Genomic DNA, 72,089 nt, shown 5'->3' with positions numbered 1-72,089 from the left:
TATTTGACAGATCGATATCAGTTCTTAGATCTAAATGGTGATCACTCTAAACAAACTAAGGTAATGTTTGGTGTTCCGCAAGGTTCTATTTTAGGTCCATTGCTTTTCTCCCTATATATACTACCCCTTAGTGCAATTATTCGTAAACATGGTATTGATCTTCAATGTTATGCTGATGACACACAGTTATATGTTTCAGCTAAGTCAGATGTGAGTCACCATCTTAATATTATTGAAGATTGTGTGAAAGACAGTAGATGCTTACTAACTTCCTCCTGCTTAACTGCTTTCTGATTACATCATGCGTCATTCTATTACATCATGTGCAGCAGTAAAAGACCTTGGTGTGATTATTGATACCGGTCTCTCATTTGAAGCTCACATAAATAATACCAAAAGGCTAGCCTTCTTTCATCTCAGAATTATTGCTAAAATATGAAATATGATGTCATTACATGATGCAGAAACACTAGTTCATGCATTTGTTACCTCTAGGTTGGATTATTGGTATGGTTTACTGTCTGAATGTTCCAGTAGGAGCATTAACAAGCTCCAGTTAGTCCAGAACGGAGCAGCTAGAGTCCTAACTAGAACTAAAAGATATGAACATATCACCCCTAACTTATCCTCATTGCATTGGCTCCCAGTCAAGTTTCGCATTGATTATAAAATACTATTATTAACCTATAAAGCACTTAATGGTCTCGTGCCACAGTACCTGAGAGATCTTTTGGTTTTTAATGTTCCATCACGCCTAATTAGATCAAATGGTGCAGGCATAACCCTAACCCAAAATCTATTTGGTAGTACCTCAAGTACAAAAGACCTTTTCTCACAGAGCCCCACAGTTATGGAACAGACTTCTAATTAGAGTTCGGGACTTAGACACAGTCTCAGTATTAAAGTCCAGGCTAAAGACACATTTGTTTAGTTTAGCTTTTTATGAATAGCTTTTCTTAGGTAAAGGAGCAGATCTGGAGGGTTCATGGGCATAAAATGTTTGGTGAACTGGGAAGTCTGGATGCTGTCGGCTTACCACTCTCGCTGTGCAGATTGTGGAGTGTGTTGGACGCTTTACATCCCAGGAAGCCCTCATGTCTCTCACACCTTCTTGCTCTAGACTTTTAGTTACGCTGTCATAGCTAGTCTTGCCGGAGTCCCTGTCTGCACCTTGAACATAATTTACATTGTCCATAACCTGATTACATACTTTGTCAATCCTGATGTTCTACCGCTGGCTGGAGTCGCCCGGTGGTCACCTTTCCAGGAATTGATCTGCATGGTCAGCCAGTGTCTCATGGAATTGTTGTGTATGAAGCCGCCCGGAGACTGTTATGCCTTCTTTTGAACCAGTGTTGTGTCAGTCAGCTGTATAGTCTGGTCTTTATCAGCAATCAGTTCTGTGCTGAACTCAGAGTTTACGATGACCCATTAGTTCCTCAGGAGCTCTCTATATTTATTTCTTTTTCTCTCTATTCTGTTTCCATACTTCTGTAAAGCTGCTTTGAGACAATGGGAAATTGTTAAAAGTGCTATACAAATAATTTAATTTAATTTAATTTAATTACTTCAGTGAAATTTAAATGATTTGACATAAAATAAATCACATTTCATCACATTCAGCTTATAAGAATATGAATTATAATCTGCCACACCTACTTTGATCAAAAGGTGCAGGCTCTAATCAGTTCTACAGTCAAAAAGGTATCCACAGGTTTTCAGGTTAGCATGGACACCAAGCACATCACATGGAACTCTCATGAAATAATGCACCATTGGCAGCTGGTGCTTATTAAAGTATGATGCACAAACACATAACAAAAACGATATACTGTATAAATGTGCTTGTTCTCACTTTATTGGTTGTAATTGGTTGTATAGCAGACACGTCACATCTAAGACTAATAATATACATAATACATGATTTTTTGCACCAAGAGTTTATAGAATCCATTTATGGTTAGCGGAACAAGAGGTGAACTCATTACACTTACCCCCCACTTCTTTAGGGCCAGGCCCTTTGCCTTGGTGCAGGGTGATCTGGGTGGGCCTGGTGGAAGTTGTTGATGAGGGAGGGATCTAAAATATCATTGGCAGGGACCCATGATCTTTCTTCGAGACCATATCACTCCCAGTTATTTAGATAGTGTAGCTGACCTCTTCTCCTGTGGGAGTATAGAATGGCTCAGACCAGGTAGGCTGTGGAACCTTTTATCTGGGCACTAACACACTTTTACTCCACCGAAACCAACAGCCTACTGCTGGAACATGCTGGATGCATCTCCAGACCATGAGAATAGGGGAGGCTGGTAACCCAGAATGCACTAGAAGGGTGTGAGGCCTGTTGAGGAGTGGATCAGAGAATTTGAACCATACTCTGCCCATGGTAGACACTTACTCCAAAAGTGTTGCACGTTTGACTATGGGTGATACATTGAAGTGAGGCTGACATTGATTCTGAGGCCTTAGAAAAACTGATGAGGATAACCAGGATCGTGGTGTGACCATGGGAGCAGGGCAGGTCATTGAGAAAGTAACTAGTGTGGGGTCTTGGATTGGGCACAGATGGCACAAGATTTGACATATTCTGTGACATCTGTTACCAGTGTGGGCCACCAAAAGGTGTTCTGTAGTAGGGTCAAGGTTCTGGATATATCTGGGTGCCCAGAACTGGAGGAGGTATGCACCCATTTGATGGCTCATTGATGAAGGTTGCTGGGCACGTATATTTTAGTTGGGGGACACTTTGGAGGGGCGGCTCGGTTTTCTGGGCACATCTGATTTCTTCCATTACGTCCCATTGAACAGGGGCGATGACTAAGGAGGGTGGAAGAATGGAGTCTGACTTCAGGGGCTTTTGTAAGGGGCTTTAATGTCTTTCTGCCATGTAGAGGATGTTTGTGGCTATACTATCAGCATCAGACTGCCTTAATTCTCTGCCTTAGATGTCACTATACCACCGGCTCCACCTCAGGTGTCTCTCCACCTTCCTGCTCTGTCCTGCTCAAATTTGTCACGCTGCCCATCTTCTCCTATGAAATATGCAACCATAAATTTCCACTTCTTCCTAAATGTGTTTTGCAGTATTTGTATTTCGCGGATCATAACCAGGTTGTAAGAATTGTTTCAAAAGAAGCAGCACTCAGAAGAAAAAAGGAGCAAGAGACAAAAAATTGGCAACGTATTGATAACAGGCTGTTCATCAGCTGATCAAAAGTTTAAGACCATAGCCCAAAAATATCCACAACAAAACAAAAAGTGTCAAAAAAGGACTCAGTAGTGAGTAGCCCCACCGTTCTTGTTGATGACTGCAAAGAAGAAGCCCAGCTTGTGGGCTTGAACCCCGACCTTCTGATCAGTAACCCAAAGCCTTAACAACTGAACCATCATGTCCTCACATATTTATTGGGCTGAAGTCAGCATCAGTAATCGGCATAATTTTGGTCGCGGCTCGGCCGGTGTCTTCGCGGACAGCCTGTCCAACCTCAGCAGCAATGTCACATTGCTCAACAACCTGCCTCGTCCAGAAACAGAAAGCCTTTTTACTTTTGCCATCAGGAGATCATGACAGTGTGACTGTCTGAAGGACAATGACATTAAAGCCATTTTTGCAGAGATTTTAACTTTTAAAGGCTATGGGTCTTAAAGGCCTCTATTAGTGTTTGTTGCAGTGCTTAGTTTTTACTATCTATCTATCTATCTATCTATCTATCTATCTATCTATCTATCTATCTATCTATCTGTCTGTCCGTCTATCTATCTGTCTGTCTGTCTGTCTGTCTGTCTGACTGTCTGTCTATTTTAGAAACACAGCAGATCCAGTGTAAGATTGCGTGTGAGCTTTTTTCAGATTATGCCCATGGCTAAGTAGTCAGAAACATAAAACATTTCAAAACAAATAATTTGACAGTGTTCCAGCTGACTCACTGCTTTTTACTTCGCTGTGCTCATGGCCACATCCACACACGCACAGCTCAGTGCTAAAAGAAGAAAGAAAGAAAAAAGAGAAATCACTACATTTTAGATTTAATAGGGAAAAAAGCTGACCTGTAGCTGAATTGCACTGTTACTGAGACATATTTGAGCAAACAAGTTAAAACTATGACTGTCTACTCCTCATTCATTAATTAATTCATTCATTCATTTTCAGTAACCACTTTATTCTAGTCAGGGTTGCAGAATAAGACCATGAATGTTACATGCTGCATTAACTGCTGCACTACTATTCTATTTTAAATCATCAGGTAATTTAAATACTAATCATTTCCTGTTACGTTTTGAAGTAGTTACTGAATAATACACCATAGGTACTTAATTTCATCGTTCAACAAAAACAATAATAAAGATACTCAATAGCGAGAAAGTGAACCATAAAAACATGGAAACATCCGAGCAAAAAAAAATGCATACATCACTAATAGAAAGTTAACTGGAAACAAACATATTGGGAATAAAAGCTGTGGTGTGATTTTTCACAAATCTAAAAAGGTACTATTTTGTATAAGGAACAAGAAATGGAAAGTCTTTCTCTTGTGTGTGTATGTGAGTGTGTGAGTGTGTGAGAGTATGTAAGTGTATGTGTATGTGTGTGTGAGTGTGTGTATGTGTGAGAGTGTGTGATTGTGTGAGAGTGTGTGTGTAGCTCACCTTTTAAATGAAAAAACTATTCTAATATGCATCGTTTGTTGTAACTGAGTTAAACCCTAGTACCGTTTATAGTCTGTGACGTAATTGTGTGGTGTTAAACAGTCTCATATCAAAGGAGTACTTTATTAGCATGTTGTACTTTTTAGCCCCGGGTTGGTTTATAATGTGGCTTTCATCCAATAAAATATGCAGACAATATTGCACACACTTGCATCTACGTGGTTGTAGTGACGCACGTTAACAAGGCTGTGTGCTTTTCATGAGCGGTAGAGCCTGAACTTTCATCATTTTTTCATGTGGGTTTATTTCTTTCTTCTTTATGAATCTCAAGTCTGAACCCTGTGTTTATATATTATACATATATTGTAGAACAAGCGCCAACTGTAACCTTTAAACTTTAGCCAAAATATTCTTACTAATCCAAATCAAAGCCTAACCAAGTTCGTCAAATGGATAAGAATAACACACTGATATGCAGGTTGGAAGCTCCAAAGTCTTGTAGATGTTTATCTATAGAGCTAACTGGAGTAACCCCCTGTTACTGAAGTCAGTCTCGTGACGCAACTGCTCGGTAACAAAACGCCGATTGTTTTTAATTGGCGAAATTCCTTTTCCTCGCCGCAGGAACTGACCAATCAGGGCAAAGCAAAATGGAAACGAGTCTCCTCACCCTGGCAACCGCTCCTACCCGCCTTTCCCTATTGGCTAGTTTTCTTGTCAGAACGCGCTCATTGGCTGAGCGGCGGGGCAGAAACTCTGTGACCCAGCAAGTGTACCTGAAAGTCAAGGCGGGAAACTGGGCATCTTAACAAGCTGCACACTGACGCACCACACGGTCTTATGTGCCGTATTGCTCTAATTAGTGTCTGTCGCCATTATAATCACCATCATCAGCCATTATGGCAAGCAATACTAGATTGGGAAGCTAGGTGTGTGTGCGCGCGCGTGTGCCTATGTATGCGTGTGTGTATGTGTGCGTGTGTGTATGTGTGCGTGTGTGTGTGCATGTGTATGAGTGTGTGTGTGTGCGCGCGTGTGCCTATGTATGCGTGTGTGCGTGTGTGTGTGTATGTGTGAGTGTGTGTGTGTGTGCATCTGTATGAGTGTGTGTGTATGTGAGAGAGTGTGCATGTGAGAGTGTGTTTCTTTGTATTTTCCTTTGATCTGATAAAGGAAATGAATTTCTCTCCTTACTTATTTTTTTGTAATAAGCTTTACTTTTGTCACCCGTTACTTCTTAGTTGCTTCTACCTTCAGGTGTTTCACTGCTCATTGCCTTACACAGCAGCTGAGGATTATGCAAAGCACCGGGAGCAGATGTTTGAGGAGGAAGAAGTGATATTTAAGCCTTTCGGTCAGATGTGGGAAACATGGTGGTTCCCCATGGAAGGGACCAATTTTCATAATAAAATTATTTGGTGCTTTTAGATTTTTCCTTGTACCACATGTTTCCCCCATGTCCCCCAGTACTACTGCACTCTTGTTACCTGTCAATTTCTGCTTACTCAAGTAAGTCACAGAAAACATCGGTCTGAAGTTAAATACGTAAAGTAACTAAATGAATTGTGAAATTACATTTAAGAGTTGTTGAAGTCAGCAAAAACAGCATGTGGCTGTCTGAGGGAGATAAATCTGATTACACATCATCCCTGTGTCTGCATACTATAAACTCCCTTGTTAGAGCAGAACCACAGCCGACTGATCTGCGTTGCTTTACAGCAGAGGTGGGAGTAAGTGACACATGTGCAAGTCACAAGGAAGTCTCAAGTCATGAATGTCAAGTCAAAGTCAAGTCGAGTCCTTTTTAATATTTGTCAAGCAAGTCTAAAGTCTCAAATTTGCGAAGTCCCCCATCTCTGAATCATTTAACTCAAGTCCGAGTCAAGTCTCAAGTCATGAATGTCAAGTCAATGTCAAGTTTTTAATATTTGTAAAGCAAGTCTCAAGTCTCAAATTTGCGACTTTAGTCTGACTCGAGTCAAGTCATATGACTCGAGTCCCCCATCTCTGCTTTACAATGGGTCAAATAGTCGTGTAATGCAATTCTACTATGTATCTGTTCAGTGCTCAAAATATTCACAATATTCTAGATTTTATACTCTTTCTCTCTCTCTCTCTCTCTCTCTCTCTCTCTCTCTCTCTCTCTCTCTCTCCTTTTTTATTTTAAGAACACTACATTGGAAAGCACTAAAAGAAACCACAGACTCTGACTGTTCTTCAGCCTCAGCTCAGTTTATGCCTCTTGATGTTTTCTAATGAGTTAAGTTGGCTCTATTCTCCAAAATATACAAACTTGTTGCATAATTTATTCCACTCCAACGCTGACCAGGCATTTACCAAGGATGAATGAATGAGCAATGTACATTCATATTCATGGAAATATTTTGTTGTGTCACATCTTCGAGTCTCACCAGAAACCCAATGAGATAAATTATTGTATCTCTCCCTTTTATATCTGTATGTGTTCTAAACTATAATGTACAGTAATGCAGTGCAAGAGCAAGTGTGTATCAGGTGCATGGGTAGAGGTCATTATCAAAAAAAAATATTGCCTGAAGTATTATAATTCACTTACTGGAACACTCCTGTATCACTTCGCTGTCTTTTGGCTTAGATCAGGTTTGGTAGCTGTAGTACCCAGGGACCACATGTTAAATAGATTTTCAGAACAGGGTGAAGGAAAAGGGGCTTGATGTGTCCATGCCACACATCAACCTAATATTGCAGGAACAGTGTACCCCTTACTTGGGCAGTGGTAGCTGAAGTGGTAAAGGACCTGGGTTGTTGACTGGATGGTCAGGGTTCAAGCCCCAGTACTGCCAAGCCGGCCATTGTTTTCCGTCTGAGTAAGAGTAACCCGTCCTGCTCTAGAGACTGCTGTATCTGTGCTCTGACTCCAACCGCTAAAGCTGGGATATACAAAGAAAAGAATTCTACTCTGCTGTAATGAATATGTGACAAAAATAAATGTGGCTTCTACTTTTGTAGTGAAAGACATAATCTATATCTACTGTTAATGAGCAGTGTGTGTGTCCTTCAATAGACCGGGTGTAGCTCAAACTCACACCCGTTGTTTCTGGAATAAATTATTTCCTGTAGATGGATGAGATGATTAAATGAAGATAAGATCCCCTGATGGCACTGAAACATAAAGGTTTTTTTTTTAATTATTATTCTTATGACAATTCCTAAATATTGGTCAGCTGCTAAAAATTTTCAGTTACCAAAAACCCTGAAGTGTGTGAAGTTCAGAGAGTAGAGTTTTCTCTCTGTCTTTCAGAAGAAAAATCACATGACTGTACAAATAAAGACAACTGTAACTATTTTAGGCAAACAGCAGATACAGCAAGCTGTGAGAAATTCTGTCTCAGGTCCCCATGACATCAGTGTAAGCCCATAAAATCTAATGTGTATTCAAAAAATAGCCTGAAAGTGCTATCTCTAGATGATTTAGATCAAATCACAGGCATGTCCATAATATGCAGCTTAATGCAATTTTCATGGTTGTCACATGGCAGTCAGATGGAGGGATTTGCTTTACCTCTTGTTCCTGGAGTGTGTCTCTGTGATCCGTTGAATGTTTCTGATATCTGATATCTGTATCTGACTATGCACGTCTCAGCAGCAATGCAGTCACTCCATATCAGAAGCCAAAGACCTCTCTCATCTCATTTTCTACCGCTTATCCGAACTACCTCGGGTCACGGGGAGCCTGTGCCTATCTCAGGCGTCATTGGGCATCAAGGCAGGATACACCCTGGACGGAGTGCCAACCCATCACAGGGAACACACACACTCTCTCATTCACTCACGCAATCACACACTACGGACAATTTTCCAGAGATGCCAATCAACCTACCATGCATGTCTTTGGACCAGGGGAGGAAACCGGAGTACCCGGAGGAAACCCCCGAGGCACGGGGAGAACATGCAAACTCCACACACACAAGGCGGAGGCGGGATTCGAACCCGCAACCCTGGAGGAAATTTCAGAAATATTAACAATACAAAGCAACACTAGATAATTTAGATTCAGTTGAAACATAGCCAAAGAACGACTTTGAGGAAAGCAAAGAAGCCATTAAAAATGACCAAGCGTGCGCCTCTAGCACGTTGTCAAATAGGTAGAAATATTGGATACTTGCTGCTAACAGTTTCAAACAAATCTCTTTAACAACATTTAAAAGTTTGGAGAATCTTTTCAAACCAGTGACTAGTGTGTAGACTAGAAGTGTGTAAACATGGAAGTTAATCAGATAGAAACCTTCAATGTCCTGAGGTTTGTGGCTAGAAAAGTGTTTGAATAAATAATTTAAAAAGAATTAAACGATAATTCCTTCATTATCAGTGAAACTTCATTATCAGTGAAACTTCATTATCAGTGAAACTTCCTTATAATTTTAAACTAATATTTATTACAAATACAGCTAACATTTTACAAGGAGTGACTTTTTAATCATTATAATACATACACGTATTAAAATACATTTGACGGTGAACACGGCTGATTCATTTAGAACACAAACGCTGGGACAAACCCAGCCACAAAAGCAAACAGGAATGTGATGTGAGCCATGCAGGCCAGCCACACTGGTTCTGTTTACTCTGAATATAGCTCCATTTTTCTTTTCCTCATTGGGCCATAATTCACTGCTCAAAGGGCAAAAACTGTCCTTGCTGACCTCGCACGTGCGCTGAGCCGAGCCACACTTTCCTGGCTTGAGAAAAATGGCTCTCTGTTTAGTATGGAAAGGTGCGTTGATCAGGGCTACAGCGACGCTGGAGTGAGAGTGAGAGTGTGTTTTACAGGCCATAGTGTTCACTCAGCAGAGAGCACAGCAAGGTGGCTGCAGAAAAGCAGAGTCACACTTAATGATCTGGAACATCATATTATCTACAGCTAGTGCTTTGTCATTAAGCTGAAAGCATTACCTTATATAATATATTTCCTGTTGTTATAAATAGTGTAATACCTGGTGATTGTCCACAGCCTTGAAACAGTAGTGTTCTTGGTTTGATGTTTGGTGACTCATAAACTGGAGAGAAGTCTCACAGGCATGCTAAATACTGGCTGTCCAAGCATGTGAGTCAAAGAATGGGTGGAGGAGGAATGTGGAAAATCATTCATAAGGCAGGAAGCTTACCAGCTCAGAATGCCAATGTACACAGTTCATTTGAATCTACGTACAACTATCTTAGCATTCCATTTCAAACACCAGCTCAAATTTAAGATTATGTGTAAGTGACATTAAGGTTCCACTTGACTATATATAGGTGTAGTAAGGAGATTTTTTATAAGCGTCACCCAAATGAGCATGTCTTTCTCTTTGAGTCTGGTTCCTCTGTGGATTTCTTCCTCATATCATCTCAGGGAGTTTTTCATCACCACCATTACCTCTGGCTTAATCACCAAGGATAATATTAATCACAATATTAAACTTTGTCATTTTTATTCTGTATTCTATATAAATAAAACTGAAGTGAATCCAATTGGGGGCACGGTGGCTTAGTTGTTAGCACACTAAGTGGTTAGGTTGGGGGTTGGATTCCCGCCTCCACCTTGTGTGTGTGGAGTTTGCATGTTCTCCCCGTGCCTCGGGGGTTTCCTCCGGGTACTCCGGTTTAATCCCCCGGTCCAAAGACATGCATGGTAGGTTGATTGGCATCTCTGGAAAAATTGTCCGTAGTGTGTGATTGTGTGAGTGAATGAGAGTGTGTGTGTGCCCTGCGATGGGTTGGCACTCCATCCAAGGTGTATCCTGCCTTGATGCGCAATGACGCCTGAGATCCCCATGACCCGAGAGGCACAGGCTCCCCATGACCCGAGAAGTTCAGATAAGCGGTAGAAAATGAATGAATGAATGAATTCAATTGAATCTCTCTAAGATGTGCTGTAATATTAAATCCCAGGTCTCACAGTCTGTTCATACTTAGCACACTGTACTGTTTATCCCATAAAATCAGGGAGCTTTTACTTGCCACTGTCACCTCTGTATTTAGGAATAATACAGATGAAGGTTGTATAATTCACAAACCAATATGAGTGGAATTCCAATGAGTCAGCAGAGAAAGAAATATATATCTTCACAAACAATCTCTCAAGTAATCCAAAGATTCACTGCTCTCGCATCAAACAGATGATGAAAGCTTGGGTCTGTAGTTTTAGCATGAAAACTGTGAAACACTGAGGCACTGGTAAAATAATGTATTACTGGTAGGAGGTGCTTATAAAAAAACACTTTGAGTGTTTAATAGTAAGAAAAGCATTTAAAGAACTTTTGGAGCCTGTTGGACATTTGCTCTGGCTTTGATAAGGTTTTTCTGTTTTATCTGTGGGAGAGAAGAGTGAGTCAGCAGATCTCTCTCACTCTCTCTGACCCCGATCCCAGCGTATGCTTTGTTTAACTTTAGACGTGACCAACAGAAGCATGGCACCACTACAAATACACACAGCTTTTGAAGCGTGTATGAAGAAACAAAGTCCACCCTGCTTGTCTCTACAGCACACGTCCCCCAGAGCCCTTATCGGTGGGAAAATTCCCATCTGCCAAGGTTTTACTCATATACCCTTATATTACATATGAGGGACAAAGAGGGTGTGTGAGGGAGTGTTAGTGTCTTATTGATTGTGAGAAAATTAAGCAAGTTAATGAATTACATAAAGTGTTCATAGCCCATATTTCCTACCATATATGTGATGAACATACACAGGGAAGAAAGAGCTGTTTGGGATTCAGCCAATGAATGTAAAGCTGAAACAGGAGCCACATATGATTCCTCCACACCCGCTGGGAAACACATGAGCTAATGTGTAATTAGAGGTTACTATATTTTTTTCTGCCACAGAGGAGCCACCACGCCAGGAAACTTTTGTAGCTTTAAATAACGACGCAATACTTTAAGGCTCTGCAAAACTGAGACAGCTCTGGGAGAGGCTTACTAACATGAATTACTCTCGGAGTCATCGTTCTCTTGTAAACATGAATTTGCAGTTAATTCCTAGCTGTTTCTCAGAAGTTTAAGCATGCCATTCAAACACTATGCTTTAGTTAAGCCCAAAAGTCTGCTTTGGACACTTTAAACGGAGCAACAGCTTTTCTCCTGGGGGGAAATCTGAGGACGCATTTCCTCCCCCTGGTCTATAAACCCCCACATTCATGGTGCTGAAGAAACCCCGCACTGGAAGAACATCAAAGAGGAGCATGTGTCTGCCTCATTTCCTCTCCCTGTGTCTCTCTGGGCTTTTGAAGGAGTGACGGAGGGAAGTTTGGGCATGAAGGATCTGTAGTGTCTGATGCTATTATGCTAGGTTGTTGTGAGGAAAAGCCATGCAGACTTGGCATGCAGATTCTCATGAGTGACTGGCACAGGTAGGTATGAAATAAAACGAGAGTGAGAAATCTCATACAGGGAAAGTGTGGAAACAGCCAATGCAGCAAAGTGCTGACCAGAAAATTTTCACAAAACAAAACAAGAATCAACTGAATAGACTTATTGTATTGCTCTGTACTTATCTGTACTTATTGCTCATTATGAACAAAACAAAAATTCTGCTTCAAGAAAGTCATTGTGTTGTCCGGTGCAGCAGGTATGCAGTGTTTACTGTGTAACTGAAACCAAGTAGGAAGCAATACATGTGAACAGTAAATATTTGTAATGGACAGGCATATAAATAGTGGGCCACCAACATGCCATGTGACAGAAACTCATGCAGCCCAAAACACAGCAGTGTATTTTCTGTAAATTATCCCAAGGGCAGAGATCACACTGTAACACACAAGGCAACACAAACACACACAGTCATCATTTTATTTCAAGGGGAAAATGACAAGCAATCATTAACATATAAAACATTTGCACCAGTATGCATAACAAGCCTATGCAATGGCTTAAAATAAATACTTTTTTAGAACTTAAAGTACAGACAAATACAGAATACACGACAACAAAAAAATAAATCAGATGCAGACCGAAAAACAACGGTGCACATTTCAGAGAAATTGAAAGAAAAGAAAGAAGGAAGGAAGGAAGGAAGGAAGCAAGGGTCAGAAAATGTCCAAGAACAGCTCCCTTGTCTGTCACTCCAAAAGTGTTGTATAAAATGTTTTGAAATACATTGTAAAATACAGAATCTTGCAAAAAATTTTCCCCACATTTTCTCAATGTTATTTTGACAACATTAGCTGGTATAATAGTGTGGTATAATCAGGACTTTTTATGAAGAGCAGGAAGAGAAGAAAGCGAATGTACAAACGTGCATTCGTATGTCTTTCATAAGTCTTCACATATTACGGACTAACCCCTCCTGGTCTGCAGTCTGAGAACCTTATCAAAGCTTATCTTCCTCAGATATTTGCAAGCTGCAAAGGCAAAATGGGAGCGCCCATCCATTTGAGGCACCGACATACTTTGGAGTCCCTTGTACTCTCTCTCAGCTGCCAGTGACCAGCAGAGTTAGACAAAGAGAAGAGCAGAATATCTGGAGGTCCCATCTCCAGTTTTAGAACACATTAGCTTTTAGATCAGTTTTTCCTCACACTTCATTCACATGAGTGAATTTAGTTTCCACATGATGGTCTGCTCTTTGAAAAAAAAAAAAAATTCTCAATCGACAGAGGTTTCATAAATGCAGGTTACAGTACATAGTATGCAGTATGCGATGTTAAAACGTTCACTGTTAGTTTTTAGTACACCGTCCCTTCTTCCAACACTAGCATGTAAACAAGTTCTTCCATCAATGCATTCTCCTTAAACTCAAGAAGATATCACAATTGCAGCGCATCACAATTCTCTTAAGAGTAAAATTACAATGTACTAAACTAAAAGCTGAGACTGGAAAGACCTCGAAAGACAGCAGATAACCAAGTCAGGCATGTTCACTTCACAGCTGCTGTTAGTTAACTACAAACTATGTAAATAAGAAAACTGTGTGTCACTGGCCCTGCTGCTGAGTTTCTGTTGAACGGGACAGAGTGTGTAAACAAAAGGCAAGATGTACACGGAATTCCTACGCCAGACCCCACGAGTTTTGTCACCTGCGGTGTATTTTGAACAGTGGTGCATTGTTTCCAACAGAGCATTCAAACATTCTCAAAGTGCAAAGGCTACATACTGTACGACCTTTTACACCCCACTATAAGGTGTCTTAAATCACATTTTTAAACAAAACTTTAACCGAAAATTTCTAGGCACTGTTGAAAGTCCAGAGGCTTGTGTTGCAAGGAAAAAGCACTGAAAACCAGACTTATAAAAAAACAAAAATAACATGCTGGTTTTGTGGAGCAAAACAAGAACTTTCCTAAGCTTCACCAGATCGGACAGACTCTAAATCTAAAGGTTTGTCCTTCAGCGTGCTTCAGGTGGAGGAACATCAGGAGGTCTACACATAAAGTCAGTAATGTGTTGGTCCAAGGTTTCAAAGCCTTCAGCCTTCAAGCCATGATCTTTTGTGGGATCTCAATAGAGGCCTTCAGGAAGATAGCATTGTCACGGATGTAGTTCCTCTTGCGGATCTCCTCGTGCGAGACGAACTTGGGGTAGCCAAAGCCTAGCGCGCTCTCGTCCAGTGAGCTGCGGCTGCCACTGGGTTTCTGGAAGTTCTTCCAGTTTGGGTCCGGGTTGAACGTCTCAGTGATGTGCTGTGGTTTGGAGAGTGATGGATCACTCTGGTCCATAATGGAGAAAGTGACCTTGTAGGAAAAGGGCCACTCGAGAAGGTTGTCGTATTCGCCAGGCAGCACACGGATGTAGACGGAGAGATGTGAGCCTTCGCCGCTCCCGTTGCCGTTGAGGAAAGCGGATGTCTGCAGCTTATAGCCATAGCGGTGTGTGTAAAAGGGTGGACTGAAGAACTCATGGTTGCTGTGCATTTTGGCCTCCTGCAACTTGCGTGAATAGTCGTTCAGTTTCCAGATGAGTACACCATCATGGCTCACTGAGAGCTCCTCTAGATCTCGCCGCAGCTCTGCGATCTCTTGCCGCTGACGGCCTACCAGGTTGCACATCATGGTCAGGTGGGACTTGGTGGTTTCCTCCAGGTGTCGGCCAATCACCAGCTTTGGGCACTGGAAGTGATAGAGCATTTGTCAGTGGACATGGGTAAAGGAATACAAAGTGTAAAAAGCATAACACATTTTGAGCTGCATTCAGAGCCAGAGAGTTGTAGAATAGGAGCCTTTATTTTGTCACATATACATTAAAGCACAGTGAAATTCTTTCTTCACATTTCCCAACTTTGGAAGTTTGGGTCAGGGTGCATGGTCAGCCATGATACAGAGCCCCTGGAGCTGAGAGGGTTAAGGGCCTTGCACAAGGGCCCAACAGTGTCAGCTTGGCAGTGCTGGGGCTTGAACCCAGATCCTCCAATCAACAACTCAGAGCTGTAACCACCTGAGAGTTACTTTAATGTGTAGCTCTGGTACAAATTCACTCTCCAGTTATACAACTGCTAAATTTTATTTTATAGGTGCACAGAATTCAGTTTATGCAAATACCCTGTAGATAGTACAAATAAATATAGTGCAAAGAGTGCACGTAGTGAAATAAAAAGCCACAGGTGTACTGAAAATGGCTGACAAGCGAGACAAATAAGAAACATTTGGCTCATCACACCATTGACTGATGTGTCATAGATTTCACACGGGCTGCCAAATTTAATACAATATGCAAGAAAGAGACTGTTTAAACAATGTGAAAAGACTAAAATGACTAATACATGAACAAGAAGATTGCAAGAGGTGAAACACTCTAATCTAAGTCCAGTACACTCACAATATACTCCTGCATTGATTTTTGACGGAGTTGTAATTAACACATAAATTGCTGGTAATTAAAAAAAATATAGTTTCCACCATATTGTTCATCAGATTATATAAAATCATCTGATCAGCAGCACAGTGTATTAATCTGTCCTGTTTTTCTATACAGTGAGATGATATTCAACTGTGTGCACAAATGAATGAAGCTACGAGACACTAAACTGGGGTTATGACATCATAATTTGTGTACGATTTGATCTCTTTGCTGTTATGAGTTGTCAGATTAAGAAAACGTTATTATTTATTGAATGTTTACTCTCTTTAGTAAAAAAACAACAACATGGCTACGGTTTGAAGGATAATCTGGACAAATCTGATTACTCATTTGTTACAGTACATGAAGTGGTGGCTCAAGGCTCTGGGATGTTGATCAGAAGAAAGGGTTCAAACCCCAGCACTGCCAATCTGCCACTTTTGGGCCCTTGTGCAAGGCCCTTAACCCTCTCCCCTCAAGGGGTGCTGTATCATGGCTGACCCTGTGATCTGACCCCAACCTTTAAATTTGGAATATGTGAAGAAATTCACTGTGCTGTAATGTCTATGTTATCTCATCACTTTAGACTTTAATAATTTGATTAGTAGAGAAGCAATTTAGCAACTCAAATGTTTTACCTACTTCTATGGATTTAGTTAATGAAAATAAATAAATGTAAATGAGTTTGGACAAAACGACAGCAGTAAAGCAGGTAGCGTTGAGCGGTACACAGGAGGCAGATGACTTCAGAACTATGGATTACATTATTTTTCTAAATAAATGTAGTGTATAATTATCTAATGGAGGTTTTCACTTCAGTGCTGGGAAGGTAATATTGAGTCACTTTACCTTCACTGCTCTGTATTCAGTCTCCTCACTATTTTGTGAACATTGAGTTGAACTTTAAATGTAAAGCCCAAATCATTCAAAAACAGACCGAAATGTGTCGTCTGTAACAGAGCTACGAGACGGCTGTGATTTTTGTTCTTCTTGTTTTTAATCATCCAGGAAAAATCCTAAATCCCTGTAGTGACTGAAATGAACTAAAACTTAACTGTAGGGTAGTTTATTAGAACTCACTCGATGCTTGCATCCAGCTTCTTTAAAGGGACAGAGCACTAAAGCACTGCCGCAGCTTTCCTTTACATGGGTTGCGAGATCTTCACGGGCGATGTTGGGGGCACCACACTGGTTCGGGCACTGGACTGGGAAACGTGGGCAGTGATACTGATGATTCTATAGAAAAGGCACAAGAACCAGAGTCACAATTTTAGCATTCAATCTGCATTAACAGGTTTCAGAAAATCTTTAATAGCGTGTGTGTATATATATATACAGTATTTGTATAGGGTGTGACTGGCAAAACATGATGCTCTTTACAATTTCACCCTCAGATAGTAAACATAAAGGACAAAACTGTATCAGTGGACTTAATAATTCAAAATTATTAAATTGAAATCTGCTATGATTTTTATTTAAGGAGTAAAATATGCTAAAATCTGAAGTAAATTATTCCTATAGTACATCATTAGCTTGTCATGTTAAGCACAAGTCCTCGGTCAAGGAGATTATCGGGTGTCGGATTATCAGGTGTCAGAATGATACGTTGCTTGTTAATGATATTATAGCTTTAAATAAAATTTGCTTCAGCGAACAGCTTCTGATTGATTTCAATCAAGAGTTTTAAGTGCTGTTGTATAATAAATATAAATGCACCAGAAAGCACATGAGAGTTGTCGGGTAAATTTGTGAGGGTGGTGTGTGTGTGTGTGTGTGTGTGTGTGTGTGTGTGTGTGTGTGTGTGTGTGTGTGTGTGTGTGTGTGTGAACAGAGGAGTGTGTGTGATGCAGGTGTCAGGCATAGAGACTTTTCCAGCTCAAGCTGTGACTCATTGGCACCAAATTCAGCTCTACTATGAATGCCCCTGTTCATATAGTGACAAGCCTCCTGCCATCCCACTCTTTGGAAGCTTCACCCTTATTCCTACATCACTGAGACCGTACTGTTCATTTACTAAAACGCAAACATATACACACCACCTCTCCATCTTAAACACCTGAGAAAACCTTTCTCAGATTAAAGGTGACTTTACTCATCCCTCAGAGGAGGTTCCTGGTTACGTCGTGTAACTCACCTGGATGGTGTCGTAGACGAACTCTTTGCCGCAGTACTTGCATGGCTGTGTGCGTTTGGGACACTCTGACATGGTGTGCTGGGCTAGGAGTCTCCTCATCATCCTCGCTCCACACTTGTTCTCACAATACACACTCTCCTGGGGACAAATGCCTTGGTGATTCTGAGAGAGAAAAAACACCAAAAAGGCATGAGAAAGAGTCAAAAGGAGAAAAAAAAACCTTCACAGACACGTCATCTGGTTTTAACTGAAGCTCCAAACTACAATGTCAAATTTCACATAACTAGACCATGTTTTTACTGATCTTGTCCTCCAGCTTGTTGTGCTGAAATGCCGGGGTGCAACCGTGCATCATAATGCAAAAACATCGTGAAATATGTAATTCACTTTACTGAAATCAGCATTCTATAATCAGGCGTCTAATTCCATCACACTGTTTGAACCCACAGAGTTAAAATAAACCCAGAAACCAAGGGAACCTCAGTGTTAGAAGAAATTGGTTTAGTTTAGTCCAAAACAAAGAACAATTTTGATTGGTCCACATTAAACAAAGGGAGATTTCTCTTGTAGGTACCCAGAGAAAAAAAACTTGAGGTATTGCTAAGCCCATCTTCACACACTGCACAAGTTGAAACACCACCAACAGCGACCACTGTTTCTTAACTGTTGTAAGGTGAGTACCTCGAAGGCCTCGCCAGTGAACTCGCTGCCGCAGAACTCGCACTTGACCTTGCGCTTGGGGCAGTCGTGCTGCAGGTGCTCGGGCAGGTCTCGGCGTGTCAGCTTGACGCTGCAGCGATTAGGGCACGGGATCACGTTGAATGCACAGGTAGAGAAATGGCTCTGTGGGGTAAAACAAGGCAATAGGCAGGTTCAATAAACCTGCAAATGGCAGGCAGATGCAAGTAGAGGTCAAGGTAGAAGCAGGAGCAGAAACAGGAAGAAGAACACAAACAAACAAATAAGCATCTACCCATCCATCCTCTACACAGCTTATCTTACTGAGATGTGGGATGTGGGATTGTAAGATGATGGATTACTGATCAGAAGGTCATGAGCTTGAATCCCAGGGCCACCGAGCTGCCACAGCTGGTCCCCTGAGCAAGGCCCTTGACCCTCAATTGATCAGCTGCCAAATGCTGCAAATGTAAATGTACTGGGTCGTGGGGAACCTGGAGTCTATCCCAGGAGACTGAGGGTACGTCCTGGACAGGATGTGTACAGGACATACACACACATTATGGACAATTTAGAGATGCCAGTGAGTCTACAAAGCATGTCTTTGGACTGAGGGAGGAAACCCAAGTTTCTCAGGAAAAGATCCAAGAAATCTCAGGCACGCGGAGAACTTGCAAACTCCACACAGACGGCAGAGGCAGGAATCGAACCCGATACAATCTTGTTACAAACTTGCTACAAGTGCATAAGATTGTTCTAACTATAACGTGAACTAAATCAACACAGGTTTTGTTAGTGGCCAATAATTATTAAGCATATCTCAAAATGGTAGAAAAAAATAGGAATACGTAAAAGAGTGAACTGACCTGCAGCTGCTTCATCTGACCAGTCCAGCGACAGCCTTCCTCACTGTGGATGCAGCGGATAGCTAGAGCCAGGATCTGCTGCTCCAGCTCGGGGTCAGGGTAGATCTGCACGACACAGCCAGAGGAAATGAGACTGACACCAAGACAGGTGATCTGAATCAAAATGATCTGAATGACAACTGGTGAAAAGCATCACTGTCTCTAAATCTCTAAATATGTCACACCGCGTACACATGAGTGGTTTTAGATTTTGTATTTTTTTACACTTTAGACATTAATAGATACTATTTTAGGTTTTTCAGGGCGACTCAGAGCAGTGTAAGAACAACATGTTTTAGCTACAGGCTGAATAATGCAACTTCTTTCATGTTTTTTTTTTTTTTAAACCAAAATAGTTACATAACAAGTTACATAATGTGGCATTATAACAGCGTGCTTTATTCCTTACAAAATACATAATAGCAGTGGAGTGGTGTGATGCATGTCCACGCTGAAGCTAAACATATCCTAAACATGCTCTTTATTCCTCTTAAACCACATACATTTGCTAATATTAAAATTTTTTAATGTGTACTTTATACCCTTCCATTTAACAGTGTGTTTATCAATGAAGCCAGTTTAGTTACTTCTGATTTAGGTTAAAGAAGCTAAAAAGTCACTGTCTCATCAGTGTATCTTCTGTACACTCAAAGTTAATGAGAGGAAAGTGTATTAAGTCTGACGCTCTCCATACTGTACGAGTTGTTACTATAGAAATGCTAACACATTTCTATAGTAACAAGCACATTATTAGAAACCTGAATGCTGGAACACAAAATTAATCTTCTGACCCATTTTCCACTTCTGAGCAAAGAGAACTGAGAATCAAGAACAGTGCTGTGGTATAAAATGTAAGATTCGCTACATAACGTTGTGCCCAGTTTAAATGAGCCACAGCCATCAGTACGCTAAGAGCAGTCCACTGAAGATGTCACACAAAGGAAGGGGGTGGCGTTCGGAAAACTGCAAAACTACCGAACCGTAGAATGTGTTGTTTGGTTATTTATTACACCAAACCTACGTCTAAATAATATTCACTCCTAAAGCTGCCACAGACACGTCACTGTGCTGCAAGCGATGTTCCACTAATGTATTATTCATGACATTTTTTGTGGTGACGAGGACTTTGACTAAAATAAAAGGTTAGAGTTGTTTATTTAATAGGCCGGTTATATAAAGGACTGGTTTGAATCGTCATATCCCTAAGTGTTGAGTGATCTTAATCCAGATTAATTAGAAAGGGCTACAGAGGAGAAACGTCCTATGTTTACAACATTCCTAAAGTGAATATTGTTTGTCTTCTGTTCTATTTAAACATTAAGAAAGATGAGCAAATCAGCTCGAACCGCTAACCCCACAACCTAGCATAATAAATGTTAAAAAGTGTGCCATGTGGAGTCGGCCCTTTGAGAGGACATAATCCGCTCAGAGTGAGTAAATTCACGAAATCTGACTTCATGTATCAAAGGCTGGTTGCCAGACATATTCCAGAGAACCAGAGTTCTGAATGCCTGAGGCGTCCAGGGATCTTAGATCACGAGGATGTTTGCGACTATTTTTTGGGAAAACAGGCAAGTGTGAGATAGCAAGAAGGGAGTTAATGTGTAAAGGTGTGTGTAGTGTACATTTAAATTCTCAAAAGTGTTTACAGCAGAAAAGAAACTCAGGTCCCAGCTAATTTCATGCTACTAGCAAGTAGGAAGTGAGGCTGGAAGTGATGGTGGGTTCTGTTTAGGGGAACGACATTTCCAAAGGTGACCTTAAAGTAGAGGAATGAAACAGGACCCTGAGGCAACATAAAGACACAGAACTACATAAGACAACTCAGGACTACGGGCTAAAAAGTCCTATAATAACCTATTTACATAAATTAACCAATCCCTATCAATGTGTTAAGAGATGTTTGGGCATCTAAGAAACATTTTGAACACGATTGCAGAGGGACATTAGTCACTTCAATGCAGTTTTGCAGACCAAAGTGGTGGTTCCAGTGGTTTAGGCTCTGGGTTGTTGATTGGAAGGTTGGGGTTCAAGCCTCAGCACTGTCAAGCTGCCACTGTTGGGCAATTGACCATGGCCATTAACCCTCCCTGCTCCAGGGGCGCTGTATCATAGCTGCCCCTGCAGTCTTACCCCAACCTCCTCAGCTGGGATATGTAAAGAAAAGAGTTTCACTGTGCTGTAATGAATATGTGGTGATAAAGGCGTCTATGCCCCAATTGCATTTCAATTCAATGCTGCCACCAACTGCTGCTATTATACAAGTCTATATGGTTACAAGAACCCTGTTATTGTTTACACAAATGTTCATTTACAGAATGTATACTGACTGATCAGAGCTATTTTGTGTATCTGTCCTGTAGTGTTCTGTGTTTTGTTTTGTCTGTCTGCACTGTGTTTTGTCTCGCACTGTTTGTACACGATGCACTTTATGTGGCTAGGACAACTTAGTATAAGTTAGCATTAGCTCTGTGTTGTTGTATGTAGCCCCATGGTCCTGGAGAAACATTTCATTTCACGATGAACTGCGTCTCACTTTGAAATGATAATAAAAGCTTCTTGACTTGATGAAGAGATGTACATGTAAAGTTTTTTTAACAGGTCTGCTGGATCTGTTCTACTGTACTGCACAGCAACAGTAACTTAGCAACCAGCTACCATTAGTTATATGAGCGATAACTCTACTGTTAATGAATGCCTTCCCAGAACAGGGATTAGTACGGTTCATGTTTTTTATTTAAACAATTAGTGTGTCTGTATATTAACTGATCTTAAACCAAGCTGCTATAAAGTGATATAAAAGCCATGTGGGTTTGATGTCGCTTTGAAAACGAGGAAGGAACTGAAGACTATTTCATGATGAAAAGATGCATTTAAACAGATCATTTTTTCTGTGGTTTTTACCATTTGGAGTTGAGTGAATAAAAGTTCGGCTTGACCGTAGCACCGGACTTTAACTGAGAACATGTCTGACACTGTGATATTTATTCTGAATAGTGGTTCATTAAATAATGGACGTGGAAGCGGTGGTGTGGTCAAGCGTCGGTTCTGGAAGTAGGGCGTAGCCGAGGGAGGCGAGTGGTAATGATCACACACCTTGTGTTGCAGTGAGCTGCGGCAGGGATTAAAGTGGGAGAGATGAGAGCCGTATGGTGAGAGAGCTGAACACAGAGTGTGTGTGATGTTAAAATGCAGAAAACTGACTGTAACATATTTTAGTTCAGAGTTTCCCAAGCCAGTTTCCTTGTTCCTGAACCCGCTGAAAACACCATGGTGGAATAACGATCCAACTCAGACTTTAAATTCTAAGAGTGTTCGTTGCCCGTGATCATACAGTCCGATTAAATGCTTAGAAACAAACCAAAACTCTAATTAAAGACATCAGGGTGTAGTGCAAAGATGATCCAAAAACACAGGTTGTAATTTTCTCCCATAAATAGATCGGAGAAAGTAATACTTTTGGGAAAGCTACAGTGAGGAAAGTCTTTAGATAAATCTCCCAGAAATAGCACGGTTTCTTTTTCTTCTTCTTTTTTTTGTCTTGCCACAACCTCCCCCACAACCATATCTAGAGCTCATTACAGTTTCCGTCTTGACATCACGACCACGTTGAACAAACAAAGAGCTAGCATTAAATCATTGTCGGAATTCAGACGTATTCACATCGGGTGCCACGCAGTGACATTTGCCGTTCCGTCCTCTTTGTTTTCGCAGAGGCAAATCAAAGTGGATAATAATTGAGATGATTCATCCCGTGTTCTCTTTCCGAACACCTCCTCGTCCTACATCTGCCCTCCTACTTCCACAGTTGATATTCCCAGGTCAATAAGAGATTTGTTGACGCGTCACCTGCAGACGTTTGCAGGCTTTGACTGAGACTGAAAATGACAAACTGTCTACACGCCTGCAGCGCTCCGTGTCTTACCTTGGGTCATAATCTGATTATAGCAGCATTGGGATTAGAGGAACACACTGCAGAGTCACAACAGGAAGTGATGCTTCAGAATGGCATAAAAGTGTAGTGCAGATTGGTGAAGGGTTTAATAGTTTACCTTGGCGTAGTCCAGGGGGAGCTGGTCCTCGGGGCACTTGAACACCCCCTCACTTCAAAGAGAGGAAACACACACACACACACACACACACACACACACACACACATATTAATGTCATCCTGTCTGTAACGCAGCACATATACAGTATCACTGATGCACAGACAAAAATCTGGGCTACAATTTTTTAAATATTTATTCTGTATTCTAATACACAGATCTGTATGAACACAAAGGAGTGTTAAATCGACACAGGTTCAGAAATGTGCTGAGCTGAGTACTGAAATACGTGGCCTGATTCCCAGCCTGAGTCAACCATCAGCACTACACCAACACATCCAGAATATATTCTCTAAACAGCTGGCTTTAATGTGCACATGCAGTTCTATTCAATTTAATAATTTGATATGGTCACAAAGCAGCTTTATAGAAATATAAAAATTCTAAATAAACCCAGTTTTTGAGTTATTTATTAGTTTGAGCATCAACATAATTTCTGGATTCATTATAGATTATATTCTATCTAGAATTTAACAAGGCTGAAACGTATCAGTGACTCTTTTCTCACTCAGTGTAACTCATTGCTTTATTCCCAGAAACAGAAACAGATAAAAACTACAGCAAGACATTTACATCTCAGAGTCCTGCTGCAGCGTACTGAGGCCTGAGCTGTGTGTCTTGTCTCCCACAGGGAAATGACTATATGGGGAGGGTCAGGCTGGACTCGATAAGAGGGAGGGAGAGAGGGAGGGGGAGGGAGGGAGAGAGAGAGAGAGAGAGAGAGAGAGAGAGAGAGTGAGTGAGTGAGTGAGTGAGTGAGTGAGTGAGTGAGTGAGTGAGTGAGTGCGTGAGTGAGAGAGAGAGTGAGTGAGTGAGAGAGATTGAGAGTGAGTGAGTGAGAGAGAGAGTGAGAGAGAGAGAGAGATTGAGAGTGAGAGAGAGTAAACAAGGGAAAGGATGATGGACAAAGAACAACAAGAGAGAAAGAGAAAGAGAACAAGAAAACCAGAAAGTGAGAGAGAGACAGAGAGGAGAGAGAGAGAGAGAGAGAGAGAGAGAGAGAGAGAGAGGATCTGCAGCTCATCCGTTTGTAGTGCAATATTCACAATGGCAAATCCTGGATGTGAGAGTAGATTTAAGTTGTGTGTGTGTGTGTGTGTGTGTGTGTGTGTGTGTGTGTGTGTGTGTGTGTGTGTGTGTGTGTGTAGCATGTTCAGTCCTGTAAAAAACCTAACTGCTTGTCTGAAGAACTGATTTGAAACATGAAACTTTTTTGGAGACCTGATCAGCAGACAGAAATGTCCAGCATGATGTTGGTAAAGCATGAAGCAGTGACAGTATTTCATTCTGATGAACAGAGATCATCACTACACTGTGAGCAGATCTAAAAGGAGAACAAGTGACAATAAAGCCAGCGCTTTAGTACAGCCAGTCAGTGGGATTATGCTCTAAGGCTGGAAGCTACATGTTTCACAACCAGCTACTGTCTAAGAACTGTTAGTGTCTAATGAATAGACTTCCCTGACAAACGTGCCATCCTTTAAGGCCATAAATAGACTGAAAAACAATGGAATCAGCAGCTTGGGATCTAACGAGCATGAAGAATCCTACAATGGTCCCATTCAGCCTCAAGTGTCCTTAATCTGCTGTAGCTGAAATGTCACCTGATCAGGAGCAACACAGGACACACAACAAGCCTCCGGCCTCATCTGGTGAAAGCTGACTGCATGCTGTCCTTCTGCTCCATTAAGGTCACTGTGTCATAAGGGCAGTAGGTGAGAGATTAATACCCATGGTGGGGTCTTAAAAAAAAAAAAGACCAACTGATGTGGATGTGGATGTGCTGGAGAATAAAGCAGATTATTACTGGTCCACTAGACTTCTTCAGATTAGTTGTAATCCAAGTCCCCTGCTGATGAGCGCCGCTCAAACGAGCCGCCGATGCGGAAATACGAGCAAAAAAAAAAGCACAAGGAGGTTGGGCTAGCAGAAAGCGTTTAGCTGAATGAAGACACGCTGCTTTGTGATTTAAGGCAATTAAGATTAGGACAAAAACAAACAACAGGCTTTACTACGGCCCTCACGAGCTGCATGACTCTTAAAAGAGAAGGACAGAAGTCATTTTGTAGGTTGTATAGTAAATATAAAGTAAGGATATTGTGCAAGTCTTACACAAGCGACCCTTAGTGAGCATCGAGACAGGAAGATTACGTGTCCAGGTTATTCTACAATTTATCTGGAGAACATGCAGGATCAGTAAATGAGTCACCACCGGGTTTGTTCTTCTTCTCTTCTACAACACTCAAAAAAACTTGCAAAGCAAAAGTATTTATTTGATTGAATGATGAATTAAAATTTGCTTGATGAAGCTGCGGTGCTCCTCAATGCTGTAATTACAGCACACGCTTCTCCGTCTCGAGCCCACGGTCTGCTGCGCTACATAAATCGAGGGATTCTTCAGCTTGCATTGATCACATGAATCTGGAATATAGAAGCACAAACCGGGAACGAAACAAAAACATATAAAGAAAATCTCATCTCTCCTGCTACCACGAGACAGAGTCACCTCACACTTAAGCAGGCTGGAAAAAATAAAGACGCCTGCCAGAAGACAATAATAACCTTTAAGTGCGATGTGAAGAGAAACGACGACTTGCTCGAGCATGAACACGGTGTGTGTTTGTTTTAACAAAGTAACTGATTTATGTATGAGATCAACAATACTTTATTAAAGTATGTTAAATGCTATGTTTTAGACTGTTCAATTAACCAAAACATGACTGTACGAGCACAATGGAGTGTGATTTGTTGATATCTGTCCAGCTGGGGACTTCAGATCATTTATTAAATCTTGAGGGCGGAAATGGGGGCGGAAATGGGGGCGGAAATGGGGGCATGGTGGCTTAGTGGTTAGCACGTTCGCCTCACACCTCCAGGGTCGGGGTTCAATTCCCGCCTCCACCTTGTGTGTGTGGAGTTTGCATGTTCTCCCCGTGCCTCGGGGGTTTCCTCCGGGTACTCCGGTTTCCTCCCCCGGTCCAAAGACATGCATGGTAGGTTGATTGGCATCTCTGGAAAATTGTGTGTGATTGTGTGAGTGAATGAGAGTGTGTGTGTGCCCTGTGATGGGTTGGCACTCCGTCCAGGGTGTATCCTGCCTTGATGCCCGATGACGCCTGAGATAGGCACAGGCTCCCCGTGACCCGAGGTAGTTCGGATAAAGCGGTAGAAAATGAATGAATGAATGAATGAGGGCGGAAATCACATTTTCAGAAGTTTTTGGTTACAGAAAGAAGTAATGATGTTGGAGGATGTGGTAGTTTAGTGGTTAAGGTGCTGGACTACTGATGGGAAGGTTGTAAGTTTGAAACCCAGGTCTGCCAAGCTACCCACTGCTGCTAGGCCCCTGAGCAAGGCCCTCAACCCTCAATCGCTTAATTGTATTAAAAGAAGAAAAAAAGAGAGACAGAGAAGAAGAGAAAGAAAGGTGTTGGTCTACTGATCAGAAAGGTTGAGAGCTCAAATCCCTGGTCTGCCAAACTACCGCTGCTAGGCCCCTGAGCAAGGCCCTTAACCCTCAGTTAACGCTCAGGTGGAGTGGTTAAGACCATAAATGCTGGTCTCATCAGGCAGACAGGAGGACAGCTGCTCTGGTGCATCAGGGACAGGACAGAGGGGACATCTAGGGGAACTTCATCTCCCAGCCCTTCATAAATGATTAAGAATATGTGTAGATGGTTGCAGCACTGGAGCATTAATTTAGCACAAGGATGAGAACAAACACAAGTAAAGCTTGCAGGCAGCCAAATGAGTGCCTTTTGGAAAAGTTTCCTTGTTTTAAAAAAAAGCTTTCGTGCAGTTTTTAATATCTGCTTTTTAAACCTCCTTCTTGTGGTGGCTGAAATTCTCTGCCGTGCCCTGAAGCGGACATTAGAGAATCCGCTATTGCTATAGATGTGGACAGCCATCACAACACTGCAAGAAGACTCGCTGTACTGCTTCTGACACACAGGAGAACGGAGGAGCGGCCGATCGTGACAAAGGCGGACGCTAAAGTCAATCCTTTAGTGAGTTTTTCTGTTCTGTTTTGCTCTTTTGCAGCCACGTTCTGGCTAATTACGATGCACAACGAGTCGCTCAAACGAGTGGATCGTGAGTGAATCATCCAGTACGTCAGCTCTTCCTGAGCTGCACTACAGTGTGCAGTGATCCCGCATGTATTAGCCAAGTGGTTTAAAGATCTATCTACTATCATCTGTTATTCGGACAAAAGCTTCATGTAGCATCTGTTTATCCTGCACTGTATCGGCTCGTTATAAATGTCTCTATATGTCAGTTTCATATGCTGAAGAAGTACAAATACTAGCATTGATCTGGTTCACTTTTGTGGCATTTGTCAGACATCCTTATCCAGAGTGACTTAGGCTTATATCTTATTTTATCCAACTGAGCAGTTGAGGGTTAAGAGTCACACAAGCTTCTGTTCAGTGGTAGTTGTGTTCAGCTGAGACTCTGCTGAGAGCCCAAGAGAAAGAAAGAGAGAGAGAAAGACATAAAGAAAGAAAAAAAAAGAAAAAGATAGAGAGAGAGGAACTGCAGCTCGTCTTGCGGTGATAATAGATTAGTGTGTAGAGAGGTAAGTGTGTGTGTGTGTGTGTGTGTGTGAGTGTGAGAGAGAGAGAGAGAGAGAGAGAGAGAGAGAGAGAGAGAGAGAGAGAGAGAGAGAATCCTAAGCAGACTGGAAAGCCCACAATATTAGGCCTGTTACATCACCTCACAATTCTCTCCATAGTGACAATAGCACGAGTGGTGATTTTGAGCTCCTGATTTAAAAGGAAATGTGTGTGTGTGTGTGTGTGTGTGTGTGTGTTTCAGCAGAAACATGTGTTTGTACCATGTGCTCAGAATAGAGTAACACGTCCCTCATGTTTGTCTGTTGTGGAAGTTTGCTGTCCAGCTCTAATATGAAATACTACCAGTCAGGATGCTTGGTGATACAGCATGTTTTATGGGACAGAACTCTACACCCACAGAACACTCGGGTCAGAACTCTACACCCACAGAACACTCGGGTCAGAACTCTACACTGACAGAACACTCGGATCAGAACTCTACACCGACAGAACACTTGGGACAGAACTCTACACTGACAGAACACTCGGGACAGAACTCTACACTGACAGAACACTCGGGACAGAACTCTACACCGACAGAACACTCGGATCAGAACTCTACACCGACAGAACACTCGGGTCAGAACTCTACACCGTCAGAACACTCGGGTCAGAACTCTACACCCACAGAACACTCGGGTCAGAACTCTACACCGACAGAACACTCGGGTCAGAACTCTACACCGACAGAACACTTGGGACAGAACTCTACAGCGACAGAACACTCGGGACAGAACTCTACACCGACAGAACACTTGGGACAGAACTCTACACTGACAGAACACTTGGGACAGAACTCTACACCGACAGAACACTCGGGACAGAACTCTACACCGACAGAACACTCGGGACAGAACTCTACACTGACAGAACACTCGGGACAGAACTCTACACCGACAGAACACTTGGGACAGAACTCTACACCGACAGAACACTCGGGACAGAACTCTACACCGACAGAACACTCGGGACAGAACTCTACACTGACAGAACACTCGGGACAGAACTCTACACTGACAGAACACTCGGGACAGAACTCTACACTGACAGAACACTCGGGACAGAACTCTACACCGACAGAACACTTGGGACAGAACTCTACAGCGACAGAACACTCGGGACAGAACTCTACACCGACAGAACACTTGGGACAGAACTCTACACTGACAGAACACTCGGGACAGAACTCTACACTGACAGAACACTCGGGACAGAACTCTACACCGACAGAACACTCGGGACAGAACTCTACACCGACAGAACACTCGGGACAGAACTCTACACCGACAGAACACTCGGGTCAGAACTCTACACCGACAGAACACTCGGGTCAGAACTCTACACCCACAGAACACTCGGGACAGAACTCTACACCGACAGAACACTTGGGACAGAACTCTACACCCACAGAACACTCGGGTCAGAACTCTACACTGACAGAACACTCGGGTCAGAACTCTACACTGACAGAACACTCGGGTCAGAACTCTACACTGACAGAACACTCGGGACAGAACTCTACACTGACAGAACACTCGGGACAGAACTCTACACCGACAGAACACTCGGGACAGAACTCTACACTGACAGAACACTCGGGACAGAACTCTACACCGACAGAACACTCGGGACAGAACTCTACACTGACAGAACACTCGGGACAGAACTCTACACCGACAGAACACTCGGGACAGAACTCTACACCGACAGAACACTCGGGTCAGAACTCTACACCGACAGAACACTCGGGTCAGAACTCTACACCGACAGAACACTCGGGACAGAACTCTACACCGACAGAACACTCGGACATTAAAGCACAGTGAAATCTTCACATGTCCCAAATTTGGAGTTTGGGGTCAGCGCTCAGGGTCAGCCATGATACAGCACCACAGGGGAGGGAGGGTTAAGGGCCTTACTCAAGGACCCAACAGTGGCAGCTTGGCAGTGCTGGGGCTTGAACCCTGATCCTGCAATTAACAATCCAGAGCCTTATCTGCTTGAAACACCACTGCCCCAGCGGTCTATCTTTCTCCCTCTCTCGTTCTCTTTTTCTTCTTTTTCTTTCTCTCGTTCTCTTTTTCTCTCTCTCCCTACATTAATACAATCTCAATGAAAATGCTGCTTGTTGCTGTAGCTGCATCTCTGAGTCAAGAATTTCTGATCATGGTGAGAAACAATGAATCTCTCCAATCGTCTGACGTTTGCTGAGTAACAAGGTGAACATTACATGGCATCTGGAGCATCTGATTTTTCAGTATGAGAGGTGTCTGTAATCTGAGGTCTGCAAAATCTCAGTACTGGAATTAACGTCGTCTTTAACAGGAAATGAAAGGGTCGATGTAGTCGATCAGGCAGGAAACTAAATCAAACCCAGTTCCTGCAGTGGAACCTGACCCCACATTAGAAACCTAAATGGTAACTTCATGTGTATCTCTCACGCCTCATATTGACTGCAAATGGAGCAGGAAATGGGTTTGTAGCATCATAATGAGTAAAGATTTTGACCCAGACAGTATTTACACTGTTGTCATGAGAGAAGAGGCTGCTGATTACGCTAAGGACAAGTTTCTGTCAAAACACTATGACGTGTAATTCACTTGCCATTTGAGATTCAAAGGCAGTTCAGTCACCAGCTTTGACACGAGTGACACGGCAGGTCGCGCAGGTTCACGCTTACGTCATGGTCCTCCGCTCCATGCGCTTCTCCCAGCATCGTCAGCGTTGACATTTCAGAGAACAGTTGCCATCTGTGATCTAATCCACACAGTGACTTCATGCTAAAAGGTTAGCAAAATATCTGCATTTATGCTCCAAATGTCAGCTTCCTTTAACCTCATTGATGATTTCTGAGGTTGTTTACATCTCAGATGAGGTGACTGACACACTGTTTTAATACAATTCCCAATTCATCCTACTGCATTAAACCTGCAGCCTAAATTAAAATACTTTTCAATATCACAGAACTGAGTGAAGTTGCTGAAGCATTAAAGAAGGCGATGATATCAATCTTGCATAATGGACCCAAGTGCTGACATCGCACTGGATCAACATCAACACCTTCACCGATAAAACACTCTGAGCGCCACTTTTAACCACCTCGGCCCGACTAAACGCCTGCGTGAGCTGAAGTAAAGAGAAGAGCTGAGCAATACCACCGTATTCATATCCGATCTTAAATGGTACCACGTGCGGTGACGCATTTTTCCTTCGTTTTATAAAAATGGTCATCAAAAAGAATAAAGGGAAAAAAGGGATTAAAAAAAATAGAAAAGAACACAATAATGAAATGAAATAAATAGAAAAATATATATATAATTTTGCAGTACTTTACAATACAATATAGGATTAGTATCATAATATATTGTTCATTTAGAACTAAATAGTGAGGAGGAACTAAAGTTGAGGAAAGAAAAAAAACTTTACATGCTTGTGACTGCTATTAACAAATAAATAGAAAAATGTTTCACACGACTTGCATTATATAACAAGTCTACTGTGATGATTAGCACCTGAGGCTTTGGTTAGTTAGTTTGTTGTTTTTTTTAAAATAAAAATCTGTAGCACAAAAGCCTAAAAGAATTGAGTTGGTGTTTGAATGACAGCATGCAGCTCAAACACTCAGCTAATTCTGGGTCATGAACAATGGCAGTGTGCTGCGTCTGAGACGGAGAGAAATCAATTCTGTTTCATTAGTTCCTGCTGTATTTGCTGAAGCAATCTTCCTGATGGAGCTGGAGCACTTCATGCATGGCTGGATACCTCGTTTCAGCCTCGCTGCTGACCAGGGCACCAGAATTACAGCCTGAACACGCTAAACACGCTTTCCTACCAGGAGTCCGTGAAGATCGGAGATGGAAGAAAGCGGAGATTCGACTGCGTCTTAAAATCGTTTAAATCTTTAAGGAGACGTTTTATTAAAAAGTCCAAAAGTTTTGCTGGGTTTCCACCAGAGGATCTACATCTTATTTTAGCTTCTAGGTCACTTCTAGATCTACAGAGTAGATCCTGTAGCAGTACAGACCAGAATCAGTGACTCCAAACTAGAACATGTGGTTTCTCATTCAGCTTTGTTCTGGTCCCTCAAAAGTATTCCTCTGGATATTCAGTTAAGCTTAAATCAGTAATGTTCCTTCTAAACAAGTTCCTTCTTTCTCTCTCGTTCTCTTGTTGTCTCTATTTCTCTCTCTCTCCCTCTCTCTTTCTCTCATTCTTTCTTTCTCTCTCGTTCTCTTTCTCTCTCGTTCTCTTTCTCTCTCGTTCTCTTTCTCTCTCGTTCTCTTTCTGTCTCCCATTCTCTTTCGTTCTCTCGCTCTCTTTCTGTCTCTCATTCTCTTTCGTTCTCTTTCTCTCTCTCTCTCATTCTCTTTCTTTCTTTCTCCCTCTCTCTCGTTCTCTTTCTATATCTCTCGTTCTTTCTCTCTCTCGTTCTCTTTCTTTCTCTCCCTCTCTCTCTCTTGTTCTCGTTCTTTCTCTCTCTCTCTCTCTCGTTCTTTCTCTCTCTCTCTCTCTCGTTCTCTTTTTCTTTCTCTCGTTCTCTTTTTCTCTCTCTCCCTACATTAACACAATCTCAGTGAAAATGCTGCTTGTTGCTGTAGCTGCAACTCTGAGTCAAGAATTTCTGATCATGGTGAGAAACAATGAATCTCTCCAATCTTCTGACGTTTGCTGAGTAACAAGGTGAACATTACGTGGCTGCTTTACGTTCTGAGGCACTGACAAAGAGGATTTGATTTTTCGGTATGTGAGGTTTCTGTAATCTGAGGTCCGAGACGTCTCTAGAACTAACGTTGTTTTAAATCGTTTACATTTTTTAGGAGACATTTTTAGGAAGTCAAAACATTGCGCTGTGCTTTTAGCTCCTCTGTTGTGGTTTCCAGGAACTTGTGGATCCTTGTTGTGGTTTCCAGGAACTTGTGGCCCCTTTTCCACCAAAAAGAACCGGGTGCTGGTTCAGAGCTAGTGCTGGTGCTGGTTCAAAGTTGGTTCCACTGGCGAACCTCATAAGAACCGGTTTGCCTTTCCATCAGCTAGAAAGCATCACAGAGCCGAGTCTGACGTCACTGTATACGTGTCACGTGTCCCAGCAACGTTAGCACAGCAGCGGCAAACACAAACACATCAACAATGGCGGATGTTGCTTTACTGTTAATGCTCATGGCTTTGTGAACCTACATTAACATCTAAACGCGGTGAATCCAACGTGTACGTGCAGCTCCATGTAATCTGTATAAACGGAGGTTGTTATCGAGAAAGTACATAACGTTATTTTATCATTAACACAGTAAAAAGTTAGCCTTAGCATGTAGCTACTTACTATCATGTGTGCTGATAATGTATCATATCGCGGTAAAGTAAAAGTGTATTAAACATTAGTATACTTAAGGCACATTATCAAATGCGCTAACAGTAGCCCCGCCCACAGCCCCGCCCACAGCCCCGCCCACAACCCCTGACACAAGCGGTTCTTAAGTCTAGACCAGCAACGTTTTGGTGCTACTTAAGAACCACTTTTCCTGGTTCAGAGCCGGTGCTTTGGCTGTCGGAAAAGAAAGAACTGGTTCTAAATTAGGCTCCGAACCAGCAAACTGCATCGATGGAAAAGGGGCACAGGAGCTTGTAGTTTTCTCATTCGGCTTTGTTCTGGTCAATCAAAAGTATTTCATAATGTCTGTCTATACAGTTCCTCTGGTCATTCAGTAAGGTTAATTGAGTAAAGTTCCATCTAAACATTGCTATTAAAATTTCCTCCTCTGATTCCATCAGGCAGGAAACAAACTCAAACCCAGTTCCTGCAGTGGAACTTGACCCCACATCAGACAACACAATGGTCACTTCATGTATTATAGCAGTGTTTGAAAAGAAGACAAGAGGTGGAAACAGTAGAGATTCATGCTTCTGGTGCAACTCCGTAGGTGTGAAACTCTCCCACCGAAAGAAGACAAACCTCACAGCTCCTACTTTCATGCCCACCTTCTCTTCCTTAATCCTTCACTGTGACCCTTGTCTTTCATCCCCCACACACCCTTTTCACACGTCACCTGATTTCACACACACACACACACACACACACACACACACACACACACACACACACACACACACACACACACACAAACACACACAAGGAAACTGTTTAGTCCGAAAAACTTTTTTTCCTCATTGAATTACTGACAGTATTCCGAAGGTTTCTAGTGATTCCTGTGCAGAAAAGTGATTAAAAGCTGAGATCAGTGATCCAGGAGCAGGCCATCACCTGGCTGAAGAGCTTACTGAACACAAGACTGCCCAGATCATCACGGCACTTCAAAAGGTGTCAGTGAGTCCTTCTTAAACTGCAACAAAAGGAGTCTCAGCCTTCACAATTCTAATTCAGGGTGAGAGGCAGCTCACGGGAGACACAGAAGGGATTTAGGAAAAGATTTCAGCTCTAAAAATAACGCTGTAAGAATTAGAGCCATTGCTAAGAGCTGTTCAGGTGTTCAGAAGCAGGATGTCCTGTTTAATTCAAATACATGACCGTTTGTTGATAATGTCCAATTACATTTGGTCCCTCAAAAGGATGAGAGTGAATATTACTGCTTTTTTGGCAGTTTTGTTTTGTTTTGTAACCTATTAGGGAAAGATATTCAGAATAAAATATTCAAGATAAAAGATATTCACAAAAAGGTAGAAGGTAGAAGGTTTCTACCTTCAAAGGGATTGATGATATTAATATCAAACAAATTTGTGATTCATCATCCACAATCACTGAGAACTTGAAGGTGTTAAAAGTATAAATAATGTCCACATCCTGACTCTGATCTGGTTCTTCTTGGAGTTTCTTCCTCATCTCATAATGTCTCAGGGATGTTTTCCCTTTGCCTCTGAGTTGCCTCTCATTAGTGCTAAATAAATACTTACATTTTTTAATTCAAACTTTTTCTCTCTCTGTAAAACTGCTTTAAGACAACGTCCATTGTCTAAAATTGACTCCATTGACTTATATTTAAATGGGTTTTGTATTTATCCCTAATAAACAAACCTGAGGTGACTGAGGTGAGGAAAAACTCCCTTTGGGGAAGAGGAAGAAACCTTGAGAGGAACCAGACTCAAAAGTGAACCTCATCCTCAATTGGGTGACACTGGAGGGTGTGATTATAAACTGTTATAAACACCAGAGTGTGTTATTATGCATAATGTTCTTTCTACAGTCAGATACAGTCTGATAATTGTGTATTGATTAGGAGGTTGTTGTCCTTAAAGACCACATGGAGTTGGTATCTTCTCTTTGAATGACTGCGATCTTCATGAAGCAGAACACAACTGGTGCTGGTACAATCTCTAGATGCCTCAGGATCCTCACAGGGTTTTCCTCATCTCACTGAAGGTCCGAAGTCTTCATGACACGGAACACAACTGGTGCTGGTACAATCTCTAGATGCCTCAGGATCCTCACAGGGTTTTCCTCATCTCACTGAAGGTCCGAAGTCTTCATGACACGGAACACAACTGGTGCTGGTACAATCTCTAGATGCCTCAGGATCCTCACAGGGTTTTCCTCATCTCACTGAAGGTCCGAAGTCTTCATGACACGGAACACAACTGGTGCTGGTACAATCTCTAGATGTCTCAGGATGGGTAGGAAAAAAAGAAGCAAGTGGAGAGGAATTTGTCAATTTTTAATATTTATGGAGCTGACTAGGTTTTGTTGTGCTCTCTCTTTCACACAATCCAGTGAATAAATGGTTTTCCTTTTTTCCAGCATGACCCAGCATGTTTTAACTGGAATAATAGACAGCTCCCAGGTTCTAACCCACATGCTTTCAGAATAAATACCTGTTCGTTCAGGGCTTTAGTGTCTAAACCACCGTGAAGACAGAGATGTCACGCTAGATGCATGAAATGAAAAGAAAAATAAATAATGTAGACCTTTTTTAAAATCAGGTACAAACATCAAGTGTTTTATTCTTCTTCTAGTGCAGAAATTTATTAGTTTAAAAACGTTCTTAGTCATATGTTCGTAGATTTGTTGAAGTTTCAACCTAAATGTTTATGACATTTGGGTCAGCATGCAGATTATCCTGATTATCCTCAGCGTTTCTGATGATGATTTAAAAAATCCAGACATTTACTTCGATCAGCAGTAACCAGTGAAGAGGATATTTAGAATTTAGGTTGATATCATGAACAGCAAATTAGCAGCAAATGAGAAGTAAAGGTTTTGGGGCTCAGTCTGTGAAGGTCAGACTTGGTGGAGGTTTTACTTCATCACATCTAAGCAACTGTGGAGGAAAGCAAGAAGAATCGTCCACGCCTTCTTGACGTTAATAAGGTCGTACGTTAACGCCAAATTCCTGTCTTCCGTTTCCTCGTCCGCATTTAAAGATGCTTCAGGTGACAGACGCAGAGGTTTTTGAACTGATCGATTTTCCAGTGAGTCAGTTAGTTAAAAGTTGTTCAAAAGTACAGTTGTGTTTCAGAGGAAGTTAATAATTTTGCTCGTTATCTTCAGCTGAGTAACTGGTGGGCTGAGTCACGGGTTGTGCTATGGCACGGCAACACTGCCACGCACATAATGTGTGATGAGTCATTTCCACCATGCTGAAACTCCCGCCCCAAAACTTTCCTCCTTTGCAGCTGCTTCCTACTCTGTTTCAGCAATTTATCAAACTCTTCAAATCAGAAAGTGGACGTGTGCTTAACGTAATGATCTAAATGCAAGTCTAGCTTCTCCTGCCAAGGCCATAGAATCAGAGAGGGAAAAAAAAATGCTTGTTGATCATTTATCAGTCAGCACACTCAGCCCGGGCTCTGACTTACTGCAAGCACCGCTGTGGTGGCCATGGCAACCAGAGAAAGTGAGGTCCTTGGGATCAGGTGTACAAGTTTGTTTGCGTATACAGACATATAGCTGAGACAATCTCAAACACCTCCCCATCAAACAGATCCAAACAGGTAACATCTGCACAGAGGGGTATATCGGGTAAAACATCTGCCACCGAGAGATGGGTTGAAACCACCAAGTGCCTTGGTCCTTTCTTTAAAGGTACTTAGAAACAAGCAGCAATGTGAAAAAGTGCAACTGCTTAGAGTTTATCAGGACCACGAACAGTGCTGTAAGAACCACGGCTGTAAATAATGCACAAATTTGCTTTAGAAACCTGAGTAATGAAATGCCACTCTAAAGTTTTTCTCTGGCTGCAAAGTGTTCAATTAGAAAAGCAGGAAATTCATCAGCTAATGAATCAGCTGGAACAGTTTACTAAGGGTTTTTTTCCTCAATTTTTTCTCACTGAAGTAATCAATGGTCTGGCTGTGTCACTCGACGACATGTGCTCAGACTGTCGTTTTGATAAATCTGAAAGCTGGCAGTGAGCCAGACGAATGGCACATACACGGTGACATGCTTGTGTAGGCTGCTAACAGACCCACCTTGGTATAACAGAATAGATCCGTTGTGCTTGGAAAGGAAGGAAGCCACCACAGATGCTCTTTTCTCTGAGGAACAGAAGCGAAGGCGCTGACCTTAACCGGACGTGCTGGCAGTAACGGTGAACGAGTGCAGCACCTGTTGCAGCCTTAAAGAGGACCTTTCACAGAACAGGTGCCCCTGAACCAGAGATCCGCACGTTCCTGCTCAGTGCTCGTCCAGCTGCTCGTGCTCTTCCCGAGTCCGGTCACGCTCGTATATCAACTACACAACAAGCCTTTTCACACTGCTCAGTGCATGCAGACTCACACTAGAGATTTCTGTCAAGACATTTGTTAGCATTGGAGATACAACACGGCGAGGTCACCGCAAACCGAAACCGACACTGGAGGTTAGCGGCTGGTATGGAACAGGGAAGGTGGGTGTGGAGATCAGCGAGGAACAGCACTAACCTGTGCAGATGGACTGTGGGAGAAATGAGCTCTGTGCAGGTGTAACAAAAACACAGGAGAACAGTTCTGCTAGATCCCACGCACAATTAGGGGTCATCTGAATAAACTACTTACTTGTCTGACTGGAAGATATAATAATAATAATAATAATAATAATAATAATAATAATAATAATAATAATAATAATAAACAACAACAACAATAATAATAATAATAAATATAGATACTGGGATAAATGGCATCCTAACGATGGACTGTTCCCATCATTACTATTCATTATCCGTTTGGACAGTAACATAGCTATATTTCATCCTGGACAGTTTTATTTGTATAGCACTTTTAACAATTCACATTGTCTCAAAGCAGCTTTACAGAAGTATAGAAACAGAATAAAAATGGTAAAGTTTAAAACTAAGTTTCTATATATCTCTAACATCTATCCCTAATGAACAAGAAGGTGATGGTGGCAAGGAAGAACTCCCTGAGAAGATACGAGTGGAACCAGACTCGGAAGTGAACCTCATCCTCATTTGGGTGACACTGGACAGTAAATTATGTAAATGTACACAATGTCCATTCTACAACAGCTTGTAGTCGAGTGGAATTGTCACCGCAATTTCCGAGTTCACCACAGACCCGACACTAATTCCTTCCTGCCGAAGTCTTCAAATATTTGTTGATGAAGGCCCGATCATAAAGGTGACCCAACCGACAGTAGCTCAAAGATGGTGTGACAGTCTCCAGTTGGTACCTTTCCACAGCAATTCCCAGTGTACCATGCAGATCTATGCCCAGCAGTGTGCACACCAGATGATGAAACTCCAACCAGTGTAGGGTGTCGTTTTCCTCCCTCAGACCAAAGACATGAACTGTAGAAAGATTAGCGCTAAATTGTCCGTAGTGTGTGAATGTGTGTGTGTGATCGTGCTCTGTGATGGTCTGCCGTCCCATCCAGGATGTACTTGGCCTTGTGCCCCGAGTCTCCTGGGATAGACTCCAGGTTCCCTGTGACCCAGTAGGGGAAGTGGTGTAGAAAATGGATTAATAGGTGGGTGGATGGATGGATGGATGGATTAAAAATGTCTTACTGTAGGGCAAACAATTCCAGTCCAACATTTCCCAACATCCAGCATAACATACTGAGTTAAACAGGGTCAAGTTTAAAACTATAGAATGTAAGAAAACAGTGAAACAGTTTGAACTTAGATGTCATCTAAAAGATAAATCTATACTTGCAATAACTTTCTTACAGTAACTGCTCCACCAAACGGAATCAATAAATACGAGTCTATATGTTAAAATCTATCCACAATGTCTAGAAGTGTTCAGAAGGTTCACTCTTCAGCTCAACCCTAGTTGTCTGCTGGAAAATGCAACTTGGTCCCAGCTTTACTTCCAAATCAGACTTATTAATAACGAATACATTTGATTATTAGTCAGTGTGTTAGTGTCCCAACATGAGTAATTATAAGGCACTAAATCTGATTTATTTTATTTAGGCCGCAGATCCGTTCGCTTACATATACAAAATCGCATGCTGACTTTTGCAGGTGAAAGTATATGGAGCTGTAATAAACCCAGAGACTGTGGATCCTTAGACGTACGGAAAATGTTGACGGATTCTTCTGCAAGTATTTATGCAGGCAACAACAACAGGAAATGACATGCTTTTTAAACAAACAAAGATCATGTTGTTGTTGCTCAAGTTCCAAGTATCTTTTGCAGAGTATATTTTTCTTTGGTGGACATCATGAACTCAGGTGAAGCGAGGTTGCTTCACCTGTGTTCATGATGTCCACCAAAGAAAAATAATCAGACCGGACGTCTGCTCACAGTCTGAAAGTGTCCATTCCTTTTACAGCTGAGCGCTTCTTCTACTATACTGCATGTACCCGTAAGGCTTAATAATCTGACGTAACAGATAAGTAAGTGATTCAGGGTTAGAAGTACAAGTCTAAACAATCTTAAAGGGAACAACATGCTGAGAACTGAGCTCTAAATGCACCCAAATCTGTCCAACAGGTCTGTCAATGTTCTTGTCATACTTTCATGCAAATCTGTACAAGTTCAGTCACACACTTGAAACAACTCCCAGTTCAGCTGTTAAACTCTTATTCTGGTCACAGCAGGCTCCATATGTACAGTAAGTGTACTTTAGCACATAGCTCGAATAATTCAGTGGAAGGAAGGTTTGTACTTTTGGACTTGTTCCAAATCTCCACAAAGAGCTTTATCTCTTGGCAGTGGTGGCTCGAGTGGTTGTTGCTATACAGAGGATCAGGGGTTCAAGCGCCAGCTCTGCCAAGCTGCCACTGTTGGGCCCTTGAGCAAGGCCCTTAACCCTCACTGCTCCCGTGGTGCTGTATCATGACTGACCCTGCGCTCTGACACCAACCTCCAAAGTTGGGATATGTGAAGAAAGAATTTCACTGTGCTTTAATGTCTATGTGACAAATAAAGACTTCAATTCTACCAACAGCTGGCTGCACAAAACCCTAGTAGTACTGAGCCTGTAACATGGTGGTCATTAATGAAAGGACAACATTAAGTTTACTAGCTTATCAAATTCACACATGGCTACAATTCAACATGCTCTTGATTTAACTGTTAACGATAATCTGCTTGTAATTGCTTTAAAATTCTAAAACGTTGGTAACGCTTACAGACCTAGAAAACTGGACGCATTTCCAAACATCCAAATGAAATATGTTCATAATAACCATCTCACACCGCACATGGCTCTTGCAGCTGTGTGAAACAAATGGCCAACTTTCACAGCTGGACCCGGAGTTTCACTTTCCTTCCTCTACTCGTATTACTACGTGAGACAAGAACTTATCCACTGACACCATCCTCTTAAATCTAAACAAAGAAAAAAAAATCTAAACAGGATGTTCTATGTAATATTTACTCACATGCTTTTGCTCTGGACAGTAAAACAAGGCCAGGCGAGTGTTTTTTGCAGAGGTTGCAGTGATTGAATGGGACTGCAGCAGATGTGAATCTCTGAACTTTTGCATTGAACGAGGTTCAGGAATCCATGCTGTTATGAGAAATCCCTAGATTTTAAAACGGCATGGAATTTATTTCAGTTTACTTGACAAGAGAGATCTTTTACACGAGTTCACTCACTGTGAACTGGACCTGCTGCAAGTATTTTTGTACTTGGAGTCTGTAAGGAACCATGTGCTCAATATTTTTCATCAACATAAAAACTTATAGAACGCTCAGGTTAAAGTCTGCGTGTTAAGCTGAGTCTTAGATCACTGTGCTGCTCGTTACCTGTGATAGACGATCAGCTGCAAATCAATAAAACCAATGAATAAGAACACTTTCTTTATAAAGCGCAAACTGTTGACCAGATTGCTGTGCAGAAGTGTTAAAGTTGTATGTAAACCAGTATTTTCCAACTGTTTCGGCTCTCAACTGCTTTAAAGTAACATATCGTCACTGTCGGGCGGAATCCTCGTATCTCCAAAACCATTATTTTTCAGGAAATTAAAAAAACGCTGTATGTTTTTGAGTTATTAAACATTGTATCGTTAAAGTTGTTATTATACCTTATATTGCTATCATATACTGTTGTGTACCAACATTAACACATTTTCCCAAAGTCACGTTTTATCGGAGATACAAGCTTTATGACTTGGGAGCAGGGAGATACGAGATTATGCTGTCATTGATAAGAACGGTACGGACACAGACGTCGCCGCTGCCAGCAGTGTTCAATAAAGTCTGCGGTCACGTTGAACCTTTTGACAAGAGACAAGGGTTCATTAGTTAACCAAAGCTAATGACTGTAGTTACATACATCTTCCTAAACTCTATTTTAAAGGTTTAAGAGCTATAAGTGATGCAATACAAAACACCATAAGCTGATTAGGCTGTCTAATAGGTGGAAATTAGTCTAATCTGCTCGCAAACTTACCTTCGTGGCTCACGGGTTTCTTTCTGCACAGAAGCATTACAGCTATCGATTCTCAAGCTATTTTCAAGACTTTAGATTGGTTAATAACTTGTAAAAATAACAGACCCACGTGGAGACTGACCAATAGCATCGATATGTGAAAAAATATGAAATTGACAAAATTTGGACATACGAGGTTTCCGCCCGACAGCGACGATATGTAGACACATGCATGTATAACGTGGTTAAGGTTAACAGTCTACCAATCGGAAGGTTGTGAGTTTGAATCCCATGTCCAGGCCAAGGCCCTTAACCCTCAATTGCTCAGATGTATAAACTGAAATACAATTGAAAGTCACTCTGGATAAGGGTGTCTGTTAAATGCCGTAAATGTAAATGGATTATTAAACATTGTTTACTCTTCACATTTCAGCCATTTTCTCCTCTGCTCAAGAAACTGTTAAGCCTCTTAAAAGTCTTCCTCTCCACTCCTAAAACTTTTTGACCTTAAGGTGCTTTGTGAATAACTTTTATCTTTACTAAGATCTTCTCTTTAATTTTAAGAGGAAACGCCCACATATCTAAGAATTTACTTAGAATTCCGTAGAGTTACTAGGAGAAACTCACTGCACTGAGTAATGAACACAGTCCCTGATGTATAGGAGTAGATCGTTCCACATCCTCGGAGCGGTGACTGAATCCACCTCTGCCGTTTCAGCCGAGATCAAAGAACAGGTGTGTATTAATGCGCTGGTTGAAATAGATTACTGTTTCTATAGTAACAACCCTCACAGGGACAGCAGGAAAATATAGAAATGACACGGTGCAGCTTTCTGTAAGGTAATGTTATGTAGTTGAATGTTGATGGACGGAGTTTCGGGTAGTTCTAAGATGTGCTTTTTAAATCATTAACTACGAGAGAGAGAGAGAGAGAGAGAGAGAGAGAGAGAGAGAGAGAGAGAGAGAGAGACAAACAGAGCAGCTATTTATAATCTAAGTGATAACATTTTGTTCCAGGAATGTTTCATACGATTAAAATGCGAACGTATAAAAAGTGCACCATGATTAATAAAACATCCAACTCTCTCTCGTAATTACATAGAAATGCTATAAAGCCGTGTCCGGTGTTAAAAGTGAAGCGCTATACAAATAAAAGTGAAATGAACTGAAGTATGTATAATATATTGTGTAATTCATATGAGGAAATCCATCGCAAATGTGATCCTTTTATCTCGACCGGTCCCATTATGGGCATGTGAGCGCTCACAGAACATGTAAACAGAGCCATTCAGAGACCGGGGCGAAGCACAGAGCCAGGTGGCCTGACAGTGGCAGTGGAAGTGGAAGTGAGACCGGATGCAGTCACCCTTTCAGCAGCCTCAGTCACACTGGTGACATCCCAGCTGGCAAGTCCTACACGTTTGGCTCATCCAGGGCAAAAAGGGAACTTCCCCAACCCATTCATTCCTCAACAGAGCCACTAGCTATTGACTGGCAAGAGACCATTTTACTGCTCTCAGTGGAAAAGGTCTAAATAGACAGAGGTCAATTCATGTGGAGTTAAATGGGGAGTGATGTCGTTCTTTCAGATGGCTCCAGCAGTAGAGAAGTAAACCTTTCTTTTCCAGTTTGCTGGTCATCAATTGGGCCTTTTTTTTTTACCATGCTTAAACTCATCCTTCCTTCCTCTACACTTGCTATAGGATGCACTCACTACAAGCCGCAGAGAGAAGGAAAGGAGGAGCAGACTGAAGATTTTTTATAAATTTAACCTTTATTTTATCAGGAAAAAAAATTCAATGCATTCACACACATGCACACACACACACACAAACACACACACACACACGCACACACCAACAATGAACATGTATAACGTGAAGAATATCATTAAGTCCATAACTGAACCAGGTAACGTATCCACAGCTATATAATTCTGCTTCCATATCATTTAAAATCATCTGTTGAAATTGAAATCAGCTTCTTAAGTTTCAGCTCATTCAAGTTATTCCAGGCAGCAGGAACAGCGAATGAACCTTCCACCTGTGTATTACTGACCCAGTTGTACCGACAGGGACTGAGATCTTGACTATGGCTCTGTACCGCTGTGTTTAACAGCGTTGTCCCTTAGAACTTTAGGAAGCTCCTTCATGTTCCTGATTGCGCTTGTTCTACGAGCTCTTGCTAACAGCCTTAATAAAGAAACCAGATGTAATTTGCACGAGGAAAACATCTGCAGCATTTATATCTATCCATGCAACATATTTTTCTTTTTAATTCACAAAAAACGAGTAGAAAAAAGTGTTTCCACTCACAGTAAACACAGGCCCATATACAATCTAGAGATTCGTGAGAAGCTCTTTTTATGGAGGGATAAACTTTTGCTTGTACTTGTCAGTTCTCCAATACATGCTGCTTGTATTTAAACATCTGCACTTAAAGTGGAATATGCAATTCACCAAACTGTTTATTGTGCTTGAGTAGTTTGTTTTTTTTTCGGATTTTTAACATTTATAATCCCACTATAATCCCAGTGCCACTAACATTTTGTATTTGCATTTCTTCCCTAATATCATCTCAGGGATCATTTCCGTGCTCCTATTTCCTCTGGCTTGCTGATTAGAAATTTGAACCTCTTATTACCCTCTACAGGTTAACACGACCCTGGGGCTTATCCTGGTGCACAAGTTGCTAATAAGCCTACAACACATTTTTGGACTGAGGGAGAAAACCAGAGAACCCAGAGGAAACCCCTTGGGAACATGGGAACTCCACACATAGTATGGAGGACGGACTCGAACCCCCGACCCATGAGGTGTGAGAACAAACGGCTGTTCTAAAAACAATTTGAATTCAATTGAACTACAAAAGTGTCTCGAGACCTTCAGGGATGTTTCATGTAAAATTCTTCTTCTTTTAGAATGGGTGTGCTGCATCTTTAGGGATGACAACTGTTGCTAATAAAAGCATCGGCATAATTAACAACATTTTCATTTTTCTTTTAAGAGCAATAAATACACTATCGATAAAGATTATTATTTTACTTTAAAATCACAAAGATGTCATCTCTCTTCTAAAATCTCATTCAACATATCATACCTCATATTTTACAAATACAACATAAAAAAATTGCAAAAAAAAACGAACCAACAAAAGGACCAAACCGACTGTTACACTGAACCTCCACCCCCAAAACATTCAGCAAACAGCGGACACAAAATCACAGAGGACAGAAACGTAAAAGACTGAAGGACATAAGACACTGCCATGTTCTGACATATTAACCCTCATCATAAGGAAATCCACTGTGAAAAAGCTGTGGTTTAAATGCCTCTTCTTCAGGGTTTACCCAATCAGCGATGGTGGCATGGGCATGTGACTGACTCATGGCTGATTGCAGGGGCGATAACGCAGGACCATGGGCCTCTCCTGCCTCTCCCAGGAGTCACACGGCTTCCTGATACGCTGCTTTTATTTACACATTCCTTCTTCAACGGAAACACGGACCATTTAGGACAGTTTCACGTGACAAACACTAGCAGAAACCTGCATCAGCGTTTCACATCTGACAAAAACCAGAGTTTGGAGCATGATACGATACGTAGCTCCACAATCTCCTATTGTAAAACTTTACACCTGGGTGAATCACACACGAGGTGGTACTTCTTTCCATTTCAGCTGAGCACGAACGATTCCTGGAGCAAAGTGCAAAAGATTTCCTCTTCTAATGTAAAGACAGATTGACATGTCCAGACTAGATATCAGACAGGGAGTCTATATGGTGTCTGTGTGCTGTGTTTACTCACAAACAATACTTGAAACAATAGATCAAAATCTTGACTCAGTCAGCCCTAAATAATGTAGGTAGAAAATACAACAACAAAAAGCACAAAGCAAAGAATGATTTGAAAGCTTTCATGTGAAGTCCAGAATATTTACTAACATAGTAGTATGTGTTTTATATCAGTAACTCAAACTGTGTCAGCCTTGTTTCAAAAGAAACATGATTCATCATTTTCCTCACAAGGACAATCTCCTTCTGCTGCTGGGGTTGGATTCGAACACTGCTCAGCTTTTTTTCTATTTCTTCTCTTTACAAATCAATATTATTTACTGTATATAAGTTTTATACTCCTCATTCTTTACACATGTGCCTTATATACACATCTGCACTATTTTATTTATGTGTATCTATATATACACCTTACTGTACATTCTGCCTAATATTTCACATTCATATATACTTGTTTATTCAGCTTGCACATTTTTTCAATGCTTTATAACCATTTACTTGTGCTTTTTAGACAATGTCCATCCAACATCTCTGCACTGCTATAGCCTTTATATTTATTCACTGTGCATATTTTTACATATATACCTATATATATATATATATATACACATTATATGCTGTACATATGCTACATATTTATCTGCACTTGTCTATTTGCACAATTGCTACTCTTTGCACTTCTGGTAGATGCCAAACTGCATTTTGTTGCTGTGTACCTGTACTATGCAATGACAATAAAGTTCTATCTATCTATCTATCTATCTTTCTATCTATCTATCTATCTGTATGCGTGTGTGTGTGTGTGTGAGTGAGAGAGAGAGAGAGAGAGAGAGAGAGAGAGAGAGAGAAGGTAAAGCAGAGACATTCAACATTCCCAAAAAACTCTCGTGTTTTATGATACTATGGCTTTCATGAGAGCATAAATTCTATAAGCTGTTAGCACAGAGGTGTATGAGCATTCAGCCTAAACTGGAGATCGACGTCACACCTGTCACAGGACACCTAATATGTCTGTAGTGGAACATTCCCAGCAACCGTACTTTCCCTCTACAGCAGGCAGGAAAACAGACCGTGGACATTTAAATATGTGGTGGAAAGCAAGATTAAAAAGCTTCTATTTTTAAGTTACAAATAGGACACTTCTCTGTTAAACATAAACATGATCTTTAGAACAAGTGCTGAAGGTAAACATGCATGAGGTCACTGTTACAAGGTTCTGTGGAAATGGGAGTGATGTACAGTAGTGCATTTGTCCGTATAGAAATAAGCACTGAAGCATGAATAAGGTGTGAGGGAAAGGTCCAGCGGTCTTTCAGCACACAGGATCCCTAAATCCTATAAAGAATCCCCCACTAATCCCACGTCTGAGGCTGCTCGACTCTATTAACTCCTATCCGCCCCATCCTCCCAATGAACTGCCTCGGGGTACAATGACGGACAGGGCCAGGGCTTGGGCTATCCACTGCCTGATTACACACACACACACACACACACACACACACACCACCCAGAAATCCATGCAAGACAACAAAAGGGCCATGTCCATTCATGTAAATCTAGTATGATCTTTTGTTCAGCGATGACTAATCTGACCAATAGTGAAAGCATTTTCTGTAATAACTGAAACAACAGTTTGCGTCCAAGACTGAGATAAATAACCACGAAAACACACACGATACTGTACGGATGATGCCAACATGCCAACATCTACCCTGACAGTACTGCACATGAACTGCATGCACAAAACCTTTTGTGTCTTATTGCACATCCCTGAAACCCTCCTGCTCTTCTAAAGCCCTGGGTGATGTGAAGCAGTGTATCTCAGTGTATCTCAGTGTGTAACAGCTTTCAGCACAATAACACATGCTACAAGTCTGTGTATGTGTATAAACGTTTAGAGCCACATGTCTAAGGCTTGTCAGTCATCTCCAACCCCTCTACATGACCTTTCTTTCTTCCACCTTCAGCTCCTATGTACAGTGTTGTGAGGTGTCTGTGTGAAGGCCTCGTACCTGAGGAACTCCTGCAGGCAGGTGTCGCAGAATCTGTGGCCGCAGGTCGACACCTGCACCGGTTCCCTCATGGCTTTACTGCACAGCGGACACTGAAAGCGCCTCTTGGGCTTCTCCAGGAACTTATAGTCGTAGCCGGGCATTGTGACTGCAGACCAGGTGAAGCGGATAGACGGCACAAAGCGGATCTTCTCCCTGATGAACTGTTAGAGAACCTGCTTTTATTAACAAGGAGCGCTGACGGTTAAACCTCCAGGCTGCAGCCTCCCTGCAGCCTCCAGCCTAAAGCCCCACACTATTGTCCTCTTGTCAAGACGGTCTTTCGGCTCTCAGACAACAAACAGGCGAGCGGTCCGGCTGGGAAACGTGTCAGCTTCCTCCTGCTATTGTTGTTTGGTCTTTGGTGAAACGCGTCCACTGTCTATCTTCATGAACACTGACAGCCTTCTGTGGACAAAAGCTCCTGCTCCCATCTGTTTAGGTCGGACAAGCCACGCCTACCTTCGTCTCATGGGCGTGGCCTAATGCGTCACTACCCTTATTTGTTTATTTATTTATTTATTCTGTAATCTCTCTCTCTCCGTAACCTGCCCACGTGGTAATCTCGCTATCTGTCTATCCTAAATAATCTGATAGAGTACCCTAGATTCATAAAAAAAAAAAAAAAAAAAAAAAAAGCTCAACTTTATTTATTTTATAGGCTATAATAAAAGTATTAATAGTAATAGTACTAATAAAAGGTAGGAGTGTTTAAAATATGTTCGAAAACAATATATATATATATTATTCTCTTTGCTTAAAGATGTTACACTTCAATTTTACAAGTAGCTTTATGTTGTAAAGCATATCACACATGATGGAGGAGGGTTTTTATTTGTTTAGGAAAGAGCTCCCTCTATCGGTTTATGAGCTTTAAATATGCCCCACAAAATACAAAGCAGTCTAGTGTAAGCAAATGAAACACTGTTAAAGAATAGGTTTTTATAAATGTGGCTTCAGCAGGATTTAATTACTCGTTCTCATTAAAATAATAAACTATTCTTTAAGCTGATTCAGAAAATAGACACTTTTTTTGGTTTGCACAGAAACTCCTTTTAGTTATTGTATGTATTTAAAAACATTTATTTGAATATTTCTGTTCTTTTGGTGTACAAAAGTTTAAAAAAGTTATAGATAGCATGATGCAATTTATAGAAAGAACAAAGAACGTAACAAATTTTTTTTGGAATTCCGCTGTTACATGTTAGTTCTGTCACATACTGTTTCATAATAATCCTACAGGACCGGTCTGACTTCCTGCGAGTGTGTTATATAATTACTTTGTGATTGTATAGCAGCAAACTGACAATCCCAGAGCTGAAGCGTTCACAGACGTTATTCATAAAAGATTTTGCCTTCAAGCATAAACCACACTATATGTTATAATTTCAATTGGATATATAAACCTATAAGCCTTCATAATCCATACAATAGTACCTTTGATGTTATTGCACTTTCCATAAATTGTCATAATGCCTTGAAATTCTTTGGCAGTCCACTTCCTTCCAAGTCTTTAAAAGTCATTGTGACTAATTGCTCTGAATGTTTGTTGTCTGTCTGTTCTCTTATACCATTGAGGTATACGGGTCACTTAGGGCCAGGGTCTTCAAAAAAGGCTGTAAAAGAGAGTGTCATTATTAGTGAAAGCAACAGTTGATGTGTATATTGAACATTTATCTATCTATCTATCTATCTATCTATCTATCTATCTATCTATCTATCTATCTATCTATCTATCTATCTATCTATCTATTCAAATTCTTTTAATATTACAGAAATATAAAACTGGAAACAACTCAGTCAATTATTTATATATCTTTAAAACTGCAAACTAAGTTATTCCTCTTGTTTATATTTCACTCATTGTACATTTAAAAAGCCCCTGACTCCAGCAGGAAAGTCACCAAACATGATAGTCCTGTTTTCATTGTATTCCTGGGGACAAAGCATGTCTACATTCAAATACGGCACATTTAGTAAGAAGCCATTGAAGCTTTATGGGACCTAAACAAAGTGCAACTTGTGTTACACTGCTACTATTGTCAACTGAGCACAACAGACATCATTAACAATCTGAGGCCCTGGTGCAAAGCTTCAAACCCAACAAAACCTGCACAATCTGCTAGTGCCTTCCTGCTCAGAGGTTTGGGATCCAGAAAGTTCTTAATAATATAATTCCAACTGTGTGGAGTGATTTGCTAATTCTGATATTGCTAGTGCTATTTCTATAACTTTTCAGGTTTTAATAACATGTAGAAATTAATGTCTACTGATTAACGCTGTTATAATAATTTTATAAAATGGACAATATAAGTATCATAAAACGAATATTCAGATATATCAATATTCAGCGTATGCTTTAACATATGAGAAGAAATTTCTAACCAACAAGAAAATATTTCATTAAAGAATATTATTCATCTTTCACTAGTTCCTCTTCCTTTACTTAAAATACTGAAAACCATCAACATTTTTTGTTTCAATATATAAAATATAGACTTTGGTATCTGGTTTATATTTTTTAATCTGAATAAAAGATCCCAAATTCTTGGAGCTGTACTGTAAGGCTGCTGTTACTCATAGACGTGGATGATTCCAGAGTTTTCTAATGGAATGTCAAAAGACATATTATGCTACATTACGTTTTACAGCCAAGAGTGTGTTGCCATGGCAACAAGCCACTGATGTAACTGTGAATGGGTGACTCTCATCAAGCTGCACTGCCTTCGGTATCCCAGAATCCTCTTCTTTCCTTCCAAGGCGCCCACGGGCTCCTTTTCCCCAGGTATACACCTCACTTTCTAAAGGACAAAAGACATCAACGCGGTAAAACATCACACGGTAATAACATCTTAGTAACCAATATCTGCAATATCTAATAACTAATGTCTGCATTCTTGAGACAATTCTGTCTAAAGCATTATCTCATTCTGCCTTTAAGAAGACTAAAACATGACGCTGCTTAATGGTCCTGACTAAATCATTAAGCACATAGAGAGTGACCTAGAGCTGAAACAAAAAGATTCTGATGTACCAAAAGATTTAATACAACTAGCCAACAGGGACAGAAACATAATACAATTATTTGTACTAATGGTTTGTAACAATATCTGTCACAAAAGACAAAACAATTTCTCTCCGAATCTCCTGATACCACAGCCACTGTTAAGTCTTTATGATACCGGGTTATTTTAGTACCTGAACCAACGGCCAGAGTGAAGGCGTCTCCGCACGCTACCATGGTGATGCCCTGCAGCCCTGGCACTCGGAAGGGCACTCTGCTGTTGCGGCGAGAGCTGCAGCCAAGCTGCCCATGCTGGTTACTGCCAAATGTGAAACACTGACCTTTCTCTGGGTTTCAGGGCACATTTGCAACAGAAATCTGGTTGAAATCTCTCATGCTGGATCTGTGATAACTGTACAAAAAGATAAAAAAGATCACTAGTCTGATGGATCCTCGTCTCACCGGTGACCGAGGCGGAGTGGGCCGTTCCGATGTCGATGTACACAATCTTCTCAACGTTCAGTGGGGACGACTGAACTGGCTGGAACGTGTGGACCTCTTCTACCTCACAACATGAGGGGGTCTCCTCTGTGTAGTTGGTGGTATCCAGGCCTAGCTTGTTAAACCTGTAAGTGGACACATATGACTGGTCTTTAGAAAAGAAAATGTCATTTGAACTTGATCTGCTCATATTGGTTAGCAGCAAACATGAGTCTTAATTAAACATACGTATGAATTTATTAGACAATACTTAATAGGATAATCATTCATATGTATCAGTCAGTAAAGACAATGTGGGTGATTAACTGTGGAAAGGTCATTTCCCTGTGATGATTGATGCTTTTCTCAGTGACACAGCAAGCATTACAGGAATATAAGCATAACAACCAGAACTAGTTGGTCAAGGAAATACTAGTTGGTCAAGGAAATACTGCAGGATGATACTGGGACAGTGCCTCAGGGGTTTCAGCTCATGCATTGCAAAAAGATCTTTTTGTTTTATAATGTTGCCAAAGTATGGGGGCACGGTGGCTTAGTGGTTAGCACGTTCGCCTCACACCTCCAGGGTCGGGGTTCGATTCCCGCCTCCGCCTCGTGTGTGTGGAGTTTGCATGTTCTCCCCGTGCCTCGGGGGTTTCCTCCGGGTACTCCGGTTTCCTCCCCTGGTCCAAAGACATGCATGGTAGGTTGATTGGCATCTCTGGAAAATTGTCCCTAGTGTGTGATTGTGTGAGTGAATGAGTGTGTGTGCCCTGTGATGGGTTGGCACTCCGTCCAGGGTGTATCCTGCCTTGATGCCCGATGACGCCTGAGATAGGCACAGGCTCCCCGTGACCCGAGGTAGTTCGGATAAGCGGTAGAAGATGAATGAATGAATGAATGAATGTTGCCAAAGTCCGAATGGTCAAGATGTCAAAGATCTTTTGTTAATAAAAAATATGTTTAGCTTACAGGTTAATTGACGTTTTCCAAAGAAAGTGAAGTCTAATCTGAAGCTGTGTCACAAATGCCATGCTAACCAGTATATATTATATACATGAAAATGTATCAATCACTCAATCTCAATTTGTGCTATATGTAAATAACAAGTGACTGTGCAGCAGCTCACCAAATCTCACCAAAACAAATATACTTAAATGACATTTTTGCTTGTCGTTTGCTCTTGCACTTTAGTGGCACCTTTTCTGAGCCACCGCCTTTTAGAGTGACTGCTTTATGTTCCAGGAATCCTTCATGTCTGTGCTACCTTCAGGCTCTTCCTGTCACAGCTAGTCTTTAAGAAGTCCTGGCTTTCACTCTGTGCACAAAGTACACCTTCTTAAATCATTACAGCATAAGATTATATCTAATAATCCGTTATTTCTCGTTCTCTGTCTGTTGAGTTATTCCTGTTGTACCAGTGATCATGACTCCTTCATCCTTCTGGTCCTACCTGATCCATCCTGATGAACCCATTACTTGGAGTCTCACACAAGTGACTGTCAGGACAGATGAACATGTGCATGGTTCCACATAGACACCCTAATACGGATGGATGTTCTTTTAGCTAACCTTTAGACAGCAATTCCTAAGAACAGTTTGAACACACACCCATCACTAAACTGTGAATAACTTCAACTTTAACTGCAAGAAAGTCAAATAATTCTTATACTCAATTTCCTTTTAACAGGAAGCAATACAATACTCTATAATCTACAGTTATAGAAGAGAAATGATTTATAATCACGCTTCACCTAGAAGAGGATGTTTTCGCTTCCCTTCTGAGTCTGATTAATCCAAACTTTCTTCATCCTGTCGCTGCAGGGAGGTTTTCCTTGCTGCCGTTGCCTCTGGCTTGCTCGTTACATATCATTTTAAATAACAAAATGTATACCCAGGTTTCTCTAAAACTGTTTTGGGAAAATGTCCATTATTAAAAGCGCTACACAAATACAATTTCACCAGACTTTCAGCAAAACAGAAACAGCAGCACCCTCTGGTGGCTGTATAGCTCTCACTGCATCCACACAGTATCCTTTGGCTGCTTAGAGCAGCAGGGCTATTCAATTAGTTTGTCATGGGGCCAGTTCATGAAAAGCATCCCAAGTGAGGTCTGGAGAAGTCTGGCTTGCAATATGAGTGAAGACACAACAATATAGGAGCCCATGTGTTGTGTTTTCGCACCATAAGACACCAGGTTTTTTCCCCCTACATTTAAACATGCTTGTGATGTACAGAATTATGAAACTGCATTACATCATCAGTGCATTGTAAGATGCCCATGTAAACTTTTTTCTACATTCAAATGGGTAAATCAGCAAGACGTATCACACTCCTTTACAATTTATCTCATTTAACTGAGACTTAAGTGCACATAATAAAAAAGTTCACAATATGGAAAATATCATTGTTTCATGGTATTTTTTTGTCAAACTAAATTATTTTAGTATGTCTATTTAAACTACTACTGCCATCTCTATAATAATTGGCAAACATTTAGGCTGCCTTCTAATGAGAGAAATTAATGAGCAGTGAAATCGGGTGCACAGGTATACATTGTCTGCGCAATACACATACAGTGGTGCAGGTGCTGGGCGTGTGAGGGATGTGTGATTACTCGTTTTAATGGTATTTATGTGTGAGAATGACGAACAAAGATTCTCATCCGTCATCATCCTGTCAGTCATCGCGTCTCACAGGAGAGGCTGCTCATGAGACTCGCCTAACATCACGTGACTCCTGCTCTGTGCCACGACTGCGGCTCGTGCTGAATGGAACAGACGCCCATCACTTCAGAACTGTAGGGTCCGTTGTCCGACTGAAATAATTTTATTCTAGCGATGTCTTTTTTCACACTTGAAGGGCCGGAACAAATCACCTTGCTGGCCGATTGAGATGGAGTGTGAATGTTCAGAACTTAACAGATTGCACATATTTAAGAGAATTTATAAAAGTGTTTGGTGCTGTTGAAGTTTTATACCTGTTGCTGCCACATGCTAGGATCTGGTGTTGAGTGCTCACGATCATGGAGCAGTCAACCCCACACAACACTCGCTGGGCTTCGAAATCTACTGGGATATTCACCTGCTGTGGGGCATTGTGGGAATCCTGAGTGCCCAGTCCTAGTCGACCTGCAAGGGAAGCAGGGGCGGTTTTGAGAGAGAGAGAGAAAGAGAGAGAGAGAGAGAGAGAGAAAGAGAGAGAGAGAGAGAGAGAAAAAGAGAGAGAGAGAATGTAGAGTTACTCGATCAGGTCAGCTTATAGCTCATGTTAATGTACCATTGTCTCCTCTTCCCCAGGAGAAGACCTCCCTCTCGTTGGTCACAGCCAGCACATGGGAGGCGCCACAGGACACCTGAACCAGCTCATAGCCCAGAAGAGCCTCCACTATTTTGGGCTACACGAATACAGACAAAGACAGAAGGAGAAAAAGCAACATGAAGGTTTAATCTGTTCTATAAATATATGGAAAGTAAAAATCTGAAACAGTGACTGTGTTTAACAATGTTTACTGTTAAACAAGACTACTGACATTTACATTTACAACAGATCTAATTATCCAAGTGTTCTTTATCTCTATTAAAAACAGTTTAACTGACTAATTAAACTTGTTAGTTACACTAAATGCTATAAGCAGACAATTGCAGTGCAGTTACTATCTATTTATGTATTCTGCTGCTAGAACCCTGTATTTTAGTTCTAAAATTATAGAGCCCTCAAGTCAGTGTGTTAGTCAGGAATTGGCCTGGACTTTTTCCTGTTTGGACACTAGGGGGACATTGTTGCAGTTTGTTTATCTGTGCCATGTGTCTTTGTTTTGTTTTTTTTGTACCAGGTGTGTAAGTCCAGCCCTTTCCTTATCTGTCCCGTCTCTGCACATCTGTTCCTTGTGTTTCAATGATTGTCACCCCTATTTTTACTGGTTGTCTTGCGTCTGTTTTTTTGCAGAGTCCTTGTCTTTGGTTCACTTCTCTGTCTCAATGTCTCAGTGTGCCAGTGCCAGTCTCAGTGCCAGTGTCTGCCTCAGTGTCTGCCTCAGTGTCTGCCTCAGTGTCTGTGTGTCTGTTTCTGTGTTTCCGTGTTTTGTGTTTCCAGTTTTCTAGTGTTTCTAGCCCTTTGTTATTTTTTCCCTAAATGAATCCCTACACTTGGGTCTGTATTTTATCTGTTAAGACACCTGACAATTAGGAGAAATAAAATTTATGTATTTGACAGACACCTTTATCCAATGCAGATAAATGATACAATCAATCAGCAAACAGTTCAGCATTTGAGAGTTAGAGGTCCAGACCCAGGGTCCAGCACTGGCTATTTGGAAGTCCTTGGGTTTAAACCTCACACACTTCTCAAATACTAACTCTGAAACCTTTAACACTAACTAGAAAACACTTACCTGTGTTATGTCATTGTAATTTCCATGTCCAAGACACCCATTGCTTCCACTTCCAAATGTCATAATTATGCCTCTGTCTGTAAACAAAAGGAGAAGAGAAGAGAATTAACCGCCCATGACAAAAGGTGAACTGGGATTAGGATTGAACAAAAACAGAATAATCCTAAAAAAAAGCATTAATCTGTCATCTGTAATAAACTGTAAGGGAAAAGCAAATGAACTGTGAGAGCAGATCTTTAATGCTGTGTTGAGCTAAAAGCTGTTTCAGTGAAAAACAGATTTCATATTGTAAGTGAGGAATGTGACTAGACTTGAGTTGGAATATTAAACCAAAGAGTTTTATCACTTTAATGTAATGGTAAATTAAGCTTTAGCATTTTATCCTACTTTTATTTGAACCTATTTTAGCATTTAAACCTTGTTTCTTGCACTGTTTTTGTTGTGTACCTGTCATGCAGGTTGTAAAGAGGTCTCCACAGGAGACAGATTTGATGGTGACACCAGACTGACCCTCTAGGAAGCGAGAGACAAACTGGGGCTGCATCTGCTCCAGACCACCGGGTAGAGAAGCCTCGCCGCAGCCCACAGTCGGAGCCTGTGACAGGGACACATCAAAAGATAACCGAGTCAGAAACGAGTCAAAACATTTCAACAACATACTTCTTCAAAAGAAGGTGACGTTAAGAAGACCATCTGAAAAAAATGTATTTTCAATTCAGTTCAATTTTATTTGTTAATACTCGACAGTGTCAAAGCAGCTGTATAGAAATCTAAATATTCTGGATAAAAAATGACATAGTTTAAATTTATAGGCCCAGCAGTGGCACCTTGGTGGACTTGGGAATCAAACTCATGACCTTCCGATCAGTAGTCCAACACGTTAACCACTAGACTACCACTTCCATTCACACACTAAACACACAATCATCTACCCCAGTCTAATGGCATGCTGTGGAGGAAACCGAAGTATCTGAAGTAACCGAAGAAACCTTTTTCTGCCAAATATTATGCAGTCCATTCCAGCCTTGCATATGTCCAGTCTGTTTGAAGCTTTTGGGATTCTGCCAGTGGCAGGTGTGAGCACAGTCAGGAGTATCAACAAGAGATGGAGGGAAGACAACAAGGACGGATAGACTTTATTCCATATTCACTGCTATTTATAACATTTCACCAGAACACTTTTACCTTTCAACTCTCAGAGAATCATAACTCTAGAGTGGTATAAATTCTGTGAACACGGGATGCAAAGCTGGACTCTGACCAACTAACCTCCCAAGTGATAAGGCGTCCTGATTTGGTGACACCCATCTTTTGTGTGCGGCCCAGTGAAACCTGCACCACCTCAGTGTTGAGCATGGGCAATCGGAGTGGCGTGGAGATGCCACTGCCCCACGTATACACCGACGACAAGGGCAGAGAGTGCATCATCTTGGTCGAAATTAAGCTTGACAAACCACCTGGAGAAAAAAATGACACCCAAAATTACACCTTATGTTCATGCTTGTTTCAACTATACTATTGTTATTAGTAGTAGTAATTTTTATTACTTGATATTATTCATTCATTCATTCATTCATCTTCTACCGCTTATCCGAACTACCTCGGGTCACGGGGAGCCTGTGCCTATCTCAGGCGTCATCAGGCATCAAGGCAGGATACACCCTGGACGGAGTGCCAACCCATCACAGGGCACACACACACACACTCATTCACTCACGCAATCACACACTAGGGACAATTTTTCCAGAGATGCCAATCAACCTACCATGCATGTCTTTGGACCGGGGGAGGAAACCGGAGTACCCGGAGAAAACCCCCGAGGCACGGGGAGAACATGCAAACTCCACACACACAAGGTGGAGGCGGGAATCGAACCCCGACCCTGGAGGTGTGAGGCGAATGTGCTAACCACTAAGCCACCGTGCCCCTACTTGATATTAATAATAATAAAATAATAATAAAGATTACAAAAAAAAAACATTTACCAGGCTTAAAACTGAAAAAAAAAAATACATTCAATGAGAATGGTAAAATAACATATAACATAATCTATCAAAAAAGCACTGATAAATATAAAGGTAAAATTTCATTCATTCATTCATTCATTCATCTTCTACCGCTTATCCGAACTACCTCAGGTCAGGGGGAGCCTGTGCCTTAAAGGTAAAATTTAAATATATGTATTATAAAACTCCCCAAAAATACCACCCTATAAAATAAAGCATTAATAAAGCCATAAAATCGAACCCCTTGTTCTTGTTCCAGTCACACGGCTGCCTGGTCTGCTGTGAGAACCTGCCTGCATGGTGGACAGCGGCTTTTCAATTCTGTTTGGAAAAAGTTATCCAGTGAATATATTTATCAGTATAGAATAGAAGCCTTTAATTTGTCACATATACGTTACAGCAGAGATACATTTTTTCTTTGCATATCCCAACTTTGGAAGCTGGGGTCAGTGCGTAGGGTCAGCTATGATACAGCACCCCTGGAGCAGTGAGGGTTAAGGGCCTCAATCAAGGGCCCAACAGAGGCACCTTTACAGTACTGGGGCTTAAACCCCAATCCTCAACCCAGAGCCTTAACCACTTTAGCCACCACTGCCCCAATTTGTTAATGCGTGGTTTGCAAGGTTATGCAAGCTGTCCAACCTGCGCATACGGACATTGCCAATGTCAGTGTAGAGGTTCAGCAGGGGCCGGATGCAGATGGGATTGGCCATGATTTCGTTGAGCTGTGGCCGTTTGGATGGGTCCAGGTTAAGCATGTTGAGGATAAGCTGTCGCAGTTCCGGGCTGTAGCGGTCTGAAATCGGGGCGAATGTACCGCTCATGATTTTTAAGACTAAGGCAGGTAGATTCTGAGAACAGAAAACAACTCCTCTCAGACTCTCACTATACAAGTTCAGGCAGAAGTTATATGGTTTGAGACAAATCAAGTATAAAATTCTCTTACAGCTGCCTCAAAAGCTCTTTTGAGGCTGGCAAGTTCATAGAGCACACAACCCAGAGCCCAAATATCACTTTTCTGGTTGTACGGTTTTCCTTCACACAATTCAGGAGAGATGTAACAAGGGGTTCCAACCACCTGCAATTACAAGAACATTTATTACAGCACAAATATACTTAATGGTTGCAAAGGGAATTGGTGTAAAGATACACAAGGCACTTACAGTGTAAGCTTTGCTCTTGCTAACTAGTATTTTGGAGATCCCAAAGTCACCTATTTTGACTATCATCTGGTGCTTGTCCAAAAGAATGTTCTGGGTTTTAAGGTCTCGATGAAGAATAAGTTTGTTGTGAACGTGGTAGAGGGCCAGTAAGATCTGCACAAAGAAATGCAGTATGGTGTCTTCATCCAGCAGGGAATTGCATCTCTTCTGGATGTAATCAGCAAGAGTTCCACCTAAAATATACAGGACAGGTAACAACAAATACAGATCAAAAACTCTGATCTGCTCCGAACAACAAAAAATAAAGGCATTTAATTAATTTATGTATAGCAGCTTGTTATCCAGCTCAATTAATGGGTTGAATCTGGCCATATTACAGAATTACATTGTTTTTACTCATTACATTGATCTAAGTTCTCATTTTCTCCAAAGGCCAAAGTTTAAAAAGTTTTTGTAAAAAACAAAAACAAAACAAAAACAAAAACCTGGAAACGTGTTACCTGGTGCATATTCCATTGCGATCATGAGTGCCTTGTCCTCAAGGAAATTTTCATAATACTCGATTATGTTGGGGTGGTTGAGTAACTTGAGAACTTGGCACTCATTCTGCGCGGCAAGACGCTCATCCCTGGTCATCTGCTCCACTGGGATTTCTTTCAGTATGACCAAAGCACCATCAGTTCTCCGACGACAAAGGTGCACGATTCTGTCCGAAAGAAAAAGACAAGCTAATGTTCAAAGTGAAGGTAAAAATCTGGTCTTCATCTTTATAAGAGACTTTATCTGAAATCAGACCATTCAATTATGTACTGCACTACAGAGGTCGTGTATCTAATATATTTCTCAAAAGAAATCGTTCTTTACAGACTAAATGCACCTGTATATCAACCTTTCTTTCTAAAGAAGCCACAGAGGAGTGAATTATTGATCAGGCTCAGATTACAGAATCCTCAGGCATGCATAGGATAACCTGCATGTTAACTAACATCTAATAAAATAGATTAGGTCAAATATAGGAATATGGAATATGCTAAAAAAAAAAAAAAAAAAAGACAAGCTTGTGTATGGGGGAAAAGCCCAGGATCTGTTTTATAAGCCATCAATAACAATCCTACTTAAGAATAAAGCACGCGCGCAAAAGTACAGTAACTTTTTAGTTTAAAAATAAAACATTTGCAAGCTGTCGAATGGATCTATATGTAAAAGACGGCATTTAGAAAGGAGCGGATTTAACGTGTTTATCTTTGCATTACCCGAATGCTCCTCTACCGACCACTTTGATTTTCTCGTACTTCTCCATCTTGCTGTGAATCATCGCATCGCCTGCGACGTCGCTAAGCAACGCTTCCTGTATCCATACGGAACGCGAGAAAGGACAAATTTAGGTTAAACCTGGAAAATTCTCCGCGTTCAGGAAATCAAAACAAACAAACAAACAAACAAACAAACACAAAAGGCACTACTAATGCATAGTTACATTTTTAGACAAAGTATTTTCTTTAAAGCATAGCATGTTCATGATAAATGTAAAAAAAAAAAATTGAGACAATGAGATTTTAACTCTAATCACTATTCACTATTCAGTAATACTTTAATAACATTCTAATATAGACATTTATTTTTTTTTAATGGGAATAATCTTGGAAATTCTTTTATTTACAATTCAATTCAATTCAATTTTATTTATATAGCTCTTTTTTACAATGGACATTGTCTCGAAGCAGCTTTACAGAACATAAACATAGAACAAAAAGTTATTATAAATATGAATATAATACAAAATTCAAGATTAATATTAGATATATGTAAATGTGTTTGTATTTATCCCCAATAAGCAAGTCTGGGGTGACTCATGTGACTGTTGGGAGGAAAAACTCCCTTAGTTGGTAAAGGAAGATCCTTAATAGGAACCAGACTCAAAGGGGAACCTCATCCTCATATGTACACACATATTGACACACAATCAGTGACACTGGAGCACCACAGGAGACTGTGTTCTCTCCTGTACTGTTCACCCTATACACATCTGAGCTCTGCCATACACAGAAACACTGTGATATTCGGCTGTGTCAGGGATGGTCAGGAGGAGGTGAACAGACCCGATTAAAGACTTCGTGAGGTGGTATGAGTCCAACCATCTGCAGCTGAACACCTCCAAGATCAAAGTGACGGTGATGGATTTTTTAGAAACAAACCACTATCTCAAAGTTTGTCAATACATGGAGTTGATGTGGAGATGGTCAGGAACTACAAATATCTGGGGCTGCAGCTGAATGATAGGCTGGACTGGACCACAAACATGGATATTCTCCTCAGAAAAGGACAGAGCCATCTATACTTCCTTAGGAGGCTTGCATCCTTCAACATCTGCAAAAACACGTCTTTTACCAATCTGTGATCATCAGTATGCTTTAAAATGTTGTGGTGTGCCGGGGTGGTGTTATGCCCCGTCTAGGGGTGAAGGCGCAACATGAAAGGGTACGAGGAAACAGAGGTAACTGAAAGAACAATATTTTAATGAGAAGAACAATTTCACAACTGGGGGTATGTCTTCAGGAGCCGACAAGGCCAAAATAACAAATAAAAACAGCTCATTATTGTACCCTTTAACTTCCCTACTTGGCAAACAAAAGAAAAGAAAATACAATCACTTCCCTAACTCCCTGAACAAAAACACAATCAATAAAAGGTTCAAACAAAAATGCCATTGGTCTCTCTACCTCCCCAATAATACTATATACAAATATTTACAGGTTAGCTAATAAGTTCAAACAGGTGCAATCCAGAATCGAAGTCAAAAGAACAATCAGTAGTCAGCATTAACAGGAATGGCTAAACACACGAATACAACAAACAACTCTAACACAATATTAGCTAGCAGCAAACGAGTAACCAAACACAGCAAATGAGCCAAAAGGCTAAAACAGTTAGAGGTGGTGGAACCTTTTATAGGCCGCTGGGAGTCAGCTGACCAGGCAGGGCATGGTACCAGGTAAACCTCAGGAACCAATCGGTGTTCATCCTGCACAGAAACACAGACACCCCCCCCAAACAGAAAACAAAAATAGACAAGGACGTAACACCCCATACACAAGAATAAACATCTTTTCATCATGTTTATGAATACATTCTCGACAGAGAATCAGCAATAACATTATCTTTGCCCTTTTTAGCTGCAAAAAGATATTGGACAGACTGGAGAGGCTGAGGTTGGGACAGAGCTGGACTCACTGCAAACGACCCTTGACAGACTGCTCCACAACCTAGATAACACCCACCACTCTTTGCACAGCACATTCAACAGGCAGAGGAGTGTGTTCAGTGGCAGACTGCTGTCTCTGTCCTGCTCCACTACAATACTGAGGAACCTTTTGTCCCCCTGGCCATTAGACTGTTACATTTTACATCTATCTATCTATCTATCTATCTATCTATCTATCTATCTATCTATCTATCTATCTATCTATCTATCTATCTATCTATCTATCTATCTATCTATGTGAGCCAGTTGTCTTCCTGGCAGAGGAAACTCATGTGGATACATGAAGAACACGTACAGACCTCGATCTCACGATCAAACTGGGAACCTTGGAGTCGGCAGCAATGCTCGACTCTGTGGCACTGCACCTAGACATATCATTATTAATAAAATGGTTTTATTACTAGATTTCATGAAATAATAGAGCAGCTGCATAATAACTCACCAGCTGGTACATATATGTCATGGTAGTGCCTGACAAGATTTTGCTCAAATCCCTGACTGGATATTGTTGTCTTTGATTGGACAATGCTGGATTTTTTAGCAGGGTTATGATACACTACATACAGTCTAATACAGTATGACCCTATAGCTGAGTCAGCTGAAGTGTTGATTAGATATAATCTATAGACCTGAGAGTCTGCATAGGACATGAGGCTTAAACATAAATCCACCTAAATTCTGCATTTACTGGGGTAAATTGTCACAGTGACTAATATTTTTGCAACAAAGCATAGCATATTTATTAGGAAATATCAGTAAGCAATTAAAGAGGTGGAGATTTCCAGTGATACTGTTCCACTGCATGCTTTAGTTCAATGGATCTCTCAGTTTCAGTAAGAACAACAGCTCTGTACATTCCTTGCCAATGACTGAGCCGTAGAACCAACACACAACACAGAAATATGCAACCAGACAGTCTTAGGCTGCAAAAGTTCATCATGAACTTTCATACAAACACAATTAAAAAATCACTTGTATAATGCTTCTAATATTTTGAGACCTAAATTAACTTATTACATAAATGATTGGCTCTACTAATCATTGTTATTTATATATACTGGTTAGTGCTTCTCATTTACACAGACCATAGATCAGTCATCACTCATTGTTGGGGTGGAAAATGCTTTGTGAGCAAATCCTGGAGGCTTAGCACATTCCTCCTCAATGAGCATTTTTTGTAAAGCTAAAGTAAGCTTAGTTAATTATAGATGCTATGATTCATTATTAAGTACTGTGTGAACATGTGCATGTGTGTTTATTAGTGAATAAACTTCATAATGAATGCCGGTTACATAATTGCACTTTTTGGCCATATAGTATACAGTTATAGAAGGGAAAAGATTTGTAATCACACTCTCCTTTGTCACTTTGATGAGAATAGCTTCCTTTATAAATCTGGGTCCTCTCAAGGTTTCTTCCTCATGTTGTCTCAGTGAGTCTTTCCTCAACTCTTGCTCAAAAGGGACACATTTTCCAATGCAAAATTTATATCCTGAATTTAAACATTTCTGTAAAACTGCTTTATGACAAAGTTGTTAAAGCACTATACAAGTAAAACTGAAATAAATGAAATTATTGTAAATGATTCCTAAAAACTTATTTGAAAACATAACAGTGTGCTTCTACACACCAAATAGTAACACAGCAGACTTGATTTCTTTAGACATGACTGAAATAATATCTGCAGAGCTGCAGAACAGTAGTTGTTGGCCATAGAGTAGCACAGAGAGAGAATCTCTATGATTGTAATTGTCTGTATCAGATAACAAGCTGTTATGGTTACTGAAACCAATAATCACACCATTTCATAGCATGTTTCTGTCATTTAGTTTCATTGTTATTGTATGTGCTAGTTATACTAAATACATTAGTGTCCGTGTCTAATGAATGACAAACTTTCTCATGCACTGATCCCCACAATGACCACAACTGATAAAGAGCTGTTGGTCCTTGGCAGCCTTGAGGTCTTTTTAGGTTTTCTATATGAGAGAGAGAGAGAGAGAGAGAGAGAGAGAGAGAGAGAGAGAGAGAGAGAGAGATGATTCAGCTAATTAAAGCATACAGACCAGAGATTTTCTGAGGTTATGGAGGTTAGAGTCCACTGTGTCCATTATAGACCCTAAAACTATGCTTTTAATCCCTCGTGTTTTATTTTGCCGGCTAATATAATATAAATAAATAAAGGGAAATAAATGAATAAAGTAAGAAAAAAAGAGGATCTTTATTATAATTTTTTTAATTATAAACAACATTAGTTAACCTTAGTTTAATATTAGTGCTAAAAATAAAAAACAAATCCTGGCTGTTGTTTGTAAGAGTATGATTTTTAGCTAAGGTGAAAAAATAACTCCTTTCGTTTTTATGCCTGTTTTTTTTTTGGTTTTGTTCTGAATGTACTGTTCATTAATGAAATGACTCAAACACACTTTCTTTACTTACTGATGAATAACATTAATAACCTACTTAGTGAAGAGGGCAATACATCCTCAGGTGTGTTTGTGCTGCCCTCTTGTGCCTATTTTACATTCCCATTGATAATATCCAGACCATGGATTCATTCAAAATAAATCAATGTCCTGTGATTTATGCTCTAATTTATTTTGACTCATTCAGACAAGTATGAAAAATTCATAGCATGACTGACAGCTACGATGAGAGTGAAGGCTAACTAACACATGCTTCCTCTGAGACACATTAAGGCATGTTTTTGGATCTGTTGCTTATGCTGCAGCACTGCACAGAAAGGCACAGAGCTAAAATATAGAGGGAGTGGACTGGGCAAGTACTTGTGGTCTTCATTGGTGAGCCTGTGCCATTACCAAAATGGGTTTGATAGCTCCAGATCACAATGACTGACACATGCAAGGAGCTCTTCACCAGCTTTCAAAGAAATCCCTGGATCCTGGAGCTCCTGCAACAGATTTCAGGCATTGGAGCTTTGGACTTGTTGATTTTTTTTCAGCTATATTGGTAAACTCTCTCTAGATGTTAACTCTCTGATTTGCACAGGATTTTTTTATATAAATGTATTACTTTAAAGTTCTATCTATCTATCTATCTATCTATCTATCTATCTATCTATCTATCTATCTATCTATCTATCTATCTATCTATCTATCTATCTATCAGTGTAAATCACTTGGAGAAAAGGCATTATTATTATTATTATTATTATTATTATTATTATTATTATTATTATTATTATTATTGTTATTATTATTATTAATAATAATAATAATAATAATAATAATAATTATTATTATTATTATTTATTTGTTTCTTTGTTTGTTTGTTTGTTTGTTTGCTTGTTTGTTGTACTTTTTTAAGGCTTTGAGACTGAGCCTGTGCTCATTGTTTAGCTACTGCTTGTTCATCATGCATGACGTATGACGAGTCTCATCACCCTTCCCCCACTGAAAGGGAGTTGTGACTTGGGTTGGGGGTGGTGTGTGTGTGTGTGTGTGTGTGTGTGTGTGTGTGATCATAGTGGTTCTTTATGACACACACCCGACACTCATACATAGGCACACTTGCTATCTGTCTCTCTCTTTCAGAAAGTGGGTGTTAGATTTAAATGACAAAATGTGCTTGTAAGAGATCATTTCTGCAGCACCTCATTGGAATTCACCACTGACAGCCTCTGTGTCTCGTGACAATGCCTGCAATTTGTCCATGACATATAAACAACACATTGTTGTGTGGAAACAATCAGCCATTTTGTCTTGCTGTTTCAGAGCTTTGAAAAAAAAAAGATGGCTTCTGGCTCAGACATCCCTGTTATTATTTCATGAAATAATGCGACGTCGCTCCTCCTTGGTTCCTGGCCATTTTTGAGCATACACCCCTCCCTTTTCCCTTCTCTTGTCTCCTCTCTCTTCTCCACTCCCCCTCTTTTTCCATCACCCCTCTCACACCATTCAGCCTGCAGAAGCTGCAGCAGCAGCAGTCTTCTCGACACAAGGGAGGAGTATAATGCACAGAAGTAAGACTCCCTCTCTACCTCAGGGAGCTGGAAAATGTGAGACAATGTGTGACGGCTAATAAGGAATATAAAAAGGGGCCAAGAGAGACCAAACAGCGAAAGGATAGCCCTAGGAAGCCCAGAGCACACCACAGGGGACCTTACAAAGGAAGGCGGGAGACGATGGATGGAATATTGTTGAAGGTGGACCAGAACCCTGTTCTCTCTGTGTTGTTGTTCTCTCTCATGTTCAGGGTGGTCCATCACCTCCTAAGGAAGCTTCCTCTGCCTAAAGTAGTGATGCATGATGAGCTCCGGTCCTGGAAGTGGAGAAACCTCAGTGTGTCTCTGGTCCATTCACTGCTCACCGGCCCATGGGCCATCACCTGGTAAGAGACACTGATTCATGTGGTCGATGGTGGGGAAATGCTTGTGTGTGTGTGTGTGTGTGTGTGTGTGTGTGTGTGTGTGTGTGTGTGAAAATTTGGGATTGATAAGGTATAGTTTCACTGATATTACAGGGATGGAGTTGGAGTTGTTTAATGCTGATTTGGTTAATTCATAAATGATAATGAAAGTATAAAATAGCAAGTGTTTCATTTCAATGGATGGTGGTATATTAGCATCTGTGCCATCTGTAGCCTAGATCTTTTTTATAATGTATGTATGAAACTCTTTGGGAATGAAGAAATAGAAGTCTTAAGTAAAAAGAGAGAAATCTGGAATCCTAGGGAAATGAAAGAGGGAAATCTGGAATCCTAACATAAAGGCGTGGAAGCCTAGTGGTTAAGGTGTTGGACTACACATTGGAAGATGAGTTTGAATCCTAGTTCCACCAAGCTGCCACTGCTGGGCCCCTGAGCAAGGCCCTTAACCTTCAATTATTCAGTTGTATAAAATGTAAGTCCCTCTGTATAAAGGGGTCTGCCAAATGCTGTAAATGAAATATGGGTCAGCTTATAAACAATAATATTATTGTCCTGTAAATTTTTGTTAATAAATTAAAAAAAAAGAATTAAGTAATTAATAATTTCCCGACTGAAATATTTTGCAACATTCTGCAAATTACTTATTTTACTATAATAATCATAGATAAAATTTACCAATGTTTGTTATTGTAATATGTGTCGATGTTTTCCTCAATGTCCATTTATTTATATCCTGGTTAAAGTAAAAAAAATAAATAAATAATGAAGGTGAGCTGGACATTCACCCTTAATCGGACATCAGTAGATCACAGTGTACCATGTGCACGCACACACACACACACACACACACACACTCATTCATTCAAATCTAGGCAGAATTTAGAGTCACCAATCTGCCTACCAGCATTTAGTTGTTTTTTTTTTGTTTTTTTTTTTGCATTTTGCAATTTTTTGCAATGCATTTTGCATTTTTTTAATTTAGCATTTTGTTTTTGAGGAAAACTAAGAACCTGGAGTAGGCTCACAAAAGACAAAACTCTACACAAACAGTAACCTGAGCTCAGAATCGAATTTTCTTTAGTGTTGTTACATCAACTGTGTTGTTGATCAATGCTGAAGATGTTTCATGCTGTTTTCTTCCTGATGTTGATTATTGTAGGTTTTCCAATAACAGCAAATGTGTAATTACTTTAATATCATAGCAATGAGTTTGTGTTAATGTCAACTCTGCAACTGTGCCCTCCATCCTAAAGACTTTCCTGGGATGGAAAACTTAAAAGATTGTTACAAGGCTGGAGAATCCTGTTATAAATCTTAATCCTGGAATTCTCCTCACAGCCTTTTTGTTTTTTTAATTCGGTATATATAGAGTTTCTATTATATAAGACCCTATTGTAAGTTGTTACTATAGAAACAAGAACTTATTAGAAGGAGAACATTAATGTAGACCTGTGCTTTACCAGGTAGATGCTACTACAGAGCATCTACATCTTATGACAGGTTAAGATTAATAGAAAGATTGTAATATAATTGTCCTGTGTAGATTTATCTGTGGTTACTTTATCACTCTGCAGTGTGAGCCTATGGCCAGAGATGCTGAGTAACATGCATTCTTTCTCCACACCAGTCTGCTACCTGCTTGTGAGTGTTTCCGCAGGTCAGTAACATCCCCATATCCACTTCAGCTTCTTAATGAAACACAATCACATGCTCCTGCTTTGTAAACTGATTACTCTTCAGCTTGTATTTCCAATACTGAGCAACGAAATTTGTGCAAAATCTACAGATGCAAAAGATTTTGAATTGAAATTAATTTCAGTAAAAGTTTCTAGTCTTCATTGATCTCATAAGATTTATTTTAATGCTGCACATGAGCAATTGCATAAAAGATCTTTAATGCAATATCTCACACTGGAAAACTGTTAAGCAAAACATAAACCTAAACTAATCCTGGGTCTTTACTGTCACAGGTTATTTTGTGCAAGATGCAGGTGACATCATATTTTCAGGACATGCCCTAGGATCATGGGAGTTCCTCCTCCATCATTTCTTGGTGAGTTGCATTTTTGCAACACAGAACAATGAAAATCTCTTCTCGGTTCTCTTGGTATGTCCTTCACAAAAAAGGAGCATTAGGAAACAATAGCAAGTGCAGCAGTATTAAGTTTAGCATTATATTATTTTATAGATGAGTCTCATGGTGTAACCTACAGTTACAGTACAGTACGTATTCACATGAGTAAAGTATGGCTATATTTGTGAGTTGAAGTAACAATGAAAATGATAATGACGGCTTGGATAAGATGCTCGTGTTCCTGGGACAGGACCTGGCACTGTGAGAGAACGTCTGGGTTAGCGACGTGACGTGTGTGATCAGACGTCTAGTGATGATGACTGGGTCAATGGATAAGTTTCATTCCTGTTTTTGGAACAAAAGCGGCCACATCATGACAAGACCTGAGAAACATTTCAATTTAATTTTAATTGACTTGCTAAACAGAATATCTACTTTGTATGGTTTATACCTGGGGTTTCTAATCTTTTTCCGGAAAGGGTTGGTGTGAGGTTTTCCTTCTAATCAAGCAGAAGCCCCACCTGATTCCACCTTTTTAACCAGTTCATTTAGGCTTTCCACAGACACAGATGTGGCTTCTGCTTAGCAAGAATGAAAACCCACACCATTCTGACCATTTCCACATAATCGTGGAATCTATTATGAATTGAAAAACAAACAAGGAAGAACAATGTATAGATTTTTACCCTTTTATAAACCTTTAAACTCTGTACAGGAAGACATACAGTACACTCCATACTATTTTATTATTAGTTTCACTGTAGATCCTGAATACTTAACTTAAAAATGCGTAAGTGTAGATTCATAAGTGTAAATTCACACTGTAGATCCTGAATGATATGCTTAAAAATTCACAAGTGATTAATAACCCAAAGCTTTAAGTTAAGGTTGTGGTAACCAGACTCGGGCATGCTAATGGAAGTACAGCACTTTATGAATCAATGAGGAATGTGCTCTTATAGAAGACTTTATAAAAATTACTGAGCTGGCAGAAATCAACAAGGAAATCTACCACACACGCCACAAATCACAAGCCACACCCTTATAATTACAATGCGTTACATTACCCCTACATAGGGCAAAAACATCTTTGATCGCATCCATGAATTCCTTCCTGTATCCCCACCCCTCAGGTGTTATGGTGCTTCCTGTACAATCTGTACAACCAGCGCTATGTGGCTGGAGCAGCAGTTGCCCTCCTGGTGGAAGTCAACAGCATGACCCTCCATGCACGGTTACTTCTGAAACTAGCAGGAGCTCAAGGGTCCAGTCTCTACAACGCCAACAAGTTCTTCAACCTCTTCACTTATGTCACCTTTCGCCTAGGTACCCAGTTTTACATAACCTATTACATCATCATCAACTTCTCCATGCTGCAACATGGCAGTTACTTCCTGATCACCGTGCTCCTCATGGACACCATGATCCTCATCTACTTCTACCGATTGCTCAGGGCTGACTTTTGGCCCAGAAGGAAGGGCCATGTCATACAGAATGGCGCTCACCGAAGCACCACTCAGCTCTTTGATGACTGATCAGAAGTTGGAGGGTAAATAAAAATCTGACAGTCTGTTTCATTACCCTCAGTACCTTTTAGACTGTGTTTTTGCCTGGTCATTTCAGTGTCTTGTATCTGGGTTGTATCCTGATAAATATCACATGATATGTACTTGTAGTTAAAGCCTCTCGAAAGATGTTTTCAGTATTACACGTTAATAGACTAGGAATTAATCAGCACATTACATTCTACTTCCTGTGCAATTCTTTATTTTCAGTTTTTCAGTCATTACAATAAAAATCAAGATTTCTGCATTCTGTTTTTAATCTCTTGCAAACGTTCTGCTTGGGGAGATGGATATAGTTACACTAATGTGATATGTGTGGCTAAAATGTGTTTCATACATCCTTTTTGAAGTGGTTGGTGGAATTAGATTTGAAATCTATTTTAAATGAATCCTGGGTGCAGTTACACATGTATTTTTATGTAGATAATCCCTATCCAGATATAATCCTTATATTCAAGACGCATGAAACAACCAAGTGTAATAAAAGTCTTTACAGAATGGTTTTGTACAGCCCAGTTCACTGGAATAGGTGTTTACCCTGAAAATCTGTGACTGCCTCTCTCTGCCTTCTCTCAAGAGCTCCTCAAGAATCTCACTGCCTCCTGAGTTTGTGCAATTGTGTTTAATGTCTAATGGGATGTGGGTAAGCTGTATGGCCTTCACTGTCAGACCTTGTGGGCCGACTTCCTGGTTGTAAACAAAACAAGCAATAATGTAGCATTGAGTGGCAGACGGTTTTAAAGCATCTTGTTATACCATTGATAATGTTCACCTTTTTCGAGATGTCTGTAATTCATATTTACAGTCAGGACAGTACATGTGTCTACTAATCTCCTGGCTGGACATTTAAATAGTCAGTTTATTACTTTGGATGTGCTTTAAAAATGCATTTCATATAGAAAAAAGAGACATATGAGACTCTCTAAGAGTCCTAGCTTTTTGACAGCTGGTTGACTCACACAATCACCTAACAAAGCAAGTTAATTCACTATGGGATTGTTGGTCATGTAAATAGGAGGTTAATGAAAATGTAGTTTATGCCAGAGGAAAACAAACTGTGCTTTATTGATATAAGTGAACAGCTAGATATAGCTAGACAGCTAATAGGTCGACCAAACAACTACACTAGCTAGAGCCAGTTGTGAATGCTACCATTTTGATTAACATGTTGATGGTCCTCAGACAAAAAGTCCTGTCCTAAACAATGTTTCACTTATTTTCAAGTATTAAAAGTACTTTTTATTGAAGGCTTGTATTCAGGAGGGTTGCAAAGTATTACAAACTGAAGGAATACCTCATTGGTGCTTTATGTTGCAGAGGTCTGTATTTTTTTTTTTTTTTTTTTGCATGTACAAAAGCACAAAAAGTTGATTTTTGCAAGAATATGTCATAAATTAACACCTGTACATATACCTTACTCATCCCTTACCATATGTATTGTGGCTTCTGGAAGTATTTCTTCCAGGTTATGTAGGTCTGTGGGTTTATTAAGTCAACATTTGAAGATTTGCATCGAGAAGTTATTCTTTATTTTTTTTTTGCATCCGGCAGGTCGGAACTGTGACTTAAACAAAAATGGTTGAGTCAAATGTGCCTTATGATGAGTCAAGACTTTGAACAGGCCTTTAGACTACAGCGTGTGAACCAGTCATTATTTATTGTGTTTGCATAAAATGATTGTGAATAAACTTGTGCTAAAATAATTTCAGACTCATTTTTGTACAAAAGGATTGAAAACTGCACATAACACTCGCAGCTCGCAGATAAACTGTTAAAAGTAAGAGAAACCTTACAAAAAAGCTTTACAAAATTTATTCTGTTTCTATGCTTCTGTAAAGCTGCTTTGTGACAATGTCAATTGTTAAAAGCGCTATACAAATAAATTAAATTCCATTAAATTTGAACTGATACTGAACATGTAAAAAAAGCCAATGAAACAAAGACAGTTCACATTCATATAGGAATTCAGATAATTGTATAACTATGATTCAATATGTCTGCAAGTATGAATTAATTCATGACTTGTTATATGTGAATGTTTTTTCTGTGAGATTGACTATTGCTGTAATGTGTTTGTATAGCATTACATTGTATAGTTGTTTTTCCATTATATATCTGGAAAATAGATGATTGAAATACAGTTAGAGCTCACAAAATATTTTACTTGCCACCTCTCTCTCTCTCTCTCTCTCTCTCTCTCTCTATCTATCTATCTATCTATCTATCTATCTATCTATCTATCTATCTCTACCTCTCTGTTG

General features: G+C 40.6%; 3 protein-coding genes across 3 annotated transcripts; 1 reads left to right on the top strand and 2 right to left on the bottom strand.

Moving 5' to 3' along the window:
- Nucleotides 1-12,438: 12,438 nt before the first annotated feature.
- Nucleotides 12,439-47,937, bottom strand: traf4a (tnf receptor-associated factor 4a). Its single transcript, XM_060887646.1, has 7 exons — nucleotides 47,454-47,937; nucleotides 23,208-23,259; nucleotides 19,117-19,221; nucleotides 18,254-18,415; nucleotides 17,573-17,734; nucleotides 16,519-16,674; nucleotides 12,439-14,711 (listed from the first exon to the last, which is right to left on the bottom strand). The coding sequence occupies exons 1-7, from the start codon at nucleotides 47,594-47,596 to the stop codon at nucleotides 14,079-14,081; spliced, it is 1,413 nt and encodes a 470-aa protein (XP_060743629.1). The 5' UTR covers nucleotides 47,597-47,937; the 3' UTR covers nucleotides 12,439-14,078.
- Nucleotides 47,938-48,575: 638 nt separating this feature from the next.
- nek8 (NIMA-related kinase 8) lies at nucleotides 48,576-59,853 on the bottom strand. The gene is made up of 15 exons (XM_060888039.1): nucleotides 59,792-59,853; nucleotides 59,039-59,244; nucleotides 58,539-58,771; nucleotides 58,322-58,453; nucleotides 58,018-58,226; nucleotides 57,617-57,696; nucleotides 56,639-56,826; nucleotides 55,817-55,964; nucleotides 55,370-55,446; nucleotides 54,256-54,373; nucleotides 53,957-54,107; nucleotides 50,959-51,122; nucleotides 50,691-50,843; nucleotides 50,135-50,293; nucleotides 48,576-49,108 (listed from the first exon to the last, which is right to left on the bottom strand). The coding sequence occupies exons 1-15, from the start codon at nucleotides 59,851-59,853 to the stop codon at nucleotides 49,080-49,082; spliced, it is 2,109 nt and encodes a 702-aa protein (XP_060744022.1). The 3' UTR covers nucleotides 48,576-49,079.
- Nucleotides 59,854-65,369: 5,516 nt separating this feature from the next.
- Nucleotides 65,370-71,531, top strand: LOC132858008 (TLC domain-containing protein 1-like). The gene is made up of 4 exons (XM_060888164.1): nucleotides 65,370-66,150; nucleotides 67,764-67,846; nucleotides 68,160-68,242; nucleotides 69,397-71,531. Exons 1-4 carry the CDS (start codon nucleotides 65,945-65,947, stop codon nucleotides 69,796-69,798), a joined length of 774 nt encoding a protein of 257 aa, XP_060744147.1. The 5' UTR covers nucleotides 65,370-65,944; the 3' UTR covers nucleotides 69,799-71,531.
- The last annotated feature ends 558 nt before the right edge of the window (nucleotides 71,532-72,089 follow it).

The sequence above is a fragment of the Tachysurus vachellii genome, chromosome 15, assembly GCF_030014155.1.
Source record: "Tachysurus vachellii isolate PV-2020 chromosome 15, HZAU_Pvac_v1, whole genome shotgun sequence".
Classification (NCBI taxonomy): domain Eukaryota; kingdom Metazoa; phylum Chordata; class Actinopteri; order Siluriformes; family Bagridae; genus Tachysurus; species Tachysurus vachellii.
The sequence above is the reverse complement of the archived record's forward strand: the minus strand, read 5'-3'. Positions and strand labels throughout refer to the sequence as shown.

Coding starts and splice junctions, on each gene's coding strand:
- traf4a (XM_060887646.1), bottom strand. CDS start 47,596: ATGCCCGGCTACGACTATAAGTTCCTGGAGAAGCCCAAGAGGCGCTTT. Junction 19,222..23,207: donor TCCCCCTGGACTACGCCAAG/GTAAACTATTAA, acceptor TGTGTCGTGCAG/ATCTACCCTGACCCCGAGCT. Junction 18,416..19,116: donor GTCAGATGAAGCAGCTGCAG/GTCAGTTCACTC, acceptor TTTACCCCACAG/AGCCATTTCTCTACCTGTGC.
- nek8 (XM_060888039.1), bottom strand. CDS start 59,853: ATGATTCACAGCAAGATGGAGAAGTACGAGAAAATCAAAGTGGTCGGT. Junction 58,454..58,538: donor GCAAGAGCAAAGCTTACACT/GTAAGTGCCTTG, acceptor TTGTAATTGCAG/GTGGTTGGAACCCCTTGTTA. Junction 49,109..50,134: donor CACACTCTTGGCTGTAAAAC/GTAATGTAGCAT, acceptor TCTCTTTTACAG/CCTTTTTTGAAGACCCTGGC.
- LOC132858008 (XM_060888164.1), top strand. CDS start 65,945: ATGGATGGAATATTGTTGAAGGTGGACCAGAACCCTGTTCTCTCTGTG. Junction 67,847..68,159: donor GCTTGTGAGTGTTTCCGCAG/GTCAGTAACATC, acceptor TTACTGTCACAG/GTTATTTTGTGCAAGATGCA. Junction 68,243..69,396: donor TCCTCCTCCATCATTTCTTG/GTGAGTTGCATT, acceptor CCCACCCCTCAG/GTGTTATGGTGCTTCCTGTA.